Source organism: Meriones unguiculatus, chromosome X (genome assembly GCF_030254825.1).
Source record: "Meriones unguiculatus strain TT.TT164.6M chromosome X, Bangor_MerUng_6.1, whole genome shotgun sequence".
Taxonomy (NCBI): Eukaryota; Metazoa; Chordata; class Mammalia; order Rodentia; family Muridae; genus Meriones; species Meriones unguiculatus.
In genome coordinates, this window is record NC_083369.1 from 127,801,860 (window position 1) to 127,873,948 (window position 72,089).

Below are 72,089 nucleotides of genomic sequence, written 5' to 3' on the forward strand. Positions count from 1 at the left end.
CAAAATTGAGATCCTCCTCTCTCTGCCACATGACTGTTGGGTTTACAGGTCTGTCATCACATTCATCTCCTTTATGTTCCTGTCACTTCTATCACATTCTTCCCATCTTTCTGCCATGTGTTCAATTCTCACTTCTTTTATGTCTATTGGAACATGGCAGTAACAGCAACTGGTACACACAATATGGTCATGCAACTTCTAGCCATGACCTAGACTTATATATCTCCAAAGGACCTTGTCTCTTCTTTTATTTCCACATTTTTTACTATTTAAAAATTTAAATTTATTGCAATTTATTCACTTTGTATCCCAGCTGTAGCACCCTCCTTAATCCCCTCCCAATACTGCCATCCATTCCTCTTCTGTTCCCATGCCCCTTCCCAGGTCAACTGATAAGGGAGGTACTTTTCCCCTTCCATCTGGCCCTATCAGGTCTCATCAGGACTGTCCAGATCCTCTTTCTCTGTGGCCTAATTAGGCCACCTCACCACAGGGAGGTGATCAAACAACAAGCCAATGAGTCCATGTCAGAGATAGCTCCTGCTCCCCTTACTAGGGTACCCATTTGGAGGCTAAGCTGCCACAGGCTACATCTGTGCAGAAATTCTAGGGTAGCTTGATGCACTGTGCTTCATTGTAGTATCAGTCTCAGAAAGGAACCCTGCACCCAAATTTTTTGGTTCTGTAGTTCTCTTTGTGGAGCTCCGGTCCTATCCAGGTCTTTCTATTCTCTGCCTTCTTTTATAAACATTCCCTGCATTCTGCACAAAGTTTGCCTATGAGTCACAGCATCTGCTTTAATACCTTCCTGGGTAGAGTATTTTTTAATTTAATTTTATTTTATTAATTACACTTTATTCACTTTGTATCCCCCCATAAGTGCCTCCCTCCTCCCCTCCTGATCCCACCCTCCCTCCCCCTTCTTCACGCAAGCCCCTCCCCAAGTCCAGTCCACTGATGGGGGGGGGTCCTCCTCTCCTACCTTCTGATCTTAGTCTATCAGATCTCATCAGGAGTGGCTGCATTATCATCTTCTGTGGCCTGGTAAGGCTACTCCCCACTCAGGGGGAGGTGATCAAGGAGCAGGCCAATCAGTTCATGTCAGAGGCAGTCCCTCTTCCCAGTACTATGTAACCCACTTGGACACTAAACTGCCATGGGCTACATCTGTGCAGGGGTACTAGGTTATCTCCATGCCTGGTACTTGATTGGAGTATGAGACTCTGGGAAGACCCCTTTGTTCAAATTTTCTGATTCTGTTGCTCTCCTTGTGGGGCTCCTGTCCTCTCCAGATCTACTATTTCCCACTTCTTACTTTAGATTCCCTGTACTCTGCCCAACAGTTGGCCATAAGTCTCAGTGTCTGCTTTGATAGTCTGCAGGACAGAGCCTTTCAGAGGCCCTCTGTGGCAGGATCCTAGGTTGTTTCCTGTTTTCATCTTCTTCTGATGTCCATCCTCCTTGCCTTTTGGGATGGGGATTGAGCATTTTAGTCAGGGTCCTCAATCTTGATTAGTTTCTTTTTTTATTTTATTTTTATTTTATTTTTTTAAAGTGTCTTTTTTTTTTTTCAGTGCAGTTTATTCAGGAACCTTGAACAATCTTCTGACCCTGGGGAAAGCCAGCCCACAGCTTAAATAGCCTCTGGGTAGCCAACCCCAGCGTGCCACGTGGGCAATGCAGATAGTTCCACATACATGGGAGCAAGCCAGATCCTCAGCCTTAGCCAAATGTGGAGTTGTTCGTGACAGAGAGCACTCACCATCGGGAAGGTGGAAGGCGAAAACCAGCTCCATCTTTAAGGCATAGCATTCCGCAGCTCTCTACAGTTCCCCCTTTTTGTTTTAGACACATCAGGCAAGAGTAGAGGTCTGATCTCTGATATTAGAAATAAATTGGGACTTTGTACCGATGTTCATTTAGGTTTCATCCACCCAAATAGCATCAGACCCGTCCGATACCTTTTTCTCAGAGGCGGGACCTGGGGCATCAACCCGCATGCAATCAGACTTGCTCTTCTCTGGGTCCAAAGCGGCTGACCCTGAGTGCAGTGCTTAGCCTCGCATCCTGAGCATAACATTTTAGCTTTTGATTATGTAAGAAATGGGAAATAGTAAGAGCTGGAGAGGACAGGGTCTCCACAAGGAGAGCAACAGAACAAGAAAATTTGAACACAGGGAACTTTCCAGAGACTCATACTCCAAACAAGGTCTATTCTTGGAGATAACCCAGAACCCCTGCACAGATGTAGCCCAAGGCAGTTCAGAGTCCAATTGGGTTACATAGTAATGTGAAGAGGGACTGCCTCTGACATAATCTGATTGGCCTGCTCTTTGATCACCTCCCCCTGGGGGGAGCAGCCTTACCAGGCCATAGTAGAGGACAATGCAGCCACTTTTGATGTGAACTGATAGACTAAGATCAGAAAGGAGAGGAGAACCTCCCCTATCAGTGGACTTGGGGAGTGGCATGCATGCAGAGGGAGGAGGGAGCATGGGATTGGGAGGGGAGGAGGGAGGGGCTTATAGGGGGATGCAGAATGAATAAAGTGTAATTGAGGAAAAATTAAAAAAAAAGGGGGGGGAATAATTTAAGAACCTTAAATGACTTTCAAAAGTGGAACAAAACATGGAGTTAGTCAATCAATTTACATGGAACATGTCTCGCCCCTGGGGGCAATGGTCTCCTGAACCTACTCAGACCTCAGACACCACCACTGCTAGTTCTAGAACTGATACAAGATGTTCCAACGAGGGGGTTAAGGCTTCCCATAATATTTCCTATAAGCGCACACCTGTTTGTTTATACCCCCCATTTTTATTCATTATTAGCCAGATAGAGCCAAGTAATTGTGGTAATGATACTTGCTTTTTTGCCCAATGCTGGAATGCTAGTGAATTTAGGTATGCCCTGGTTACTCGCATGCCTCGCTGGGTGCCTGTGCCCGTTGATGCCCCTCATGCTATGACTCTCTTCAGACAGAAAAGGGATCTTGGAACTACAGCCGCCACTGTTACTGCCATCTCATTGGCAGCTGTTGGAGATACCACCGTGGCATTACCCATGAGTCATACTGTGCAGACTGCTCAGACCCTGAATAATCTTTTAGCCAATGTAGCTCATGCCTTAGATGTACAAAAAGGAATTAATGCTCAACTAAAAGGAGGCTTGATGGTGTTCAATCAGAGGATTGACCTCGTGCAGGAGCAAATTGATACCCTATGGCAAATGGCTCAACCAGGCTGTCAATGAAAGTATGCTGGACTTTGTGTCACTAGCATACAACATGAGAATTTTTCCTGTGCTGCAAATCTGTCTAAACAATTGTCTAGCTATATTTTAGGTAATTGGACTGGAGAATTCGATACTATGATGGAGCAGCTGAGAGTGGCCATTATCACAGTAAATTCTACCAGAGTGGACGCAGGACTAGCCACAGGATTATCATCATGGATTGCTGCAGCCATGAATCATCTGAAGGAATGGGCGGGCATGGGAACGTTAGCAGGCCTTCTGGTGTTGGCCTCCTTGGTTTGCCTGTGGTGTATATGCAAGATTAGAGTCTCACAACAGTGTAATGCAGCCATGATCATTCAGGACTTTACAGCCATTGAAGCAGGACGGTCTCCCCAAGCATGGTTGATTAGTTTCTTTAGATGTTCAGATTTTAGTAGGTTTACCCTATGTTATATGTCTATATGAGTGAGTATATATCGTGTGTGTCTTTCTGCTTCTGAGAAAGCTCACTCAGGATGGTCCTTTCCAGGTCCCACCATTTACCTGCAAATTTCATGATTTCCTTATTTTTCATTGCAGAGTAATACTCTGTTATGTAGATGTACCACAATTTCTGCATCCATTCTTCAGTTGAGCAGCATCTGGGCTGTTTCCATTTCTGGCTGTTGCAAATAAAGCTGCTACAAACATGTTTGAGCAAATGTTCTTATTGTGTACTTGAGCCTCTTTTGGATATATACCTAGGAGTGGTACAGCTGGATCTTGAGGACGCGCTATTCCTAATTGTCTGAGAAAGCACCAGATTGCTTTCCAGAATGGTTGTACAAGTTTACATTCCCACCAGCAGTGGAGGAGGGATCCCCTTTCTACACAACATCTCCAGCATCTGTTGTCACTTGAGTTTTTCATCTTAGCCATTCTGATGGGTGTAAGGTGAAATCTCCGGGTTGTTTTGATTTGCATTTCCCTAATGGCTAATAATGTTGAACATTTATTTGTTTCTCTGCCATTCGATATTCCTCTACAGAGATTTCTCTGTTTAGCTCTGTTCCCCATTTTTTAATTGGATTACTTCATATGCTGCTTTTCAGCTTCTTTAGTTCTTTATATATACTGGATATTAGCCCTCTGTCAGAAAAAGGGTTGGTGAAGATTCTTTCCCAATCTGTAGGCCGTCATTTTGTTTTGATGACAGTGCCCTTTGTTTTACAGAAGCTTTTCAGTTCCATGAGGTCCCATTTATTAATTGTTGCTCTTAGAGTCTGTGCTGTTGGTGTTCTCTTCAGGAAGTTGTCTCCTGTACCAATGAGTTTTAGGGTTTTCCCCATTTTTTCTTCTAACTGATTTAATGTGTCTGGTTTTATGTTGAGGCCTTTGATCCACTTGGACTTTAGTTTTGTGCAGGGTGATAAGAATGGATCTATTTGCATTTTTCTACATGTAGACATCCAGTTAGACCAGAGCCATTTGTTGAAGATGATGTCTTTTTTCCATTGAATGGTTTTGGCATCTTTGTCAAAAATTAGGTGTCCATAAGTGTGTGGGTTTATGTCAGGGTCTTCTATTCAATTCCATTGATACACCAGTCTGTTTCTATGCCAGTACCATGCAGTTTTTAGTATGGTTGGTCTATAGTACAGCTTGAGATCAGGGATGGAGATACCTCCTAAAGATCTTTTACTGTAGAAAATTGTTTTAGCAATTCTGGGTTTCTTCTTGTTCCATATGTGGGTGAGAATTTTTCTTTCCAGGTCTGTAAAGAATTGTGTTGGTAATTTGATGGGAATTGCATTGAATCTGTAGATTGCTTTAGGTAAGATGGCCATTTTTACTATGTTAATCCTTCCAAGCCATAAGCACGGGAGGTCTTTCCATCTTCTGATATCTTCTAATTCTTTCTTCAGAGACTTGAATTTTTTTTCATACAAGTCTTTGACTTGCTTGGTTAGGGTTATACCAAGGTACTTTATGTCATTTGTGGCTATTGTGAAGGGTGTTGTTTCCCTATTTTTTTTTCTTGGCCCTTTTGTCTTTTGTATACAGGAGGGCTAGTGATTTTTTGGAGTTAATTTTTTATCCGGCCACTTTCCTGAAGGTGTTTATCAGCTGTAGGAGTTTCCTGGTAGTTTTTGGGGTTCCTCACGTATACTATCATATCATCTGCAACAGTGATAATTTGACTTCCTCCTTTCCAATTTGTATCCCCTTGATCTCCTTCAACTGTCTTATTGCTCTAGTAAGGACTTCCAGAACCATGTTGAAGAGATATGGAGAAAGTCTGTGTTTTTTTATTGGAGAGTTGAGTTCACTGATGTTGAGAAAGATTAATGAGCAATAGTTGTTAGATTCTTCGTTTTGATATTGGTTGTGCTAGTGTGTTTGTGTGCTTGGTTACTTTTAGATTTGCTTTAGTGAGGTTGTTTATTTCCTGTGTTATCTTGAATGGAGTTAGCTTTCTTGGGTTATACATTTCCTTCTATTATCTTATTTAGGGCTGGATTGTGGGTTGGTATTGTTCACATTTTTTTGTTGTTGTTGTTGAATATCTTGTTTTCTCCATCTATGAAAATTGAGAGTTTTGCTGGGTTTAGTAGCCTGGGCTGATATCTCTGTTCTATTTGTGTCTGCGTGATATCCATCAAGGTCCTTCTTTCTTTCTTTGTCTCTGCTGAGAAGTCAGGTGTGATTCCAATGAGTATGCCATTATATGTTACTTGGCCTTTTTCCCTTGCAGCTTTTAGTATTTCTTTCTTAGTTCTGTATATTTACTATTTTGATTATTATGTTGCAGGAGGATTTTCTTTTCTTGTCTAATTTATTAGGTGTGCTGTAGCCCTCTTGTATGCTTATAGGCCTCTCCTTTAAGTTGGAGAAATTTTCTTCTATGATTTTGTTGAAAATATTATCTTGGCTTTGGAGATGGGAATCTTCTTTTTCCTCTATTCCTATTATTCTTAGGTTTTGTCTTTTCATGTGGTCTTGGATTTCTTGGATAGTTTGTGTCAGTAATTTTTTTTTTTCAATGCAGTTTATTCAGGAAGCTTGAACAATCCTCGGACCCTGGGGAAAGCCAGCCCACAGCTTAAATAGCCTCTGGGTAGCCAACCCAGGCGTGCCACGTGTGCAATGCAGATAGGTCCACATACATGGAAGCAAGCCAGATCCTCAGCCTTAGCCAAATGTGGAATTGTTCGTGACAGAGAGCACTCACCATCGGGAAGGTGGAAGGCGGAAACCAGCTCCATCTTTAAGGCATAGCATTCCGCAGCTCTCTACAGTTCCCCCTTTTTGTTTTAGACGCATCAGGCAAGAGTAGAGGTCTGATCTCTGATATTAGAAATAAATAGGGACTTTGTACTGATGTTCATTTAGGTGTCATCCACCCAAAGAGCATCAGACCTGTCCGATACCTTTTTCTCAGAGGCGGGACCTGGGGCATCAACCCGCATGCAATCAGACATGCTCTTCTCTGGGTCGAAAGCTGCTGACCCTGAGTGCAGTGCTTAGCCTCGCATCCTGAGCGTATCATTTTAGCTTTTTATGGTATCCAACCATGCTTGGGGAGAATGTCCTGCTTCAATGGCTGTAAAGGCCTGAATGATCATGGCTGCATCACACTGTTGTGAGACTCTAATCTTGCATATATACCACAGGCAAACCAAGGAGACCAACACCAGAAGGCCTGCTAATGCTCCCATGCCCGCCCATTCCTTCAGATGATTCATGGCTGCAGCAATCCATGTTGATAATCCTGTGGCTAGTCCTGCGTCCACTCTGGTAGAATTTACTGTGACAATGGCCACTCTCAGCTGCTCCATCGTAGTAATTTTTTATATTTAACATTTTTTTGATGGATACATTCTTCCATTGCATCTTCTACACCTGACATTGTTTCTTCTATCTCTTGTAGTTTGTTGGTTATGCTTACCTCTGTAGTTTCTGTTTTCTTCTGAAGTTCTTTCTCTCCATGATTTTCTCTATTTGGGTTTTCTTTAATTTTTCTAATTCTATCTTCTGAATTTGAATCATTTTGTTGTTTTCCTTTACCTGTCTGACTGTATTTTCCACCTTTTCCTTCAATTCCTTCACATGTTTGTTTAAACATTCCTTTATTTTTTTTATGTCTTTCAGTGATTTACTTATTTCTCTGTGAAGGTCACAAACTGTTTGACTGCATCTTCCTGTATTTCTTTATGGATGGCAATGCATTGTTTGAGTTTGTCTTCCTGTATTTTTTTTCTTTTTTGTTTAATTCTTTTTTATAAATTAAAGTTTATTCTCTTTGTATCCCAGCTGTAGCCCCATCCCTAATTCTTTCCCAATCCCACTTTCCCTCCCTCATCTCCTCCAATGACCCTCTCCAAGTCCACTGTTAGGGGAAGTTCTCCTTTCCTTCCCTCTGATCCTAGCCTGTCATGTTTCATCAAGATTGGTTGTACTGTCATCCTCTGTGTCCTGGTAAGGCTGCTCACCCATAGGGGGAGATGATCAAAGATCCAGCCACTGAGTTCATGTCAAAGACAGCTCCTGCTCCCCTTCCTAGTGTACCCAATTGGAGGCTGAGCTTCCATTGGCTACATCTGTGCAAGGGTTCTAGGGTAGCTTCATGCATTGTGCTTCATTGGAGTATCAATCTCAGAAAAGCCCCCCTGTGCCCAAATATTTTGGTTCTGTTGATCTTCTTGTAGAGCTCCTGTCCCATCCAGTTGTTTCTTTTTCCCCATACTTTCATAAGATTCCCTGCACTCTGCCCAAAGTTTGGCTATCATTCTCAGCATCTGCTTTGATACCTTTCTGGGTACAGTCTTTCAAAGGTCTTCTGTGGTAGGCTCCTGTCCTGTTGCCCGTTTTCTTCATCTTTCAATGTCTATCCTGTTTGTCATCCTGAGTGAGGATTTATCATCTTACACAAGGTCCCTCCTTCTTGCTTAGCTTTTTTAGGTGTATAGATTTTAGTATGCTTGTCTTATATTATATGTCCAATATCCACTTACAATTGAGTATATACCATGTATATATTTCTGCTTCTGGAATGGCTCACTCAGGATGATCTTTCCTAGATCCCACTATTTGCCTGCAAATTTCATGATTTCTTTGTTTTTAATTGCTGAATAGTATTCCAATATGTAAATGTACCAAAATTTCTGTTTATATTCCTCAGCTGAGGGATATCTGGGTTGTTTCCATATTCTGGCTGTTATGAATAAAACTGCTACAAATATGGTTGAGCAAATGTCCTTATGTATAGTTGAGCATATTTTGGATATATGCCTAGGATTGCTACTGCTGGATCTTGAAGAAGCAGTATTCCTAATTGTCTGAGAAAGTGCCAGCTTGATTTCCAAAGTGATTATACAAGTATATATTCGCACCAAATATTCCACATCTTTTCCAGTATGCGTTTTCACTTGAGTTTTTTTTTTAAGTACTTTTTAAATTAAATGCTTTTTAATATTATTTACCGTTTATTCACTTTGTATCCCAGGTGTCTCTTTTTCCCTTATTCTCTCTCAATCTCACCCTCCCTCCCTCCCCTTTTTCCATTCCCTATCCAAGTCCAATGATAAGAAAGGTCCTTTTCTGACCCTAGCTTATCAGGTCTCAAAAGGACTATTTACATTTTCCTCCTCTGTGGCCTGGAAAGGCTGCTCTCCTTTGTGGGGGATGGTCAAAGAACCCGCCAGTGAGTTCATGTTAGAGACAGTCCCTGTTCCCCTTAATAGGAAACCTACTTGGATACCGAGCTACCATGGGCTATATCCAAGCAGGGGTTCTAGGTTATAGCAATGAGTGGTCCCTAGTTGGAGTATCAGTCTCAGAAAAGACCCTTGTGCTCAGATATTTTGGTTCTGTTGCTCTCTTGAATTTTTTATCTTAGCCATTCTGAAGGCTGTAAGGTGAAATCTCAGGGTTGTTTTGATTTTCATTTCCTAGATGAATAAGGATGTTGACCATTTCTTTTAAGTGTTTCTCTGCCATTTGATGTTCCTCTATTGAGAATTCTCTATTTAGCTTTATACCCCATTTTTTAAAATTGTATTACTTGATTTGTTAATGTTTAACTTCTCGAGTTCTTTATATATTTTTATATATTCTAGATATTAACCCTCTGTCAGATATAGGGATGGTGAAGATCCTTTCACAATACGTAGGCTGTCGTTTTGTTCTGAGGACAGTGTCCTTTGCCCTACAGAAGCTTTTAAGTTTCATGAGGTACAATTTATTGATTTTTGTTCTTAGAGCCTGTGCTGCTGGTGTTCTGTTCAGGAAGTTGTCTCCTGTGTCAATGAGTTCAAGGCTCTTCCCCACTTTTTCTTCTAACACATTTAGTGTGTCTGGTTTTATGTTGAGGGCTTTGATCTACTTGGACTTTAGTTTTGTGCAGGGTGATAAATATGGATTTATTTGCATTTTTCTACATGTAGACACTGAGATTGACTATTTCTTTTTTCCATTGAATGGTTTTGCTTTTATATCTAAAATCAATTTTCTGATGGTGTGTAGGTTTTTTTCTGGGTTTTCTATTGGATTCCATTGATCTACCACTCTATTTCTCTGCCAGTACCATTCAGTTTTTATTACTATTGCTCTGTAGTACAGCATAGATCATGGATGGAAGTATCTCCAGATGATCTGTTGTTGGACATGATTTTTTTAAGAAATTCCGAGGTTTTTTTGTTCGTTCCATATGAAGTTGAGAATTTTTTTTCAAGAAATGTGTTGGTAATTTGATTGGAATTGTATTGAATCCGTAGATTGCTTTTGGCTGAATGGCCATTTTCACTATGTTAATCCTACAGATCCATGAACATGGGAGATCTTTCCACCTTCTGATATCTTCTTCAATTTCTTTCTTCAGAGACCTGAAGTTTTTACAAACAGGTCTTTCACTTGCTTGGTTAGAGCCACACTAAGGTTCTTTATATTGCTTGTGGCTATTATGAAGGGTGTAGTTTCCTTAATTTCTTTCTCAGCCCTTTTATCTTTCATATACAAGAGGGCTACTGATTTTTTTGAGATAATTTTGTGTGGAGAGCCGGGGTTTGGTTGCCATGGCGCTGGCTTCCGCCCTTCTAAACTGGTAAACAAGTCCTAGAGCGCATGACCGTTATGACCGTTATGACCGTTGGGCAACCGTCGTCACGAGCCCAGCCCGGGGCGTCATATGGGGTGATGGGTGAGCAGCCAATCAGTGGATGATACATCATCTCACACCACTTTGGTGTGAGCAGGGCTTATATAAACAGTGCCACTTCGGGGCTCGGGGTCTTCCTCCTTTCATCATTTGACTGCAATAAAGCTTGCTGCAGAAGGATCCTGTTGTCCACGTGCGTTCTTGCTGGCGAGACGACCACGCTGCTTGCAACAATTTTGTATCCAGCAACTTTGCTACAGGTGTTTATCAGCTGAAGGCAATCTCTGGTTGAATTTTTGGGGTTGCTCATATATACTATCATATTATCTGCGAATACTGATACTTTGACTTCTTCCTTTCCAATTTGTATCCCCTTGATCTCCTTTAGTTGTCTTAATGTTCTAGCTAAGACTTCCATACTATGTTGAAGAGATATGGAGAGAGTGGGTAGCCTTGCCTTGTCCCTGATTTCAGTGGGACCAATTTAAGTTTCTTTCCATTTAGTTTGATGTTGGGTATAAACTTACTGTATACAATGTTTAGGAATGTGCCTTGTATCCCTGATCTCTCCAAGAGTTTCAACATGAATCAGTATTGGATTTTGTCAAATACTTTTTCAGCATCTAAGGAGATGATCATGTGGTTTTTGTCCTTCAGTTTGTTTATATGTTTTTTCCTTCAGTTTGTTTATATGGCGTATGATCCTGTGTGTTAACTGTGGTTGTTGGTAGTCAGGAGGACTCTCCTTTCACCAGGGGAAGTCCTGGAGACAATTGCCCTGCCACTGGGTTTCTTGCTCTGAATTTAGTGAGCTGTTGCTGCTTTTCTTACACTGTGTTTGCTGAGTGCAGTCCTCTTGAAGAACCAGGGAACCCTGTGGTTTGGTCAGTTTGGCTGGGTAGACAGATTGTACCTTGGAACAGTGTCTGGGGGCTGAATCCATGATCTTAGGATTCTGTAGGTCTGAGACTGGAGCACTCTGTCCCAGTTTCCAAGTGGTAATCAGTCACAGGTGAGCATAGCACACAGGCGTAGAGAAGGAGGCTAGAGTCCAGAGCCTGCAGGAATCCAGGAACTTTTCTGGGGATTAACTTGGTGTCCTGAGTTTGGACCTGATGTTTCCTCCACCGTGGGTTTCCTCCCATTAGGGAGACCCTGTCTGTTGTGTTTTGGGGTCCACAGTTCCCTGTCGGTTATATATGCGGTCCACAGTTCAATCTGGATTGGTGAGCAGAGCACCCAGGAGCAGGCCAGTGGCTCTGAGCTGGTGACTGGGCACCTGCAGGAACCTGAGAACTTTTCCTAAGCACTTTTTGGGGTGGGAGGTTGGTTGGGTGCCCTGAGTTCAGACCTGTTGTTTCCCTCCCTATGGAGTTTCCTCCCAACAGGGAAACTCAGTCTCTGGTGCTTTAGGGCCCACAGATCAGTCTGGGATGGTGATCAGAGGACTCAGGACCATGTCTCTGGGCTGGTGACTGAGTTCCTGCTTGGACCTAGGAAATCTTCTGGGGTTTAGCTTTGTGACCTGAGAATGGATCAATTGCTTCCAACACTGTGGACTTTCCTCTCACCTGGGAAAAACAATCGCTGGTGTTTTAGGGCCCAGAGTTCAGTTTGTTAGTCACTGTTCAGTCACTGCTGTCCTGCTCTTCTGAAACAGCATCCTCTTGGTGCTGCCATCTTTGATTCTCTCAGACCTTGCCTCTTCTTATCATCAAGTCTGAACTTTCATTTTCCAAACTTCATCTTCTCTTTCCTATTGTATTCTCATGTTTGGCTATATTAATGTGCTTGCTGATCAAAGCACACATTCTACAACACACTATCTTCTGAGCCACATAGAATCCCCTTCGAGGACCAATGTCCCAAATCCCCTAGCTGCTGGAAGTGTTGATGGATAATGACTTTCACAATTATTCCTCTCTAGAGGGTACACTCACTTGAAGACAGTCATCTCACCCTTAGAGTTATAGTTTCTTCTCATAGGCAACATAAATCTAATGACCACCTAAGGTAGTAGTAGTAAGGGAAGCTCTGAAGAGCTGTCTTGGGTTGGGAGGTGACAATGTTGATTAAGAGCTGGCAATGCAGGGACAAAAACCTGAGTCTAGACCATTAGGACCCATGTTTAAAAAGCTAGGTACAGTAGGTCCCTATAATCTTAGATCCCAGGAGATGGAGAAAACCAGCCTAGATGAACTGCCGAACTAGCTCCAAGTTTAGTCAGTCTCTGTTTCAGAAAATAAAGTGTAGAGGAACTGAGGAGTGCTTTCAACATCCACAGACACATGCATGTGCACACGCGCGCACACACACACACACACACACACACACACACACACACACACACACAAATATACATGGCTGTCTTGAAGCACTGAGCTGAATCCCCATCCAAAGATAATGATTCTTGAATGAACAAATGAGTAGATGGATGAGTGTAGCTGAGCCATGGGTGAAATGCTACACAAAGGATACTTACTTCTCTTCAGATACTTTATAATCATTTTTAAAGGTTAAACTGAAGGGCAGAAATGTCTTTCTTCCTCAGGTTGCCTCTCTCGGAGGTAATTGCTAGGGTAAATGGGAGGATGTCCTTTGGTATCTTACAGCGTTCATTCTCAAGGGGGCACACACACATTGATCCTATGATAGTGTTGGAAGGGCAGATTTTAAGATCTTAGTAGAGCTTTATTTTCAGTTTATTCCCCCTCTCTCTGTCTGTCGCTCTGTGTGTGCCTGTGTGTGGGCATGTATATGTGTGTGTTTGTGTCTGTGTGTCTGCATGTATGTGTGTGTGCCTGTGTGTGCATGTGCATGTGTGTGTGTGCCTGTGTGTGCATGTGCATGTGTGTGTTTGTGTCCATCTGTGTGTGTGCATGTGTGTATTGATAGTTAAGTTTCTCAGTAGGCATTAATGCTCTATGTCACAGTTTAGGTTTCCTAGGAAACAGACTCTGAGACTGAGTTAATGTACAAGTTAGTTTTTAAGGTGAGCTTCTGGGATCAATGACTATGAAAGGGAGGAGGAAACAGAAGTGGCCACAAGGAAAGACTGAGCTGCATTATAGACCCAGAGACAGCCTCTCCTCTCCAGAATTTGAAAACTGGATTGCTCTTTGAAGGTGTCTCAAATTAGGCTGAAGTGAGCACTCATTTATCCTCTTTAGACGTCATTTTCTGTGGTTTGGGCAAAGGATGATGTGATTTTATGTAAGGACATTCTCTGCAACTGTGGCTGACCCTGAACGGGCTGACACTTGAGAGAAGCATTAGCTCACTGAGCTCCCATGAAAATCAAGCATTTCCTTTAAGGGGAATTTGAGGGTGTGTCTGCATATTCAAAACAATCTGTTATATGTGCTTTACATCTTTTCCCTTCTCCTCTTCTGCTGTTGTTGTCGTTCCTTTCTGTATTAGTGGTAATAGAAGGCTCGTCATCTCTATCTTTTGTTCACACTTCCTCTCTTAGATTAGCTTTCCCTTTATTTGTTGAACTAGCTTTCACATACTTAAGGTGAATCTTTGAGCATCATCTCCTCAAGATATTTTTCTGGGTTCCTCAAAACAAAAGTAGATGATTTCAGGGTTGAGGGCAGATCAATGGTAGAGTGCAGTTCAGTCTCCAGTACCTAAAATATGTAATTATCCATAATTAAAAAAATACCACCCTGGGTGCTAGAGAGATGCCTTAGTGAATAATCATCTTTCAGAGAATTAGAATTTGGTTTCCACCACCCACTTTAGGAGACTCTAAACCACTTGTAACTCCAACTCTAAGGTATCTGACTTCCTCTTTTGGCTTTTTCAGACACTCTCATACACATACATAAATACACACATACCTGAACATAAATAAAAATAAATTCCTTAAAAATAGTCTACCCTTTGAATCCAAAGTAGACTTTTTGTACCACTCTGTTATTCTGCATACATATATCATACCATACCAGAAATTCTACCAGAGCCCAGCCCCTGGCAATATCTGATTTAGTCCCAGCTGGGGATTCAGTTCATGTTTGCCAGATTCATGGAAGAGTAGTAGCTCTCATTAGCAATAGTGTCATGTGTGTAACCCTGTTGGCTAAGAAGTTACACAATCCACCTTCGGTAACATTAAGTATATTTATTCAACTTTTATCATGTAGGGCTTGCACTTTCTGAATCCTTTGCACTTACCTGGCTATTTGTCAAATGAACAGTTTTGCTTTTCTACGCTGATTTTTAAAAATTTGTTTATTACAATTTATTCACGTTTTATCCCAGCTGTAGTTACCTCCTTTCTTCCCCCCCCAATCCTGCCCTCTCTCCTACTTCTCCTCCAATGCCCCTTCCCCAGTCCACTGATACGAGGTCCACTTCCTTTTCCATCAGACCCTGGCCTATCAGGTCTTATCAGGACTGTCTGAATTTTCCTCTTCTGTGACCTGGTTAGGCTGCGTCCCCCTCAGGGGGACGTTATCAAAGAGCCAGCCACTGAGTTCATGTCAGAGAGACCTCCTGTTTCCCTTACTAGGGAGCTCATTTGGTTACTGAGCTGACATGGACTACAACTGTGCAGGGGTTCTAGGTTAGTTCCGTGAATGGTCCTTGGTTGGACTATCAGTCTCAGAAAAGAACCCTGTGCCCAGATTTTTCACTTCTGTTGCTCTCCTTGTGGAGCTCCAGTCCCCTCCAGGTCTATCTATCTTCCCCTTCTTCCATAAGTTTCCCTGCACTCTGCCCAAAATTTGGCTATGAGTCTCAGCATCTGCTTTGATACGCTGCTGTGTAGAGTGTTTCAGAGACCATCTGTAGTAGGTTCCTATCTTGTTCTTTGTTTTCACCTTCTTCCAATGTCTATCTCATTTTGCCTTTCTGAGTGAGAATTGATTATCTTACCCAGGGTCCTCCTTCTGGCTTACCTTCTTTAGGTGTACAAATTTTAGTATGATTATCTTATATTGTATGTTTACTATGCACTTATAAGTGAGTAAAACTTATAGTTTTACTTAAATACTTATATACTATGTGTGTATTTCTGCTTCTGGGATACCTCACTCAGGATAATCTTTTCTAGATCCCACCATTTACCTGCAAATTTCATGGTTTTGTTTAAGCAACCAATAGGTTGGGGCATTTTGGTGGGTAATAATGCATAATGTTCTTAATGCATAACAATATCTTGGTTCCTCTCTGGTGCTTATTTCTGGTATGTAGGGTAGAATTAGTGGGAATTGTGGTAGAGAAAAGTGGGACAGCACAGGCAAACATAGAAGTGTGTAGAGAGCAGGCATTTAGGGCGAAGAGCACCAGTTCTAGGTTGAGGTCAGGCCACCAAGTAGGAGTATGCATACATTATCTTGTTTGTATACCTACTTTACACAAGGCTTGTGAACTAAGAGTGTTCAAACATGCACAAATGATGTCATAACTGAAGCCTTCTAGTGTGTAGCCAACTGGTAACAGCAATGCTAAACCAGGGCAAGCTGAAGGTAGAAAATCAGATGGTGAGCTAAGGATGCAGGACTACTCTGAAAGGCCACAACTAGGCAAAAGAGAAAACTAGTCCTGAGTATGGATGTGAGAATGTTACCCAAACTCTGATCATGCAAAGCTCACACTGAGTGCTTTGATGCTATTAAGCGAACACTTTTACTTAACATATCAGACTGGCAGTTAGTAGAATAATCTGTGTGGACTGGCTTTGTTTGAGTTGCCCCTGCTTCTGTTTTCTTTTTTAAGAATGAAAGTCAAGAAAGGGTTTGAGTAGTCAGACCAGTTAGGCATTTACTGCAATAATCTACATGCTCTATGACTAGAGCTTAGGGCAGATTGGCTCACAGGGCTGTTGTCTGAGAGGGACTGTTCTTATTCAGTTCCTTCCATGTAGGAGTCAGTATGCAAAAGCTAGGAGGTCATGTGGGTCACAAGGTCACAAGTGTCATAACTCAAATTTAAAGTCTGCCACATGAACTGATTGGCCTGCTCTTTAATTACCTCCCCCTGAGGGGGAAGCAGCATTACCAGGCCACAGAAGAGGACAATGCAACCAGTCCTGATGAGACCTAATTGACTAGGATCAGAAGGAAGGAAAGGAAGTCCTCCCTTATCAGTGGACTTGGGGAGGGGCATGCATGCAGAGGGTGGAGGAAGGGAGGGATTGGGACAGGAGGAGGGAGAGAACCACAGGAGGGATACAAAGTGAATAAAGTGTAATTAATAAAGAAAAAAGAAAGACAAAAAAATAAAGTCAGCAACTTATAGTTTTACTTAAAAAATGGGAGACAGGGAGGCAGTGGTAAAAGAAAATGTGTTTGTTTACTCGGGTGGAAAAAAATGTAAAGTTCTCTGTGCCTTGCCTATAACAATTATCATATGTAAATTTTCTCCAAGGTAAATGATCTGAATCTTTTCCTGGAGGAAGACCCTTCCTCTGGTGCCAGGGGTTCAGGAAATTTTCACCTGTAGTCTGGGGGAAATTTTTTAATTCTTTATAGTCCACACTACACAGTATGATTGCTCAGAACACTTAGGGCATTTTACCTTTAATATAGGAAACTATTTCCAGAAGGGAGTTCGCAATAGTTGCCTACTACAGATGTTTTCCTCAGACCACCTGAAAATTTCCAAAAGCCACCTACTGCCATTGACTTTTCCATTTGGATAGATCTGGAAAATCTCCTATTACTCACATGGTATATTCCAGTATACCCACATACTAGTCTGCTGCATACTGAACTGAGATTTTTCATAAGGAGCTGAACCCTGAGTTTATTTTGTCCGGACATGATATCTTCCTTTTCAGTCCCTTTGTTCCCTCTTAAAAAAAGTATTTTCTATAGAAACATAGCTTGTTCCAATTTTTTTTTTGTTTTATATTATTTTATTTTTATTTTTTATTTAAGGTAATTTTTTTTTTTAATTTTATTTTTCTTTTTAGTTACATTTTGTTAACTTTGTGTCCCAGCTGTATCCTGCTCCCTCATTCCCTCCCCAACCCCACACTCCCTCCCTGGTCTCTTCCTTTATTTCTTGCCACAACAAATGACTTGAATGGCTCCATATCCATGGCTCCACTCTCTCTCCAGAGAGAGAGTGAGACTGAGAGATGCTGGTACTCCTCAGCTGGCTGCCTCCCCTAACCTCTTTTTTTCTTTTTATTCGGTGCAGGGGCACAGATCCTGGGATGGTGTTGCCCATATTCAAAGTGAGTCTTCCCGCCTCAGTTAAACATTTCCTGAAACTCCCTCTGAAACATACCTAGAAGTATGTCCCCTAAATCAGTTCAAATCCAGTCATGTTGATAAGATTAAATGTCACACTTACTAATAAAGTATACCTTTTATTATATATTTTTAATTTGAAGAGTTTTTGTTTGCTTGTTTGTTTGTTTTTGTTGTTGTTTTTCCAGACAGGGTTTCTCTATGTAGCTCTGGTTGTCATGGAACTCACTCTGTAGATCTGGGTGGCCTCAAACTCAAAGATCCACCTGCCTCCCAAAGGCTGGGATTACAGGAGCACACCACCACTGCCTGGCATTTTAAAAGTTTTAAACTGATATAAAAATAAAAGTTTAATAAACTATTGAAGTACATATTTAATATGTACTTATTGTACATATTAAACTTATTGTAAAGTTTAAATCAGGTGAAGCATATCACCTCAAAACCGTTTTTGATTTGTTTTGTTTTTGTTTAATTTTTTTTTATTTTCCCCAGTGCTTCATGCAGACTAGGCAGACATTCTGCCACAGTGCTAAACTCCCTGCCTATATTTTCTTGTTTTAAAAAACATACACACTATATTATTACCTGTACTCATATGGTCTTTTTCAGAATAGTTTAAATAGCAATACAAAAATACATACTTTTTGTTGTTCTGGTTTTTGAGTCAAAAATCTCAGTTTGCAGCCCTAGCTAGCCTAGAACTATGTAGTCCAAACTATATAGCCAAACTTGTGGCAAACCTCCTGCTTTACTCCCTTATGTGCTTAAATAACAGGCATAAGTCACCACATCCAGACCCATAGTTTATTTTGAAAGGCTAAAGTCATATTACGTTTTGGAATTTACATATGGTGTATTTCATGGTTAATTTTTGCAAAATTGTGTAAGCCAGAAACAATATGGATGCACTAGGTACTTCTTGCAACAGTGAGAGGATAGGAGGAAAGCTGTGTCCCTGTGGTGAGAGGCCATCTAACATGAATACCATTGAGACTTGCTGAAAAGTAGAATTGTCAATAAAAGGCACAGACAATGTCAGTCTTTATTGCTTGGATGTAAGGCCAACTAATGTTACTATTTCCATTTGTGCATACACATACATACCTGTGTCTATATGTGTACACATATAACTGATATAATCAAAGAAAAAGAGGCTATCAATTTGAGAGTGGAGGGCATAGAAGGTCTTTGAGGGAGGATAATTTGGTAAAAGAAGGAAAGAAAAGAAAAGAGAGAGAGAGAGAGAGAGAGAGAGAGAGAGAGAGAGAGAGAAGTGGTATAATCCTATCTCAATTAAAAACATTGAAAATACAATAAAATAAACAAACAAACAAACAAAAAAAAACCAAACAAACACCTGAATTCTGGGATACGGTGTGTAACTCAATTCACAGAATGCTTGCCTGTCATGCATAAGGGTGTTTGGTCCCCAGAACTGCATAAACTAGTCATAGAGGTACATGGCTATAGTTCTGGCACTGAGGAAATAGAAGCAGGAAGAGCTGAAGCTCAAGCTCATTCTTGACTTACATAGCTAGTTGAATGGCCCTCACTTTCCTAAATTTTATTATTTTTAATTTCCTTGCTTGTCTTTATACTCTTGGTACATTTTATACATGAATATAAATAATGTATTCTTCAGTTTGACATTATAAATTTTATGTCAATAGTAAAATATTGTATATATTCAATTGCAGGTTGTTTGTGTGTGTGTTTTCTTTTGTGTGTGTGTGTGTGTACAATCAGCATTATATGTGTAACTTTAGGGCTATGGAGATTGATCGTGCATAATTCTAGGAAGAGCTGTTTACTCTCAGGTCTGGATGAATAGTATCTCTTGCAGTTATACAGCACTGAGATTCAGAGTGTTTATAAATATGGCCATAAGATATCTTCCAATTAGGGAAACCTATACTCCAGGCTGCTTGAAAGGCTGAGATAAGAGGATGGTTTGAGCTCAGCAGATTGCAATAAACCTGGGAAATATAGTGAGACTCCATCTCTAAGTGACCAAGCAAACAACAACAACAAAAAAGAAATAAATGCCCATCCCACAAGTTCTTTGTGATATATCTTGTTATGTCCCCATCAAGAAATGAGGAACAGCCCTGCTAGGCCACAGAGGAGGACTTTGCAGCCAGTCCTGAAGATACCTGATAAGCTAGGGTTACATGGAAGGGGTGGAGGACCTCCCCTATCAAAGGATTTGGAAAGGGGCAGGGAGGAGATGAGGGCGGGCGGGTGGGGTTGGGAGGGAATGAAGGAGCAGGCTACAGCTGGGATACAAAGTTAATAAGCTGTAACTAATAAAAACAATTAAAATAAATAAATAAATACATTGTAAAAAAAAAAAGAAAGAAACAAAAAAAGAAACTCTTTTTTCCCCCTATGGGCTGGCTTGGCATTAGGATTTATTTTAACTACTAAGATGTAGTAGTAAGGATACTAGGAATGTCTGAGGATACTAAATGTGAAAGCTAGAGCTTTTATTTTACTACCTGGGAGACTCATTGCCATGAGGGTACCATGATGTGAGGAAGTTTAAGCTGACCATACAGTAAGAGAGGCTACTTTGTGGAACACTAAGGTGCCACATATGCATTCTACTTTCTAGTTCAGCCCACCTTCAAATACCATCTGAGTGCAGCTGAGTGAAGGAGCCCAGCTGGTAGTATCATGTGAAATAGAACTGTACAGTTGAGCCCTGACCCAATTCCTGACCCACAGTAGCACAAGCAAATAAAACAGAACTTGGGGGAGGAACTCTTCAGAGCATTCACAGTTGTCCCAGGTTGGGCTAATTTTACACATGGACATTGGAGCAAAAAAGGTGATCTCCTTTGTTTGCAGTTCTGTGAATCTCAGACAGTCCCTGAGGACTGCTAGCTGCAGTGGGCACCACAAATTTCTTCTAAAAGAAAGATCTGAGAAATGTATAGTACCCACAAATATTCAGCTGCATAACCTGATTATAACCTTTTTTTTTTTCTTAAGATGGATATTTGGATTCCATGATCATCAGATGTTCTTTCATATTTTCTAAATATACTGAAATTTTGTGGTTTATACTCAAATTCCTTTTTAAAATTTTATTTTTGAGTTTATAATAGAATTATATTTCTTTTCCCCCTTTCTTCCCTCCAAATCCTCCAGTATGCCCCTCCCCACTATCCTTTAAATCCACGGCCTCTTATTAATTGCTATTGCATATGTGTGTGTGTGTGTTTGTATATATTCCTAAATATAACCTTCTCAGTCTGTATATTACTTCTATGTTTAAATGAACCCAAGTCATTTAGTTTTTCTGTGTGTGAAGTAAAGATCCATTTTTTGAATGCACAAATTTTTGCTAATTTGCAGAGATGTCTCTGTCCTATATCAACTGTTTTGGTGACTTGCTTGGCTGCCAGTTGGCTCCTTTATCTTTTGTTGAAGTTACATCATAGTGCCCTAATAAGTATAAATGTATAAGAATTGAACACGGCTCCTTCAACCATGCTATTACACTTCTCCAGGAGTGTCCAAGCTACTCTTGATCTTTTTTTTTAATATCATAGAGTTTAAGTACTATAATGTTTTATAAATAATTTTTATTATATTATCATTTATTATATTATTAGGTAATTTTATTCCAATAGAGATTAATTTGTGGAATGATTTTATTATATTTGTAAAGGTAAACTTTTTCTGTCTTTATAAATGAATAAAAACATCAGTGCTAGGAATGTAACCCAGTACTTGATGCATTGTAGCCTAGCACTGACCCGTACCCTAGCCTTATTCTTACATTTTTCTGATCTGTTTCTGCTTGATAAGGTTTTGCTATCTTTGTATTCCTTGGAAAGCTAGAACACTACTTTTATTTTCTTCAAGAATTTTTTACATTGGAAGAATTTCTTCTTTGAATGCTTAGTGAAACTTTATAAACCATCTAGGCCCAATGTACTTATATACTTATTTACCCCCTCAGTGTTTTTTGAACTACCCAAATTTTCTATTTTTCAGTCAGTTTAGATTGGTTATATTTCCTCTGCATTTTGCCACTGTAAGTTAAATTTTGAGATTAGAATTTTCATAGTATTATGAAACTGTTTTCGTTGTATTTTGTTTTGTTTTGAGACAGGATCTCATTCAGGCCACCATGGTCTCAAAATAGGTAGCCAAGGAAAGTTTTGAATCCCCAAATCATCTTGCTTCCAACCCTTTTGGGTGCTACTCTATTCGGGGTTAGCCTGTTCTTTTTTTTTTTTTTTTTTTCGATCAACTTCTTAAATTCAATATTTAGCTCATTTCAGCTCTGTTCACAATATTAAAACTTTAAAATTACAACTATAGAGTTAAAGTTGGGAAATTAGCACAGAGAATTTCTATGTCTATTTTACCAAGGTATTTTTTTTTCATCTTATGTGCCCATGGTACAATATCTAGGAAAACAATGTTAATGCAGTATATGTATATACAACTTTGTCACTTATATTAACTATGGAACTCCCATCACAATAAAGATTCTATCATTGCAGAGATCTCATTTCCTGCTATCTTTTAGTAGACACATCCATCTCTCGTACACCACCTTTCATCCTTAATTCTAGTTACCTACAAAATTATTTATTCCTGTAACTATGTGAATGCAGTATGTTCTGGTTCCTTCTACACAGGTAATTGTAGGGGTTGGGTTTTTTTTAATAAACATATCTTCTGGAAACTTATTTCATCCATTTTGAAGTTGTAAAAAGACCTCTGCTTTTCATGTTCCTCCCTGAGCTTGAGGAACACAGGGGATACAAGCTCCATTGTACTCTGTGAGCAATGGTTACCCTGAACCCTGAGTAGTGGTCTGCAGGCCAGGCATTTCTCAGTCTCAAAAATAATCAAACAATCAATGCTAAAGGAAGAATTCAGATGAATGCCTTGAGATCATAATTAGCTGTGAGCAAATAATTCCTCTTCAGAGCACAGGACAGGTTGTCATCATTGGGTTGTGGAGATATGAATAATAACACTGACACTTTACTGAATGCCACCTACTGCATACCATTCCTTATTATCTTTGTTGTATTACCTAGGGTCTTGCTGGGTACTAACAGAAAACTCTTCTCATTCTGGGGGATGATATCTAATTCCTGCATCTCCTTCTTAATGTTTTTTTTTCAGCCATATAACTTGCTCTCTTACTAGTTACTAAATCTGTTTTTTTTTTTTTTCAATGCAGTTTATTCAGGAACCTTGAACAATCATCTGATCCTGGGGAAAGCCAGCCCACAGCTTAAATTACTACCTCTGGGTAGCCAACCCCAGTGTGCCACGTGGGCAATGCAGATAGGTTCACATACATGGAAGCAAGCCAGATCCTCAGCCTTAGCCAAATATGGAGTTGTTTGTGACAGAGAGCACTGACCATCGGGAAGGTGGAAGGCAGAAACCAGCTCCATCTTTAAGGCGCGGCAATACGCAGCTCTCTACAGTTACCCCTTTTTGTTTTAGACGCATCAGGCAAAAGTAGAGGTCTGATCTCTGATATTAGAAATAAGTAGGGACTTTGTACCGATGTTCATTTAGGTGTCATCCACCCAAAGAGCATCAGACCCCTCTGATACCTTTTTCTCAGAGGTGGGACCTGGGGCATCAACCCGCATGCAATCAGACATGCTCTTCTCTGGGTCCAAAGCGGCTGACCCTGAGTGCAGTGCTTAGCATCGCATCCTGAGCATAACATTTTAGCTCCCATGCTTGGGGAGACTGTCCTGCTTCAATGGCTGTAAAGGCCTGAATGGTCATGGCTGCATTACGCTGTTGTGAGACTCTAATTTTGCATATATACCACAGGCAAACCAAGGAGACCAACACCAGAAGGCCTGCTAACGCTCCCATGCCCGCCCATTCCTTCAGATGATTCATTGTTGCAGCAATCCATGATGATAATCCTGTGGCTAGTCCTGCGTCCACTCTGGTAGAATTTACCGTGATAATGGCCACTCTCAGCTGCTCCATCGTAGTATCGAATTCTCCAGTCCAATTATCTAAAATATAGCTAGACAATTGTTCAGACAAATTTGCAGCACAGGAAAAATTCTCATGTTGTATGCTAGTGACTCAAAGTCCAGCATACTTTCATTGACAGCCAAGTTGAGCAATTTGCCATAGGGTATCAATTTGCTCCTGCACGAGGTCAATCCTCTGATTGAACACCATCAAGCCTCCTTTTAGTTGAGCATTAATTCTTTTTTGTACATCTAAGGCATGAGCTATATTGGCTAAAAGATTATTCAGGGTCTGAGCAGTCTGCACAGTATGACTCCTGGCTAATGCCGCGGTGGTAGCTCCAACAGCCACCAATGAGATGGCAGTAACAATGGTGGCTGTAATTCCAAGATCCCTTTTCTGTCTGAAGAGAGTCATAGCGTGAGGGGAATCAATGGGCACAGGCACCCAGCGAGGCATGCGAGTAATCAGGGCATACCTAAAATCACTAGCATTCCAGCATTGGGCAAAAAAGCAAGTATCATTACCACAATTACTTGGTTCTATCTGGCTAATAATGAATAAAAATGGGGGATATAAACAAACAGGTGTGGGCTTATAGGAAATATTATGAGAAGCCTTAACCCCCTCGTTGGAACATCTTGCATCAGTTCTAGAACTAGCAGTGGTAGTGTCCAAGGTCTGAGTAGGTTCAGGAGACCATTGCCCCAGGGGCGAGACATGCTCCATGTAAATTGACTAACTCCATGTTTTCCTCCACTTTTGAAAGTCATTTAAGGTTCTTAAATTATTTTTTTCCTTTTTTTTAAATTTTTCATCAATTACACTTTATTCATTCTGCATCTCCCCATAAGCCCCTCCCTCCTCCCCTCCCAATCCCACCCTCCCTCTTCCCTCTGCTTGCATGCCACTCCCCAAGTCCACTAATAGGGGAGGTTCTCCTCTCCTTTCTGATCTTAGTCCATCAGTTCACATCAAAAGTGGCTGCATTGTCCTCTACTATGGTAAGGCTGCTCCCCCCCAGGGGGAGGTGATCAAAGAGCAGGCCAATCAGATTATGTCAGAGGCAGTCCCTCTTCACATTACTATGTAACCCACTTGGACTCTGAACTGCCCTGGGCTACATCTGTGCAGGGGTTCTGGGTTATCTCCATGAATAGTCCTTGGTTGGAGTATGAGTCTCTGGGAAATTCCCTGTGTTTAAATTTTCTTGTTCTGTTGCTCTCTTTGTGGAGACCCTGTCCTCTCCAGCTCTTACTATTTCCCAGTTCTTACCTAAAATTCCATTCACTCTGTCCAACAGTTGCTCATCAGGCTCAGCATCTGCTTTGATAGTCTGTAGGGCAGAGGTTTTCAGAGGCCCTCTGTGGTAGGTTCCTAGGTTGTTTCCTGTTTTCTTCTTCTTCTGATGTCCATCCTCTTTGCCTTTCAGGATGGGGATTGGACATTTTATTTAGGGTCTTCTCTCTTGCTTAGTTTCTTTAGATGCACAGGTTTTAGTGGGTTTGTCCTATGTTGTATGTCTATATGAGTGAGTATATACCATGTGTGTCTTTTTGCTTCTGGTACAACTCACTCAGGATGATCCTTTCCAGGTCCCATCATTTACCTGCAAATTTCATGATTTCCTTATTTTTCATTGCTGAGTAATATTCCATTGTGTAGATGTAGCACAATTTCTGCATCCATTCTTCAGTTGAGGGGCATCTGGGTTGTTTCCAGCTTCTGGCTATTACAAATAAAGCTGCTACAAACATGGTTGAGCAAATTTCCTTTTTGTGTACTTGAGCCTCTTTTGGATATATGCCTAGGAGTGGTATGGCTGGATCTTGAGGAAGCGCTATTCCTAGTTGTCTGAGAAAACACCAGATTGATTTACAGAGTGGTTGTACAAGTTTACATTCCCTCCAGCAGTGGAGGAGGGTTCCCCTTTCTCCACAACCTCTCCAGCATGTGCTGTCACTTGAGTTTTTGATCTTGACCATTCTCATGGGTGTAAGGTGAAATCTCAGGGTTGTTTTGATTTGCATTTCCCTAATGGCTAGTGAGGTTGAGCATTTCTTTAAGTGCTTCTCTGCCATTCAGTATTCCTCTACAAAGAATTCTCTGTTTAGCTCTGTTCCCCATTTTTTAAGTGGATTACTTGGTTTGCTGCTTTTCAACTTCTTTAGTTCTTTATATATACTGGACATGAGTTCTCTGTCAGATAAAAGGTTGGTGAAGATTCTTTCCCAATCTGTAGGCAGTCGCTTTGTTTTGATGACAGTCTCCTTTGCTTTGCAGAAGCTTTTCAGTTTCATGAGGTCCCATTTATTGATTGTTGCTCTTAGAGACTGTGTTGTTGGTGTTCTGTACAGGAAGTTTTCTCCTGTACCAATGAATTCTAGGGTATTCCACACTTTTTTTTCTAGCCGATTTAATGTGTCTGGTTTTATGTTGAGATCTTTGATCCACTTGGACTTCAGTTTTGTGCAGGGTGATAAGTATGGATCTGTTTTTATTTTTCTACATGTAGACATCCAGTTGGACCAGCACCATTTGTTGAAGATGCTATCTTTTTTCCATTGAATGGTTTTGGCGTCTTTGTCAAAGATCAGGTGTCCATAAGTGTGTGGGTTTATTTCTAGATCCTCTGTTTGGTTCCATTGATCCACTATTCTGTTTCTATGCCAGTACCATGCAGTTTTTAAAACTGTTGCTCTATAGAACAACTTAAGATCAGGGATGGAGATACCTCCAGAAGATCTTTTATTGTAGAGGATTGTTTTAGCAATTCTGGGTTTCTTGTTATTCCATATGAAGTTGAGAATTTTTCTGTCAAGGTCTGTAAAGAATTGTGTTGGCAATTTGATGGGAATTGCATTGAATCTGTAGATTGCTTTTGGTAAGATGGCCATTTTTACTATGTTAATCCTGCCAAGCCATGAGCATGGGAGATCTTTCCATCTTCTCATATCTTCTTCTAATTCTTTCTTCAGAGACTTGAAATTTTTTTCATACAAGTCTTTGACTTCCTTGGTTAGGGATACTCCGAGGTACCTTATGTCATTTGTGGCTATTGTGAAGGGTGTTTTTTCCCTAATTTCTTTCTCAGCCCTTTTGTCTTTTGTATACAGGAGGGCTACTGATTTTTTTGAGTTAATTTTGTATCCTGCCACTTTGCTGAAGGTGTTTATCACCTGGTAGAGTTTTTGGGGTCACTCACGTATACTATCATATCATCTACAAATAGTGATAATTTGACTTCTTCCTTTCCAATTTGTATCCCCTTGATCTCCTTCAACTGTCTTATTGCTCTAGCAAGGACTTCCAGAACTATGTTGAAGAGATATGGAGAGAGTGGGCAGTCTTGTCTTGTCCCTGCTTTCAGTTTCTCTCCGTTCAGTTTGATGTTGGCTATAGGTTTGCTGTATATTGCCTTTACTATGTTTAGATATGTGCCTTGTATCCCTGAATTCTCCAATACTTTAAACATGAATGGATATTGGATTTTGTCAAATGATTCTTCAGCATCTAGGGAGATTATCATGTGGTTTTTTTTTTTTTTCAGTTTGTTAATATGGTGGATCACATTGATGGATTTCCGTATATTGAACCACCCCTGCATACCTGGGATGAAGCCTACTTGGTCATGATGGATGATATCTTTGATGTGTTCTTGTATTCGGTTTTGAGTATTTTGTTGAGTATTTTTGCATCAATGTTTATAAGGGAGATTGGCCTGAATTTCTCTTTTTTTGTTGGGTCTTTCTGAGGTTTAGGTACCACGGTGATTGTGGCTTCATAGAATGAGTTTGGTAATGTTGCTTCTGTTTCGATTTTGTGGAATCGTTTGAAGAGAACTGGAGTTAGCTCTTTTTTGAATGTCTGGTAGAATTCTGCACTGAAACCATCAGGTCCTGGGCTTTTTTTTTTGTTGAATGGGAGACTTTCGATGGCTGCTTCTATTTACTTGGGGGATATAGGACTATTTAATTGATTTACTTTGGATGTTGTCTTGCTGCCTTTTAGTTAGCTTGGCTAAGGGTTTGTCTATCTTGTTGATTTTCTCAAAGAACCAGCTCTTGGTTTCATTGATTCTTTGAATTGTTTTATTTGTTTCTAATTGATTGATTTCAGCCCTGAGTTTGATTATTTCCAGCCATCTGCTCCTTCTTGGTGTGTCTGCTTCTTCTTTTTCTAGGGTTTTTAAGTGAGCCATTAAGTTGCTTGAATGCGCTGTCTCAAATTTCTTCTTGAAGGCACTTAGTGCTATGAACTTTCCTCTTAGCACTGCTTTCATTGTGTCCCACAAGTTTGGGTATGTTGTGTCTTCATTTTCATTGAATTCTAGGAAGATTTTAATTTCTTTCTTTATTTCTTCCCTGACCCAGCTGTCTTTTAGTAGCAAGTTGTTCAATTTCCATGTATGTGTAGGCTTTTTGCTATTTCTGTTGTTGCTGAGGTCCAGTTTTATTCCATGGTGATCAGACAGGATACAAGGGATTATTTCAATCTTCTTGTATCTGTTGAGGCTTGCTTTGTGACCAAATATATGGTCTATTTTGGAGAAGGTTCCATGAGGTGCTGAGAAGAAGGTAAATTCTTCTGTGTTTGGGTGTAAGGTTCTGTAAATGTCTGTACCGCTGAGCTGAGCGTGCAGCTCTCTGTGAGGCAGGAGCTCAGTTGTTTTGGTGCCGGGTACCTGCCGTCCTAGAGACCTTCCGGGGAAAGACTGGGCGACCCGTGATCAGACTGGCAACTTTTTCTCAGAGGCGGGACCTGGGGCATCAACCCGCATGCAATCAGACATGCTCTTCTCTGGTTCCAAAGCGGCTGACCCTGAGTGCAGTGCTTAGCCTTGCATCCTGAGCATAACATTTTAGCTTTTCATGGTAGCCAACCATGCTTGGGGAGACTGTCCTGCTTCAATGGCTGTAAAGGCCTGAATGATCATGGCTGCATTACGCTGTTGTGAGACGCAACTTTGCTTCCCTGTGTGGTTTTCTTGCGACTGGGACTCCCAGTCTCAGGCACCCTTGTGCCCCCGGACCAGCCTTGGGAAAGTCATTGGGACAAGCACGCTTGCGGCTCCAACCCGAAGACCCAAAGCCCGAGTTACCGGGATTTCTTCCGGGTTCTAGCTGGGTAGCCGTGAGTGGACCTGGCTGATTTCCATGCCGTGGGAGCCTCCCCTCACCTGGGAAACACGATCGATGTAGTTTCAGGACCCAGAGTTCAGTCTCTTGGTCTCTGCATGGAGAGCGCTGTTCTGCTTCTCAGACGTGGTGCTCTCCTGGCGCCGCCATCTTGGCTCCTTCCTAAATCTGGTTTTTACTCAAATGGTCAAACTATTCATTCTTGGTACATGATGAATAGTAGTAGGAAGAGGTTCAGCTCTATAGCTCTCTCAGCTTCACATCCTATCACTGTTTTCCCGCTTCTCCAGCATGTGTTGCGCCATATCACAAGGAACCTGGACCTCTTGATCCTATAAATCATATAAGATGTAACTGTCTTTAAAATTCCTTCTTGGTAAAACATAGGTAGAATGATATTTCCAAAGGTGATGGGGGGGGGGGGGTAAGCCTCTCTTAGATTTCTCCTCAGAGTTTACGGAGACTGGGACAGATTTAGCTCTAGATCCATTAAAGCCCTGAAAGCTGACCTGGGAATCTCAAGTAGGTGCTTTAAAAAGTTAATATTCACCAAGGCTCTGCATTTGATTTCTCAAAACTGAAAAAGAAAAGGCTGATGTCTACCTATTCTTGGTTCTGCAGTTTGACATAGTTAAGGAACTATTTGGGCAGGATTAAGTGTCTTTACGAAGGTACAGGAAAACAACCCTGTCTTGGTAATACTGTAGGTACCTCTGTCAGAGGCAAGAACCAATAGTTTGGGTTGCTACTTTTCTTGGACCAGGTAGGGTGTTTGCTGCTGCCTGCTTATAGACAAGGCAAACAAGGCCTAGGGATGTGTCTTCCTAATTCTTCTAGGAGTTCTCTGCCTTCAGCTGTAAAAACAACATAAAATTTGAAGATCTGACAAGGAATAATAAGAAATGCTCTCACATATTGTTATGTCCAGATGGGTCACTGGCTACTGGGACATCTTCTACACATTACCTAAAGCTTTTTCTTTTCATAGATGGTCTCCTCATCCAGGGCCATATCCTCTGAAGACCCACTCACCTTGAAGTAGCCTGTTGTAAAGTGGAAGCAGATGAGAGCCCGTGGGAATGGCCAACCTTCTTGCTACCTCAACCTCTATCCTCTTCATGCTCCTCATTCAACTTCTGCTCTGCCTTTGAGTCAAAGGCAAAGGTAGAGATGTCATAATGAGGATTCTTGTAACAGTCAAGGTACTCTAGAGAAACAGAGCTTATACAATGAATATATTTGAGTATATTTATTAGAATGTCTTATAGGCTATGGTTCACCTACCCAACAACAGCTCTCTATCAATGGAAAGTCTTAGAATCCATTCACAAGGATTCGTGTTCAGTTCATGAGGCTGGATGACCAGTTTCAGATGGTCTTCACTACATGACAGAATCCCAAAAACGTAGGCTTTCATGGATGTGAAGGAATGATCTTGCCAGTAAGAGGGAGAACAAGCAGGCAAAGAGAGCAAGCTTCCTTCCTCCATGTCCTTTATGTAGGTGGTCACAAGAAACTGTGGCCCAGATTAGATCTTCTCACCTCAAAAATCTGGATTAAAGGTAAGTCTTCTCACTTCAATTATATAATTAAGAAAAATCCCTCACAAGTGTACCTAGCCACTTGGGTTTTAGGTAACTGCAGACATAATCAAGTTGAAAACCAAGAATAACCATCACATTCCCACTACTTGAGCCTTAGAGGGATTTTTGGCATGTTGATACCTCAGAACTTTCATTACCCAACTGGGGCTTGCTGCAGCAACAGTGAGGATACCCTGGTTTAAGTACGTTTTCAGTGTGCTTGTGCCATGGCTTAGCTTTTTTCACTCATTGGCACATTATGCAGAAACCCAATACTCCTCATCAGTCTTTACAGGTTGCCAGAGATCTTACTGATGAACTCGGCCTTCTGTTCATTTACAAAGCTGATGGGGCAGAAATGAGCAACGAGGGAAGCCTGAGGAGGACCGGGCTAGGAAGAGCAGCAGGGCTTCGCAGAGGCGGTCCCGCGCGCCCTGGTAGGCGGAGTGGCAGATTCATCTGAGAAAGACAGACAGCTGCGTCTCTCCCGCCGGAACTCCACACCCAGACTAGTGGCCCAGGCCCGAGAGCCCGTGTCACACCAGCGAGGACAGGCCACATAGAGCGACTGACTGAACATGGCCACACCGTTCCTATCCGCAGGGGCCACCAGGGGCGACAGCGGTGGGGAACTGAGCTCTAGGGACAACTCTGGTGATATGGAATCCCCCCAGACTCCCAAGACTGAGACGTTCCGGAGCCTGGCCGAGCAGTTTGAGAAGGCTGCCGCACACGTCCAAGGCCTGATTCAGGTGGCCAGCAGGGAGCAGCTCTTGTACCTGTACGCCAGGTACAAGCAGGTTAAAGTTGGCAATTGTAATATTCCCAAGCCAAACTTCTTTGATTTTGAAGGAAAGCAAAAGTGGGAAGCATGGAAAGACCTTGGTGACTCAAGCCCTAAACAAGCAATGCAAGAATATATCGCAGCAGTTAAAAACCTAGATCCAGGGTGGAATCCTCAGGTTTCAGAGAAGAAAGAAAAAGAAACCAATAGTGGTTTTGGTGGGCCTGTCGTTAGTTCTCTATATCAGGAAGAAGACAAAAACATATTTGATTACTGCAGGGAGAACAACATTGACCATATAACCAAAGCCATCAAATCGAAACATGTGGAAGTGAATGTGAAAGATGAAGAGGGCAAAGCTCTGCTCCACTGGGCATGTGACCGAGGACATAAGGAACTAGTGACAGTCTTGCTACAGCATGAAGCTGACATTAATTATCAGGACAATGAAGGTCAGACAGCTCTTCACTATGCTGCTGCCTGTGAGTTTTTGGACATTGTGGATCTGCTTCTCTTGTCTGGCGCTGACCCCTCTCTCAGAGACCAAGACGGCTCTCTGCCAGAAGAGGTGACGAGATGGCAAAGCATTTTCTCTGGTGCTGCAACGGCACAGGGCTAGCAAGGCTTGATCCAAAGGCTGGAAAAACACAGTCTGGCAGAATAAGACTTCAGATATGAAAGAAACTGCAAAAATAATATTTCTTTACCACCCATCTTTGGTATGCATTGGCTAATAAAATCATTTCTGAGTTAAAAAAAAAAAAAAAAGAAATGAGCAACTGTAATTCAGAAAGGGCTCTGGTGGTTACAGTTTGCATTCTCTGAATGATGGAAGTCTTGGCATTAGATTTGGATGCTGATTTGATGTGAGACTGGGAATTGACCTTACTTTCTGAGAGTACCAGATTTGGCTAGTTTGAAGCAATTTCTGGATTATCACTGTTGATTATATGCTATCCAAGATCCATGGCAGCCCAGACACTTCAGAAATACTCTGAATCTCTAAGTGACTTCCCCATTCCTGGAAGTATTGATGTCTGATTCATCATAGATACCATTCTAAGCCTCCAAGAGGATAGCTGAGATATAGGCTATGATATACTTCATGTATACGTACACACACACACACACACACACACACACACACACATATATGATATACTTCATACACACACACATATACCTCATGATATATCTCACAAACCACCTCACGATATACATGCTTTTGTAGTCTGAAGGCCTAGCTCCCAGGGACACCAATGCATACCATATAAAGATTATGGGCTAACATGATCATTGGTCCCAACAATGATCTCTTCTTCAAACTCCCATAGTCCCTGAAAAGGGGGCAATCACAGAAATGTCTGGGGCCTGGTAGTGTTGTAGGGCTGTGGAATGCCATTGTTGGGACATCCACAGGTAGACTCAATAGGTCTTTGATGTAGACACCACTGCTTACATGGAGTTCCCTGCAGCACAGAAAGGTGATACCTGATTCTTCAGCCATTTAACTTGCTTTTCATTGACTAAGCACAGCAAGAGTAGGTGGGTATGTGCAACCCCACCTCTCTCTCTCTTTCTCTCTCTCTGTGTGTGTGTGTGTGTGTCTTTGTGTTTGTTGATAGAGTTAGAAGTTCAAGGACAGCCTGGGAAACATGGTGAAAGTGTCTCAAATTAAAAGAAAATGGAGGGCTTGGATGGCTGGCAGGATGTCCCAGTGAGTAAGGGCTTTGCATAAAACTGACCACCTGACTGATATCTAATACCTACATTCTAGAAGGAGAGGTTTGACTTCTATAAGTTGTTTTCTGACTTGTACATGCATTCATTGTACAGGCACACAAATACATAAAATAAAAATTAAAAAATACAATGAATTTAGGGAAGTTGAGTACTTGTCAAGCATGTAAATATTCTGAGTTCAATCACTAGTTCCATCAAAACTAGTTATTTGGGAAATGTTCCCTCTTCTCTATTTTGGAATTTTTTTGTGTGGGGGGGGTAGATTTTATAGTACCACTTTTTAAAAAGATGCTTAATAAACTTTTCCTGGAATTCATGTTTGATAAAATTCATTTGGGCTTAGGGATTACTTTTCTGAGAATTTTAAAGTTACCAATTCAATTTTTCTAATAGTTAAGGGATTGTTCCAATTATCTCTTTCATATTGGTTAAACTGCTGTAATATGTACTTTTAAAGAAATTTTCTGATTGGGGGTATCCAAGATGGCAGAGCCAGAAGGATACTCTTTCTGACCAGCAGCACAGCAGGATCTGCACAGTGACCAGCATACGGAACTCTGGGCCCTAAAACACCAGCGATTGTGTTTCCCAGGTGAGAGAAACCCCTATGGTGTAGGATTCAATCAGCTTCAGGTCACACAGCTAAACCTCAGAACAGTTCCCAGGTCCTGCCAGGTGCTCAGAAAATACAGTTTAACAGCAGCAGCAGCAGCAGCAGCAGCAGCAGTTCATTAAATTCAGAGAAAGAAACTCAGCAGCAGGGCAGCCAATTTCAGAACTTCTGCTGAGAGGAGAGCCTTCCTGAACACCACAGTAACCACACAGGTCCATATGGCTGAGATGAACTGTGACAATTCCTGAGAAGCACCACCATTCAGTTGACCATACTCAAAAAGCTGAGGAGATCTCCTTCAGGACCCTGCCAAGGAGATTCTCCCACCCCAGGACTCCAGCAGACACCAAAAATTAACAGATGACACCTGAGACGGACAGATGGCTAGAGGCCAGTGTAAAAGAACAACAACAACAACAACAAAGACAAAGTACTATGGCCTCCCCAGAACCCAGTTATCCAGGGGCAAGTAACCCTGGATATACTAGCATAAGTGAAATTCAAGAAGATTACCTTACATCTATGGTTATGAAGAGGTTAATGAAGGAAATAAATAAAATGTATAAAGAATTAGAGGAAGATAAAATCAAACAGATTATGGCCATCCATAAAGAAATACAGGATGATGCAACCAGTTTGTGGCCTTCAGAGAAGAAATGATTAAATTAAATAAATAAAAGAAACAGAGGAATGTTCAAACAAATAGGTGAAGGAATTGAAGGAAAATACAGTCAGACAGGTGAAGGAAATCAACAAAATGGTTCAAGATATGAAGATAGAATTGGAAAAATTAAAGACAACACAAATGGTGGAAATTGTGGACAGAAAGAGTTTAGGAAAGAAAACAGGAACTACAAAGGTAAGCATAACCAATAGATTACAAGAGATGGAAGAAAGAATCTCAGGTGTGGAAGATACAATGGAAGAAATCAATGTATCCATCAAAGAAAATGATGAATCTAAAAAATTCCTGACACAAACCATCCAAGAAATCCAAGACAACACAAAAAGACAAAACCTAAGAATAACAGGAATAGAGGAAAAAGAAGATTCCCTCCTCCAAGGTCCAGAAAATATTTTCAACAAAATCATTGAAGAAAATTTCCCTAACTTAAGGGAGGGGCCTATAAAAATTCAAGAGGCCTACAGAACACCCAAAAATTAGACCAGAAAAGAAAATCCTCCCACCACATAATAATCAAAACGGTAAGTATAAGGAACAAAGAAAAAATACTAAAAGCTGTAAGGGGAAACAGTCAACTAACATATAATAGCAAACCCATCAGAATCACACCTGACTTCTCAACAGATACTATAGAAAGCAGAAGAGCCTGGACAGATATCATGCAGATCCTAAGAGAACAAAGATGTCAGCCCAGGTTACTATACCCTGCAAAACTCTCAGTCCTCATAGACGGAGAAAACAAGATATTCAATGACAAAAACAAATTTCAACAATACCTACAAACAAATCCAGCATTACAGAAGACACTGGAAGGGAAAATATAACCCAAGAAAGCTAGCTACTTTCAAGAAAATGCAGGAAATAAATAACCTCACCACAGCCAAACAATGAAAATGAAGGCACAACATACCCAAACATATGGGACACAATGAAAGCAGTGTGAAGAGGAAAGTTCCTAACACTAAGTGTTTTCAAAAAGAAATTGGAAATATCTCATTCGAGCAACTTAACAGCTCACCTAAAATCCCTAGAGAAAAAAGAAGTAGACACACCAAAGAGGAGTAGATGGCTGGAAATAATCAAAGTCAGGGTTGAAATCAATAAATTAGAAACAAATAAAACAATTTAAAGAATCAATGAAACCAAGAGCTGATTCTTCGAGAAAATAAACAAGAAGACAAACCCTTAGCCAAACTAAATAAAAGACAGAGAGACAATACCAACTTAACAAAATGAGAAATGAAAAGGGGAACATAACAGACACTGAGGAAATCCAAGCAATCATTAGGACTTACTTCAAATGTCTATATGTCACAAAATTTGAAAATCTAAATGAAATGGACAATGTTCTTGATTGATTCCATTTACCAAAGCTGAATCAAGACCAGGTAAACCAATTAAATAGTCCTATATCCCCTAAGGAAATAGAAGCTGTCAACAAAAGTCTCCCATGCAAAAAAAGCCCAGGGCCAGATGGTTTCAGGACAGAATTCTACCAGACCTTCAAAGAAGAGCTAACACCAATACACTTCAAATTATTCCACAAAATATAAACAGAAAGAGCACTACAAAACTCATTCTATGAAGTCACAGTCTCCATGGTACCTAAACCTCACAAAGACCCAACAAAGAAAGAAAATTTCAGGCCAATCTCCCTTATGAACACTGATGCAAAAATACTCAACAAAACACTTTCAAACTGAATACAAAAAAAGATCAAAGATAACATCCACGATGACCAAGTAAGCTTCATCCCAGATATGCAGGGTTGGTTCAATATAAAGAAATCCATCAATGTGATCCACCATATAAACAAACTGAAAGAAAAAAACAACAACATGGTAATCTCCTTAGTTGCTGAAAAAGTATTGGACGAAATCCAATATCCATTTATGTTTAAAATCTTGGAGAGATCAGGATACAAGGCACTTACCTAAACAAACTAAAGGCAATATATAGCAAGCCTATAGTCAAAATCAAACTAAACAGAGAGAAACTTAAAGCAATCCCACTGAAATCACTGACAAGGCAAGGCTGCCCACTCTCTCCATATCTCTTCAACATAGTTCTTGAAGTCAGTGCTAGAGCAATATGACAATTAAACGAGATCAAGGGGATACAAAATGGAAAAAAGAAGTCAAAGTATCACTATTTGCCAATGATATGGTAGTATACCTGAGTGACCCCCAAAAAGTCTACCAGGGAACTCCTACAGCTGATAAACACCTTCAGCAAAGTGGCTGGATACAAAATTAACTCCAAAAAATCAGTAGCCCTCCTGTATACAAAAGACAAAAGGGCTGAGAAAGAAATTAGGGAAACAACACATTTCACAATAGCCACAAAGAACATAAAGTACCTTGGTGTGACCCTAACCAAGCAAGTAAAAGACTTGTGTGAAAAAAATTTCAAATCTCTGAAGAAAGAATTAGAAGACGATATCAGAAGATGGAAAGACCTCCCATGCTCATGGCTTGGCAGGATTAACATAGTAAAAATAGCCATCTTACCAAAAGCAATCTACAGATTCAATGCAATGCCCATCAAATTACCAAGATAATTTTTTTACATACCTTGAAAGAAAAATTCTCAACTTCATATGGAATAACAAGAAACCCAGAGTTGTTAAAACAATCCTTGACTATAAAAGATCTTCTAGAGGTATCTCCATCCTTGATCTCAAGCTGTAGTATAGAGCAACACTTATAAAAACTGCATGGTACTGGCAAAGAAACAGAATGGTGGATCAATGGAATCAGACAGAAGAGCCAGAAATGATCCCACACACTTATGGACACCTGATTTTTGACAAAGATGCCAAAACCATACAGTGGAAAAAAGACAGCATCTTCAACAAATATTGCTGGTCTAACTGGATGGCTACATGTAGAAAAATACAAAAAGATCCATATTTATCAACCTGAACAAAACTAAAGTCCAAGTGGACCAAAGACGTTATATAAAACCAGACACACTAAACCTGTTAGAAGAATAAGTGGGGAGGAACCTTGAACTCATTGGCACAGGAGACAACTTCCTAAACAGAACACCAACAGCACAGGCTTAAGATCAACAATTAATAAGTGGGACGTCATGAAATTGATAAACTTCTGTAAAGCAAAGGACACTGTCATCAAAACAAAACAACAGCCTATAGACTGGGAAAGGATCTTCACCAACCCTATATCTGACAGAGGCCTGATATCCAGAATATATAAAGAACTCAAAAGGCAAACAGCAACAAATCAAGCAATCCAATTAAAAACTGGGGTACAGAGCTAAACAGAGAATTCTCATTAGAGGAATATAGAATGGCAGAGAAACACTTAAAGAAATGTTCAACATCCTTAGTAATTAGAGAACAGCAAATCTAAAAGACCGTGATATTTCACCTTACACCCATCAGAATGGCTAAGATCTATAACTCAAGTGACAACACATGCTGGAGAGATTGTGGAGAAAGGCAAACCCTCCTCCACTGCTGGTGGGAATGTAAAATTGTACAACCACTTTGGAAATCAATCTGGTGTGCTCTCTGACAATTACGAATAGCGCTTCCTCAAGATCCAGCTATACCACTCCTAGACATATATCCAAAAGATATTCAAGTTGAGCAAAGACATTTGCTCAACCATGTTTGTAGCAGCTTTATTTGTAATATCCAGAAGCTGGAAACAGCCCAGATGCCCCTCAGTTCACAAATGGATACAGAAATTGTGGTACATCTACACAATGGATTATTATTCAGAAATATAAAACAAGGAAATCATGAATTTTGCAGGTAAATGGTGGGATCTAGAAAATAACATCCTGAGTGAGGTATCCCAGAAGCAAAAGAAATACTCATAAGTGGATGTTAGACATATAATATAGGATAAACATACTAAAATTTTTATGCCTAAGGAAGTTAAGCAAGAAGGATGACTCTGGCTAAGTGACTCAATCCCCATTCAGAAAGGCAAAGAGGATGGACATTGCAGGAGGGAAAAAAACAGGGAGCCAACACAAGAGACCCTCTGAAACCCTCTAACTTGCAGGTTATTGAGGCACATGCTGAGACATATAGCTAAACCTTGGGTAGATTGCAAGGAATCTTATAATAGAAGTGGTTAATAGAAATACCTGGAGAGGACAGGAGCTCCACAAGGAGAGTAACATATCCAAAAATATCTGGGCACAGGCTCTTTTCTGAGACTGATACTCCAGCCAAGGACCACTCATGGAGATGGCCTGGAACCCCTGCACAGATGTAGCTCATGGCAGTTCAGTGTCCAAGTGGCTCCCATAGCACCTGGACTGTCTCTGACAAGAACTGATTGACTTGCTCTTTGATCACCTCCCCCTGAACGGGGAGCAGTCTTACCAGGCCACAGAGGAATACAATGCAGCCACTCCTGATGAGACCTGATAGACTAGGATCAGAGGGAAGGGGAGGACGACATCCCTTATCAATGGACTTTCGGAGTGGCATGGAAGAGGGAGGGAAAGTGAGATTGGGGTGGGGAGGGAGATACAGGAGAGGATACTAAGTGAATAAACTTTAATTAATAAAAATAAAAATAAATTAAAAAGAAATTATCCTATTTAACTTATTTGATGAAATGAATGCGTGTAGAGTTGTTTACCTTATGTCATTTTTATTCTTTTAATATCTGCAGGGACTATAGTGATATGCTGTGTGCTATTTTTTTTTTTTTTTTATGCTTGGCTAGGAATCCGTTGATACTATTTTTCTTTCAGAGCCAGCTCCATACTTACTGATTATTTTCCAGGTTTTTTTGTTTGTTTGACATGCCATTGATTTTTTGCTTTCATTTATATTGTGTCTTCTTGTTCATCTTGCCATTCTCTCTAATTGTAAATAACTTTGAGACAGGGTATCACTGTCTAGGCCAGGCTCGTCTCATGGTCCTCATGTTCCAGCCTCCACAGTAGAGGAATCACAAGCATACAGGTATTCACTCCATACTGTGTCTGCTGCCTTCAGTTTTTTTCCAGCTCTGGGGCTTGAAACCAGAACTCTCAAATGGTAGACAAATGCTGTACCACTATGTCACACCTTCAGTTCATGCATACATTTTTAAAGAAGATTAAGCAACTGATTTGAGACTTTTCTTTCTTTTTTAAAGGATGTAACTATCATAATTAACATTTTTCTTCTTAGCACTAGTTTAGTATCGCACAAATTTTGATATTTTACATTTTTATATTGAACTAAACTTATTTTTGTCAACTTTAAGTTTTTGTTATTTGGAAATGCGCCTTTTGCTTTTAAATGCATTAGTATCTGATGAGAGGCTACTTTCATCTCAGTAATAATAGAAGTCTAACTGAGACAGAAATGGGGAAAATATTCCAGGCAAATCTTTAATTGAAAGCCACATGATGGCACATCCCTATTATGATAGAATTTAAGAAGCATCAGCAGGAATTCAGAGCCAGTCTGCCTGCAGAGTGAGACTTTGTATCAAACAACAAAGAAACAAGCACAGAAAACAAAACAAAACAAAAAGATAGGAAGAGAGAATAATGGTGGCAGGAATAATTGGGCAAGGCATAGGAGGGGACAGAACAGGAGGGATGGCAAAGGGATAACTAGCATTAAGGCCATTTTGGAAAGGCTATATAAAACTAATATTTTATAAACTTGCACATATGCAATAGTTTGAATGGAGTTACTCTACAGGGGGCAGAATGGTTCTCCCAGAAGTCTGGAGAAGTAGGAACTGAATGAGATTGAAATACAGTATGTGCATGTATGAAATTCTCAGTCAATAAAAAGAGGGAAAGCTTTAATTGTAAGGAAAAGGGGTCCAGGAGAAGAGAGACTTCATTGCTAGGAGATTTAGACTACTCCCAATTAGAGGAAGAAGGTGGTTCTTATGTCTGGTTGCTAAAGTGGCCAACACTTTCCAGTGAGTTATAAAAATGGCAAGTTTCAAGAATTATCCTTCTTGCTTAAGAGATTTCCATTTTCCTTGTGCAATATTGATCAATGGCCAGTTCCACTTTGGAAACATTGTGGCATCACTTTGCAGCCAGTAGGTTTTCTGTTCTCTCTCTCTCTCTCTCTCTCTCTCTCTCTCTCTCTCTCTCTCTCTCTCTCTCTCTGTGTGTGTGTGTGTGTGTAGCACATGTATGGAGATGAGACCATATAGCGGACAAAGTTTACCTCAGGTATCTTCCTTGATTATTCTTCCCCTTCTTTTTGAGACAGAGTCTGACCTAGAGCTCATTACTTCAGCTAGACTGCCTGGCCAATGAACTCCAGGCTCCATCTGTCTTCATTCTTCCAGTGCTTTGGTTATAGATGAATGAACCTACATGCCTGACTTTTCCATGTGTTCTGGGGCTCTGAAATTCGATCCTAATGCTTGTATGGCAAGCACTTTACTGACTGAGCTTTCCTTCCAGTCCTTTATGTCCTATTAATAAGAGGAGGGTGGGGATTATGTTTACATATACTATTGCTAAGATGAGATTTTTTTATTTTTTACCTAAATTAATTTATTATTTTTTTTAAGATTTCATTTTATGTGTTAGAGAGCTATGCTTGCGTGTATGTATGTGAACCCTGTGTGTGCCTGTTCCCCATAGAGGTAAGAAAAGGGTATTATATCATCTGGAATTGAGGTCCAGAAGGTTGTGAGCCACCATGTGGGTGCTTAGAGATAAACCAGAATCCTTTTCAAGGGTGGCCAGTGCTCTTAACTTCTGAACTATCTGTTAATTCCTGTTTGGTTGTTTTTTGAGACAGGGTTTCATTTTGCCATGCAAATAAAGGTCAGTGTGACTGTTACATCTCAGTCTTAAGGTGCTCCTTTTATTTACAGTCTCACTTACAGGGGTTACATCTGATGAGAAGCCCATCTGTCTGATATTTCTGTTATGACATGGTATATTCACAGATGTGGTTGCTATTGGCATACATAAATGATTAGTTTGTGCTTCCTGGTGTTCTGGCTGAAGGTAGCTGTTTTACTTGTATAGACAGGACACAGAAACATTATGGGATTGCACTTGAACTCAAAAAATGGAGTCATTCGGGTTAAAACTGTTGTTTGATAAAATAAAATGGCTACAGGATAGGCATAACTTAAAGATGCTATTCTGTACAACATAAGTTACCCAGAGAAGGCCCTGTCTGTTCTATTTATGTGTCCATTGTTGTAGCCTTTAAGTTTTGATTATTATATTTTCCAGTTCTTAAATCTCCATCTGCTACTTTCAATCCTTATTGACAGTTGATGTTTTTTTGCTTTGACTTTTCTGTTTTCTCAGTTTGTTTCAATTATCTGCATAATTTTGTTCCTTGAAGTACATTTTCTTTTCTGTTGCTTTAAAATTAATTTTTTTTCCGTGTGAGTTTAATGGCCATCATAATTATGTGTTTTCTTTCTCTCTTTTTTTTAAAATCTTTATTAATTACACTTTATTCACTTTGTATCCCCCTTGTGGTTCCCTCCCTCCTCCCATCCCAATCCCTCACTTCTTCGACCCTCCGCATGCATGCCCCGCACCAAGTCCACTGATAGGGGAGGTCTTCTTTTTCTTCCTTCCAATCCTAGTCAATTAGGTCTCATCAGGAGTGGCTGCAGTGTCTTCTTCTGTGGCCTGGTAATGCTGCTTCCCCCTCAGGGGGAGGTAATTAAAGAGCAGGCCAATCAGTTCATGTCAGAGGCAGTCCCTGTTCCTATTACAACCCACTTGGATACTGAACTGCCATGGGCTACATCTGTTCAGGGGTCTTAGGTTACCTCCATGCATAGTCCTTGGTTGGAGTATCAGTCTCAGGAAAGACCCCTGTGCACAGATTTTTTTTTTTTTGGTTCTGTTGCTCTCCTTGTGGAGTTCCTGTCCTCTCCAGATCTTAATGTTTCCCACTTCTTTTATAAGATTCCCTGCACTCTGCTCAAAGGTTGCCCATAAGTCTCAGCATCTGCATTGATAGTCTGCAGGGCAGAGCCTTTCAGAGGTCCTCTGTGTCAGGCTCCTGGCTTGTTCCCTCTTTTCTCCTTCTTCTGATGTCCATCCTCTTTGCCTTTCTGGATAGGAATTGAACATTTTAGCAAGAGTCTTCCCTCTTGATTAGTTTCTTTAGGTGTACAGAGTTTAGTAAGTTTATCCAATATTATATGTCTATATGAGTGAGTATATACCGTGTGCATCTTTCTGCTTCTGGGATAGCTTACTCAGGATGATCTTTTCCAGATCCCACCATTTACCTGAAAATTTCATCATTTCCTTGTTTTTTATTGCTGAGTAATATTCCATTGTATAGATGTACCACAATTTCTGTATCCATTCCTCCACTGAGGGGCATCTGGGCTGTTTCCAGCTTCTGGCTATTGCAAATAAAGCTGCTACAAACATGGTTGAGCAAATGTCCTTATTGTGTACTTGAGACTCTTCTGAGTATATGTCTAGGAGAGGTATAGCTGGATCTTGAGGAAGCGCTATTCCTAGTTGTCTGAGAAAGTGCCAGATTGCTTTCCAGAGTGGTTGTACAATTTTACATTCCCACCAGCAGTGGAGGAGGGTTCCCCTTTCTTCACAACATCTCCAGCATGTGTTGTCACTTGAGATTTTCATCTTAGCCATTCTGATGGGTGTAAGGTGAAATGTTAGTGTAATTTTGATTTGCTTTTCCCTTATGACTAAGGAGATTGAACACATCTTTAAGTGTTTCTCTGCCATCCAATATTCCTCTATTGAGAATTCTCTGTTTAGCTCTGTACTTCATTTTTTTAAATGGGATTACTTGATTTTTTTTGCTGTTTAACTTCTTTAGTTCTTTATATATACTGGATATTAATCCTCTGTCAGATATAGGTTAGGTGAAGATGCTCTCGTAATCTGTAGGCAGTCCTTTGGTTCTGATGACAGTGTCCTTTGCTTTACAGAAGCTTTTCAGTTTCATGAGGTCCCATTTATTGATTGTTGCTCTTAGAGTCTGTGCTTTTGGTGGTCTGTTCAGGAAGTTGTCTCCTGTGCCAATGAGTTCAAGGCTCTTCCCCACTTTTTCTTCTAAGTGATTTAGTTCTTCTGGTTTTATGTTAAGGTCTTTGATCCACTTGGACTTTAGTTTTGTGCAGGGTGATAAGAATAGATCTATTTGCATTTTTCTACATGTGTGCATCCTGTTAGACCAGCACCATTTGTTGAAGATGCTGTCTTTTTTCCATTGAATGGTTTTGGCATCTTTGTAAAAAATCATGTGTCCATAAGTGTGTGAATTTATGTCAGGGTCTTCTATTTGAATCCATTGATCTACCAGTCTGTTTCTATGCCAGTACCATGCAGTTTTTAGTATTGTTCCTCTATAGTCCAGTTTGAGATCAGGGATGGAGATATCTCCTGAATATCTTTTACTGTAGAGAATTGTTTTAGCAATTCTGGGTTTCTTGTTGTTCCATATGAAGGAGAATTTTTCTTTCAAGGTCTGTAAAAAGTTGTGTTGGTAATTTGATGGGAATTGTATTGAATCTGTACATTGCTTTTGGTACGATGGCCATTTTTACTATATTAATCCTGCCAAGCCATGAGCATTTCTTCTAATTCTTTCTTCAGAGACTGGAAATTTTTTTTCATACAAGTCTTTGACTTCCTATGTTAGGTTCACACCAAGATACTGTGTAATTCCATTATTTGTTAACATCTTATAGCTGGCTTCTGTTAATGGCCATTTCTTATTGAAATTTGTTTCTCTCTGTGTAGGATGGTGATTCTCAGTTCTATCCTGAATGTTTTCAGTATTTATGACTACAATGGTTTGAATAAGATTTTCCCCTATAGGCTTGGCTATTTTCTGGTAGTTCTATTTAGGAGGATTCAAGAGGTATGACCTTGCTGGAGGAAGTATGTCACTTGGGGTGAACTTTGGGAGCTTAGAGACTCTTGCTATTTCTAATTCATTCTCTCTGTTTTCTGCTGTGGTTCAAGATGTGAATCCTCTGCTTCTCACTCTTGCCAAGTTGCCTGTCATTTTCTGCTGTTTTCCTCCTACTCTGATGGACTCTTACTCTTCTAGAAATGTAAGCAAAATAATCTCTTCTTTGTATAAATAGCCTTGCTTGTGGTATTTTATCACAGCAATAGAAAAGTAAATAATACAATGACACACTTAATTATCTTTTAGTAATCATCTATGATATCATACTTTCAGGCTATCTTGGTTAATTCTCTCATTACTGTGACAAAATACCTTGCAAAATAACTTTAGGAAGGATTTATTTCAGCATACAGTCATCTATGCTGCAAAATACATTATTACTTGCTTTCTTTTTTATTACCAAATAATATTGAATTGTATGTTTATACTGTATTTTAGCTATCAGTTGATAGACCTGTAGGTTGTTTTCACTTTGGGGTATTGTGACTGATGTTGTTATGAGCATGCATGTACAAGTTTTTATGTGAACATAATTTTTCATTTCTCTTGGGTATGCTATTAAGAGTATTGTTCTTGTTCACATGGTAACTTTATAGTGAATGTTTTAAGAAACTACTAATTAATTTTCCTCAGAGGCTGTGATACTTTCCATTCCTATCACCAGTGGATAAACCTTGTAATTTTTCTACATCCTTGTCATCAACTCAAATCATTGTCAACAGCCTTTATAATCTTTCTATTGTAGCTGCCCCAATTAGGTGAAATGTTATCTTCTTTTTGTTTGGGGTTTCATTACACTAATGAGTTCTGTTGACTATTTAATGGACTTTCTGGACAATTGTGTATGGTCTCTTTAGAAATATTTTCTGAAATTCTGTGCCTGTTTTTAAACATTGGGATGTCTAGGGACTGATAAGATGGTTCAGTGGGAGATAAATAAAACTGAACTCCATCCCTGGGCATCATAGTGGTGGAAGGAACTGATTCCTGTGGTTATCTCTTGACTTCCACATGCATGTCATAGTATACTCAAGTACAGGCGTGCATATGTGTGAGCATTCATGTGTTCCCGAGTGTATGTGTGTGCGCACACACACACCAGAATCTAAATAGATAAAATGCAATTATAAATTTTATAAATTGAGATACCTAGGCAGGTAATGGTGTCACAAGCTTTTAATCCCAGCACTCGGGAGACAGAGGCAGGTGGATCACTGTAAGTATGAGGGAAGCATGGTCTACAAAAGCAAGTTCACAGCAGCCAGAACTATACAGAGAAACAATGTTTCAAAAAACAAAACAAAATAAAAAGAACAACAAAAAACAAATTGAGATATTTGTCTTTTTGCTGCTCCCTCATAAGAGACTGGATTTGGAAATGTTTTCTCCCAATTTGCTCGCTCTCTCTCTCTCTCTCTCTCTCTCTCTCTCTCTCTCTCTGTCTCTCGTTCAGGAGATGGAAACCTCAGCTTCATTTGTACAAGCTATACCGGTCCTCTACATCTCCACTCCTCCTCTTCATATTCTTTGCCTCTTCCTCTTCCTTCTTCTGTTTTGTTTGTTTTTAAGATAGTGTCTTGCCACTATGATCCAGGATGGACTATAACTTGTAGTTGTGATGGCTAACATTATATTTTCAGTTTAAATTACCGTGCTTAAAAGATGCCTATAGGCAAAATTGGCTCTATAAATGCTAGGTTCCTGGGAGGCAGGGTGGGTTGTTGTTTGTTGTTTGTCACAGTTATGTGCAAAGAAGAAAGAAAGAAGAAGAAGGAGAAGAAAAAAGAAAAAGAAGAAGAACAAGAGGGAAGAAGTAATTAGATATCCTGATTTTGAATATCAGACTTACCCCAAGGAGCTCAATGGTCCTAATCAGCAGGAAGTAGTCTAGTGATAACATGGCCCCCTTTCCTCTCAGTTTTTCTCTCCTAGCTAGTGTTAGAGGGTGGTAAGTATGGAAGAAAAGGGGTGGAGAAGGATGGAAGAAAGAAGAACCTATAAAATAGGTTACTGAAATTTTGTCTCAACAACAACAAAACAAAACAAAACAGAAATTCAAATCATTGTAACTATTCTGTGTCCTTGAATTTTGGTATTGGTGGAAATAGACAATGTGTAGATCAGTTTGGAGAGTATAATGATCTTAACAAAATTAAATCTTCTGACCCCAAAGCAGATTGGATCCCCATTCGTTTTTTTAATTACTTAATTTATATATAAGAGGACACTAGATCTGATAAACAGTTGTGAGCCATATATGGTTGCTGGGAATTGAACTCAGGACCTTTGGAAGAACAGCCAGTGCTCTTAACCTCTGAGCCATCCCTCCAGCACCCCTTCCCCCCAATTTGAACTAGAGGAAGATCACTTAGGAAGTTTGGTAAAACACTGGGAGAGAAGGAAATAATTTTGAAAGTCTGGAGGTGAGAGCAAGGATACAGGAAGATTGGGCTTACTGGAGAAAAAAAGCTAAGAACTTAATAAAAAACTGGTTCTCTGAAGCTACGAGGATGTGAGAATGGGGAGGGGGTATGAGATAGGGACTAAGAGAAGAGGAGGGGTTGTCTTTAGGCTGTAAAGTTATTAAAATAGATAGACAGACAGACAGACAGACAGACAGATAATATAAGAGGAGTGGGCTGCAGGTAGGGCTAGAAACAACTCCAACAGGAAAGGTGTGTGAGGCAGAATGACTGAGGAGTCAGTGGGCTACTAGTACATTGCCTTCGAAGGCAAAACTGTTTCAGAAAAGATCCACAATATCCTTGTCACACACAACAGTCAAGTAATCAAGATCAGTGTCTCAGGAGAGGATGACTTGCAGCTCACTGGGAACCTGGAGGGCTCAGCTACAAAGTGTGTGGTAAAAATCAGGATGCTTCTAGAGTACGAACTGGATAGGTTTGGTTCAGTAGCTGTTGTAGTTTGGATGTTGCTTGTCCCCCCAAATGTTCATGTGCTGAAAGCTTGATCTTTTATGTGACAACTGGTGAAAGCTTTATGAGGTGGGGCTTAGTTTGGTCTCTCAGGATTAGATGAGTAACTACAACACTCTGCCATTTAGCTATTTGCTAACTGACCTTTGATGCACTCAGACACAAATGTCACTGTCTTAGTTATCTGCCATGTCATGACACAGCATGAGAATTGCACCAGACATTGCTGTCCTGGCAGAAACAAGCCTCTTTTCTTTATGAACTATCTGGTCTCATCTATATTATTACAGCAACATAAAATGGACTATTATAGTGGTGTATGAAGAGACAGGAAGAGTGGGGAGGCCATGATTTGAATGCGTGTAATAAATAGGTACATTGGCTGTAGGGAATTTAAAGCAGTATCATTCTGTCCACAGCAGCCAGAAGATGATGCTACTGGAATTAGAGATAGAGGTAGTTGTGAGCTTTCCAACATGGGTGTTGGGAACCCAGCTTTGTTCCTTTGGAAGAGCAGTACATGCTCTTAACTGCTCAGCCATATCTTTCTCTAGTCCTATCCATCCACTTTTTATTTTTAGTTTGCATCAGCAATTCTAAATGTCATTGATAAAATAGCTTTTGCCTCACAATATTTTGTCAGTCTAGAGCAGCACTAGCTAATAGAAATATGTTATTTTTTAAAAGCAAAAATAAGTTGGTAAACTTCGTTCTTTTTCTTCTGCACTGCCCCTGTTGAACTTAATTTTAATAACCTCATTGACACAATAAGTGTAAATTACTATCACTTTAACACAGAATCAGATTAAAATTATTAGCAAAGTAGTTTATCTTTTTTATAAGAAGTGTTCAAAATGTGGTATTTTCTGCTATGGCACACCCTAATTTAGACAAGATATGTTTCCAGAGCTCAGTAATGACATGTGGCTCACAGCTTCTGTATTACATAGTATGTGTTTACATCTGAATAAAACTGTAGTTACCCTTTCCTTGTAATAATATGTTAGGAGATTCAACTTGGCACAGTATTATTACTTGCCCTTTAATAAACATTGTAGTTACATGAGAATCAGTTTAGAGAACTCCTAAATATGGGGATTCAGGGGAATGAGATGGCTTGCAGATTAAGCTTGTGGTGGTTCATAGATATTAGAACTGATTTAGGCACAGTTTATTATTTTTATTGCTATTGTGTTTTCTTTTTCTAGTTTTGTAAAGACTGGGTTTCACTGTGTAGTCCAGGCTGGGCTGGAACTTGATGCTTCCTGCTTCAGCTTTCTACGTTCTAAGATTACAGGTGTACACAACTGTGCCTAGCTTCAGGTACTGTTTTCATTTATATTACTATGATATTGCAAATTTCTAAAATAAGACAGCAGATTGGAAACTACACAGCCACTAGACAGCAGTTACTCCAAACAGAAGTCAATCATGAGATGGGTTAAATCTAGCTTATGCTGTTAGTTTGAGTTTGTATGTGTTTTTATGTTTAGTTTTATCATTTTAAACTTTGTTGTTTCCTGAGGTGTTATCTCTGGAGCTAAGGATGGTCTCTAACTCTTTATGTAGTTGCAGATGAGCTTGAGTTCCTGATCTTCCTGCTTCCAGCTCCAGGTTCCAGGATTACAGGAATGTACTATGACAGCCACCTGGTTTTTATATTCTAAAACACTGATGCAAAGTATAAATTACATGATTTAATATTTTTTGGGCAAACAGAAACACTGCTTCATACATGAAATATTTTAGTCTATTTAGATAACATTGATTTCTTGGTTTTCATATTGTTATGGCAAAATGTCATAGACTATTTAGTTTATAAAGAACAGAAATTAATTTCTAACAGTTCTAGAAACTGGAAAGTCCTAAGCCCAAGGTGCTGGTAGATTCCACGGCATGAGTTCCTCTTTCCTGTTTCACAGTGATTTTGGTGTTCTCACACAGTTGACAAAAGCAAACAATCTCCCTTAGGCCTCTTTAATAACACTAATCCTACCTAACAGAGCACACGACCTAATTATCTTCCAACCTTGAACACCACCAGCTTTGTGATTAGGATCTCAACATGAATTTGGGAAGGCAGAAACACTCAGACAAGAGTAATTGTTAAAGTTTAAATATATTCTTCTGAACTGTTAGTGACTTATTTTTAAACTAAATAATAAAAAAGAATGATGAATATATTTTCTTATATATATGTACATATATATTTGCTTTATTCCATAGTCTTCCTCTTCACCATATATATATATATATATATATATATATATATATATATATATATATATTAAAAGTAAGATGTGCTGTAATCACTTGGAAGGCTAGATAGGAAGGTCTTGAGTTCCAGACATGTCTGTGCTTATGGCAAAATCCTGTCTCAAAGAAGTTATTATAAACAATACTGTGATCTTCATATCATGGTCTGTGTTCAAGTACACATGACATTCACAGCCCTTGAACACATTACTCTTGCACAAATGTTACAGCAACTACTATTGTTGAAATGAATCATTGAGAAGGTTGAAGCACAGCAAAGGACTGCAGCTCAGTGACTGAGAGAGAAAACATAATCTCCATGCAATTGTGTTTAGAGAAAAGCAAAACTAAAAATAAATTTACCAGCTTAAACAATGACTACCACAATGTAAGGAGATGAGAAAGAAATGAAACCATTTCTAAATCTTGGGCTTAAAGAACAAATACCACTTTGTGAATGAGAATTTTGACAAGAAATATTCCCATTAAGCAAGCCTGGATAATTTACAGGATCAATCTTGGGGCCTAAAACCAAAGATAATATAATAAAAACCTGTTATAACTGTTGATTCGTTTTCTGTTGTAACCATCCTGTACCTGTGTTAATACAGAAAAGATTCCACTTTTCACTGCCTAGATATCTGTTTCTCCTGCAATATTAGGAAGAAATGGGTAAGTTCCATTTCTTCCTGTTGCTTAGCTCTCAAAACAACAACAATCCAAGTGTTTCATTTTATCTGTATCTTTATCTGACCTTACAAGATTCTTTCTTAAAGACAGCTATTGTTCACCAACATTAGTCATAGTATTGTAAGTCTACTTTGAGTGGCAGTTATTACAACCTGCCACTTAGAAATCTTCATATAGATTCCCCCTCTCACAGGTATTAAAAACCATAAAATGCATCAGAATGTGGGTACACTGTGCAACACCACAAATCTTGATATTTCTATGCAATCTATGCAGCCAGAATCCCAAACTATTTGAGATGGCAAATCTGCCCCTTCATATAGCTGCAAATAAAACACATGGTCTTTAACTAGATAAATTGTCAATAAGTGTAACATTCAAATGCAGAAGGAAATTATTGTGAAGTGACTTCCTCTTTGGATCTGTGATCTTGTGATCCTTTGGATGCTTCCCTTCATTGAGAAAAAAAAAAATTAAAAACATTGTTCACTTGCTATAAAGATCTTGGGCATAACATGACATTTATAATGTATAAAGTATGCATTTCATGTTTATTTATCATGTATTTACTCAGTTAACAAAACCTGAATATGCAATCTACAACATCCAAATAAACGATTTGACATATTTTATACAGCACATGTTCAAGTAATTAATTTTTCTCATGGAAATGTCATACCATTTAACTCATAGCTATGAGCCAAATATTTGTATGAATATATGCATAATCACAGATTTCCCCTACTAATTCTGCTCTCAAATGTAATTGAAAGGGACAGAATTAGAGTCTGCTGCACTCTAATTATCAAATGGTTGGTGTATAGTAGACTGTCAATAACATGATTGAACCATTTGGCAGATTTTACCACATTTTATGAATTTAGTTTTTGCCTTGTTTCATTGGAATCTCACTCTATTATTAAATATAACTATATGAGATGTGTTTTGAGAATACTTGATTGTCTAGAAATGTAGCAAAGTAATTATACGTATACAGGAAAAAATAATGATATAAAAACCCAATGGAGTAGGGAACACCTAAATTATATCAGTTGTTTCTAGCAACAGGTAACAGAAATAAGATACAAAGTGACTTAAAAAATGAAAGTTCATTGCCACAAAGGAAGACAAGCTTCAAAAACTGCATGGGCAAAGAGTGTGCATTCTGATACTTGTTCAAAGAGGTTGAAATTTTTATTTAGGAACTACTTCTGGGAGCTTGGTGGTTAAGACACATACTACTCTTGAACAGAGCCTGGGCTCCATTCCCCATACCCATATCAGATGGCTAACAGTCACCTATAACTCAAGCTCTCAGGAATTGGACACTGTCTTCTGGCCTCCAGGGGAACCTACATATATGGCACACATAAACTCATGTAGCAATATACATATAATAAATAGAGAAAAAAATAAACCATGTTTAAGTTTTTTTAAATGTAAAGAAGCATTCTTCTAGCACCACAAAAATTAGGACTCATTTTCTCCTAAACATCTATTCATCAGTGAATTGAGGACAGAATGGGAAAATGTAGTTAGTCCTCACCAAGTTTTGAATTTTTTAATGGTTATTTTCTCCTTAGTTGGTGTATATTAAAACCCAATGAAAGATAGGGTACATCCCATTACAGTGCTTGCCTAGAGCAAGGCTCTGGATTTGATCTTTAGCCTTGCAAAAGAAATGACACCCTAGTTTTTGTTTGTTTGTTTTATAAAGAGAACTCGTTACCTAGTCGTTCTCTCTCTGTTTTTTTTTTATTTTAATTCATTCTATGCTCTCTCTGTGTGCACAGAGGTGACCGAGAACTCACTATTATAACCCAGGTAGGACTTGAACTTATAATGTGTCTACCACAGTACTCAAGTGCTGAGATTCCAGGAATGTACCATCTTGCTCAGACAATTTTTTAATTAAATTTTTATTTTCCATATTAATTACAGTTATTCACTTTGTATCCCAGCTATAGCCCCCTTCCTCATTCCCTTCAAATCCCACCCTCCCTCCCTCATCTCCTCCCATGCCCCTCTCCAAGTCCACTGATAGGAGAGGTCCTCCTTCCCTTCCATCTGATCCTATCTTATCAGGTCTCATCTGGACTGGCTGCATGGTCCTCCTCTGTGGCCTGGCAAGCCTGCTCTCCCCTGAGGGGGAGGTGATCAAAGCACCAACCATTGAGTTCATGTCAAAGAAAGTCTCTGTTCCCCTTACTGGGGAACCCATTTGGATACTGGGCTGTCATGGGCTACATCTAAGCAGGGGTTCTAGGTTATATCCATGAATTGTCCTTGGTTGAAGTATCAGTATCAGAAAAGACTCCTATGTCCAGACTTTTTGGATCTGTTGCTCTCCTTGTGGAGCTCCTGTCATATCCAGGTCTTCCTATCTCCCTTTCTTTCCTAAGATTCCCTGCACTCTGCCCAAAATTTGGTTGAGTCTCAGCAACTGCTTTGATACACTGCTGGGTAGAGTCTTTCAAAAGCCCTCTGTAGTAAGCTCCTGCTGTGTTTCCTGTTTCCCTGTTTTCTCCTTCTCTTTTATGAGCTCTGTACCTTCCTCAGCTAAACTTTATTAGGGAAGGAAAAGAAGGAGGAGGAGGAGAAATCTTATCTTCCTTGTCAGTTGTTATTGAAAATAATGTGATTATTGGCTGCATCATACAGTCTTCCCATGTCTTCCGTACTTATTCAACATTTTCTGAAATGGCTTAAGAAAGTGACTTAGCTGGGGGTTGGGAAAACAGTTCAGTTGATAAAGTGCTTACCTAGCATACATGACTTCCTACGTTCAATCCCCAGCTTGCACCACATAAGGCAAGGAATGCTGGTGCATTCCTATAATTTCAGAATTCAGGAGGTAGAAGCAGGAGGACTCAGAATTCAAAGCTCTGAATCTTGGCTACATAGCAAGTATGAGACTAGCCTATGCTACACAACCTTTCTTCAATGGAAAAAAAAAAAAACTTGAACAGAAAATCCCATGGGTTTGGCTTCAAAATCATGATTGAGCATCGGGTTTAAAGAACAAAGAAATGGTTGCTGGGGGTGTCATCCCACTCAAGGACCACTTTCAGGGTTCTGGTCACTTGTGCAGAAGGACAAAAACTAAAGGAAATGTTAACTGAAACAAACAGAGTAACGGGGAAGAAAATCAAGCAGGCTCCAGGCTCTGGGCTCCAGTCACTTTCTATGCAATCCACTACAAGAAAGACTTTGGATTACTCTAGAGGACAAATAGCTATGTTTTGTTGTTTTCGGAAAGAATGATGGCCTTCCAAAAAGCCCTACTTTCAATGTGATCCACCACATGAACAAACTGAAGGAGAAAAACCACATGATCATCTCCTTAGATGCTGAAAAGGCATTTGACACAATCCAACATCCATTCATGTTTAAAGTCTTGGAGAGATCAGGGATACATGGCACAGTCCTGAACATAGTAAAGACAATATACAGCAAGCCTATAGCCAAGATCAAACTGAACGGAGAGAAACTTAAATCATTCCCACTGAAATCGGGGACAAGACAAGGCTGCCCACTCTCTCCATATCTCTTCAACATTGTACTTGGGAGTCCTTGCTAGAGCAATAAGACAATTGAAGGAGATCAAGGGGATACAAATTGTAAAGGAAGAAGTCAAAGTATCACTATTTGCAGATAATTTGATAGTATACCTGAGTGACGCAAAAAATTCTACCAGGGAAATCCTATAGCTGATTAAAACCTTTAGCAAAGTGGCCGGATACAAAATTAACTCCAAAAAATCAGTAGCCCTTCTGTATACAAAAGACAAAAGGGATGAGAAAGAAATTAGGGAAACAACACCCTTCACAATAGCCACAAAGGACATAAAGTATCTTGGTGTGAACCTAACCAAGCAAGTCAAAGAGTTGTATGAAAAAAATTTCCAGTCTCTGAAGACAGAATTAGATATCAGAAGATGGAAAGATCTCCTATGCTCATGGCTTGGCCGGATTAATATAGTAAAAATGGCCATCTTACCAAAAGCAATCTACAGATTCAATGCAATTCCCATCAAATTACCAGCACAATTCTTCACAGAACGTGAAGGAAAAATTTTCACCTTCATATGAAACAATAAGAAACCCAGAATTGCTAAAACAATGCTCTATAGTAAAAGATCTTCAGGAGATATCTCCGTCCCTGTTCTCAAACTGTACTATAGACAACAATACTAAAAACTGCACGGTACTGGCATAGAAAGAGACTGGTGGATCAATGGAGTCGAATAGAAGACCTGACATAAATCCACACACGTATGGACACATGATTTTTTACAAAGATGCCAAAACCATTCAATGGAAAAAAGACAGCATCTTCAATAAATGGTGCTGGTCTAACAGGATGTACACATGTAGAAAAATGCAAATAGATCCATGCTTACTACCCTGCACAAAACTAAAGTCCAAGTGGATCAAAGACCTCAACATAAAACCAGACACACTACACCGCTTAGAAGAAAAAGTGGGGAAGAGCCTTGAACTCATTGGCACAGGAGACAACTTCCTGAGCAGAATACCAAGAACACAGATTCTAAGAGCAACAATTAATAAATGGGACCTCATGAAACTGAAAAGCTTCTGTAAAGCAAAGGACACTATTGTCAGAACAAAACAACAGCCTATAGATTGGGAAAGGGTCTTCACCAACCCTATATCTGATAGAGGACTAATATTCAGTATATATAAAAACTAAAGAAGTTAAACAGCAAAAAATCAAGTAATCCAATTAAAAATGGAGTACATAGCTAAACAGAGAATTCTCATTATAGGAATATCTAATGGCAGAGAAACACTTAAAGAAATGTTCAACCTCATTAGCCATCAGGGAAATGCAAATCAAAAAGACCCTAAGGTTTCACCTTACACCCATCAGAATGGCTAAGATGAAAATCTCAAGTGACAACACATGCTGGAGATGTTGTGGAGAAAGGGGATCCCTCCTCCACTGCTGGTGGGAATGTAAAATTGTACAACCACTCTGGAAATCAATCTGGTACTTTCTCAGACAACTAGAAATAGCACTTCCTGAAGATGCAGTTATACCTCTCCTAGACATATACTCAAAAGAGTCTCAAGTACACAATAAGGACATTTACTCAACCATGTTTGTAGCAGCTTTATTTGCAATAGCCAGAAGCTGGAAACAGCCTAGATGCCCCTCAGTGGAGGAATGGATGCACAAATTGTGGTATATCTACACAATGGAATATTACTCAGCAATAAAAAACAAGGAAATGATGAAATTTTCAGGTAAATGGTGGGATCTGGAAAAGATCATCCTGAGTGAGCTATCCCAGAAGCAGAAAGATGCACATGGTATATACTCACTCATATAAACATATAATATTGGATAAACTTACTAAACTCTGTACACCTAAAGAAACTAATCAAGAGGGAAGACTCTTGCTAAAATGTTCAATTAATATCCAGAAAGGCAAAGAGGATGGACATCAGAAGAAGGAGAAAAGAGGGAACAAGCCAGGAGCCTGACACAGAGGACCTCTGAAAGGCTCTGCCCTGCAGACTATCAATGCAGATGCTGAGACTTATGGGCAACCTTTGAGCAGAGTGCAGGGAATCTTATAAAAGAAGTGGGAAACATTAAGATCTGGAGAGGACAGGAACTCCACAAGGAGAGCAACAGAACCAAAAAAAAAAAAAAAATCTGTGCACAGGGGTCTTTCCTGAGACTGATACTCCAACCAAGGACTATGCATGGAGGTAACCTAAGACCCCTGAACAGATGTAGCCCATGGCAGTTCAATATCCAAGTGGTTCCATTGTAATAGGAACAGGGACTGCCTCTGACATGAACTGATTGGCCTGCTCTTTAATTACCTCTCCCTGAGGGGGAAGCAGCATTACTTGGCCACAGAAGAAGACACTGCAGCCACACCTGATGAGACCTAATTGACTAGGATCAGAAGGAAGGAAAAGAATACCTCCCCTAACAGTGGACTTGGCATGGGGCATGCATGCAGAGGGTGGAGGATTGGGATGTGAGGAGGGAAGGACCCACAGGCAAGATACAAAGTGAACAAAGTGTAATTAATAAAGAATTAAAATATAAAAAAAGAACAAAGTGTTGTTTCTGTCCTACATTCCCTTAATTGAAGCTCAGGCTGAATCTAGGACACAAACTGGTAGAAGACTGGGTACACTGTGTTCACACTGAGGGTGTGCATCAAAAAGGCAGAGTGGTTCTTTCTCCCTCGCCCTGTTTTTAGACTTCTCTCTGTCTCTATGCCCCTCTCTGTCTTTCTTTCTCATGTGAGTGGGTGGGTGTGGGTGTATCTGCCTGTCTGTATAAAGTCACATGGAGATCTTTCCAGGGTCAGGACTATAGACTTACGATGTCTGCATGGGCTAAGCCTGAGATAAATAATTGAATCCGCATTAACATTTTTTTTTATTTTTGTGGAAGTTTTTCAGAAGGATTTACATGTCTCTGAACAGAGATAGAGTGAAGCCATAAAAAGCAAAACAGTCCCAGGTGTCTTCAAGAGTTACTGATACAATCCTGAACCTTCACAGTGAGCTGCTTACAGAGCCCTGATGTTTTATCTTAAATAGATTTTCCAGAAAGCTAGGTAGAGATGCATGGCTGTAATCCTAGTACTTGAGAGGCCGAGACAGGGCAATGGCCATGAGTTTGAGACCAGGCCAAGACCTTGACTGGAAAACCAAAACAAACTGTGCTTGAGAGAGTTAAACAAACAAACAAACAAACTAACAAGCAAACAAACACTTACTGTTCTTGTAGCGGTGCAGAGAATACAGGTTCAGTTCATTCCTGGCACTCACATAGCAGTTCACAGTAGCCTTCATCTCCACTTCCAGGAGATTTGACTCCTTCTTCTGGCTTCTGTAGGCTCCTGCATGCATGTGGTATACATAAACTCACAGATTCATACACATAAATAAATGAAAAGCATTAAACTAAAACAAAGAAACACATGTACATGTATGGGTGGGTGGATAATGTTGGGTCTAAAACCTGAAAAGTCTTTTTTTTTTTCCTTTAGTGATATTATTGCTGTTTAAACAGAGTATTTATTTTCTGTTAACACCAGAAGAGAGACATAAAAATAACTCACAGAAGTTACAGGAGGGAAGAACCTGGGATTCTACAAGAACATGGGAGGACAACTTTGAAAAAGTTCTGTGGGCTTTATGAGATCCTTGCCCCACTCTGGGCCTCAAGTGAATTGGGTGGTTAAAACTGAAAGAAGAGAATAAAAGGAGGACAAATGCAAATACTGAAAGATGGAGGATGATTATTTCCTCCATAAATACCGGGGGAAAGACTGGGGATGTAGCTTAAAGGAAAATCATGTACTTACATTTGCAAAGCCTTGGGTTCAAGCTCCATCACAACATAAAGATGCATACACCACACATTCCCTGAGAATATGACCTTTAAAAATACTGCAGTTTACAAAAATTCTGATTGTAGAAGAGAAATGATGTCTTGGTGTGAGAACTATAATCAAATGTATATTGATGTGCTTAGAGGAATAAAAGTGCTGTGCATATTGAAAGCATCATTATTATTCAGTCCTTAAGGGAAACAGTGCAGTTTCACCATTAAAACATACCTGAATAGAAATAGATATAACTAATCCCACAGTAGCTGTAGATCTCATAATAAAAACCCCAATTCCACTGGGGACTGGGTGAGTTTACACTACATGTTTGGGTCCCATGGGTACATAACTTATTCTGCCTGCTTCTTCCAATTCTTAATGTCTATCCTTTTAACTTGCTCTCAAGAAAATCTCAAATGGTATGTATGAAGGCAAGGCATCAGTATAGCTACAGGGGATGAGTTAGAACACACATTAACCCTTCCAGAGACTTGCTGGTGTCAGAGCACATATCTGATATTCCAGCACTGAGGCAGGAGAGCTGCTGTGCATTTAAGGATGCTAGCTTGTTCAGTGTAGTGAGTTCAAGGCCACCCTGAAATACATAATCAAACCTTAATGCCAAAAAAAATTAAAAGGAAGGCAAGGAAGGAGGGAGGCAGAAACAGAGAGAGAGAGAGAGAGAGAGAGAGAGAGAGGAGGGAGGCAGAAACAGAGAGAGAGAGAGAGAGAGAGAGAGAGAGAGAGAGAGAGGAACACAGAGTTAGTTCAAGTTTCTGTCTATTCTTGACCTGCAAGAATCTGATTGGAGTAGGGAGTATTTTAAATTCAGGTATCTAAAAAAAAATTGGGATCATGTGTGTGGGTATAAAATGAGTTCTCTTTGAGAAATAATTTTTTCCTTTTCTTTTTTGCTTTGAAATAGGATCTGAATAATATCCCAGGTTGACCTCAAATTCATTGTCTTCCTTTCCTGGCCTGCCCAGGTTACAATTACAGGTGTGTACCACTATGCCTGGCTAATTTTCATAAGGAAAACAACAGTTTCTTTTTCTGTTGCACAGCCTACCTTCTTAGGCTGTTGGTTATATTTTGTCAAGTTGACACAAATTTGAGTCACCTGAGAATAAGGAACTTCAATGGAAAAAAATTTCACCACTAGACAGGTCTGTGGGTAAGCCTGTAGGGGCATTTTATTGATTGATGGTTGATTGCAGAGGGCTCAGATTACTGTGGATGGTGCCAACCCAGGGTCCTGAGTTGTATAAGAAAGGTAGGCTGTGCAACAATCTCATTCCCTTTTTAACTTTGTTCTGAGCCCTTCATTTCTGTTATGCTGTATAATACACATAAACCTGTTTGATAGGGTATGGTTCTTGGTTGTCAACTTGACTACATATGGAATTAACGAAAACCCAAAAATAGAGTGCACACTTGTGAGGGATTTCTGATTAATTTGAAGTTGGAAGATCAACTTCTAATCTAGATTTTTGAGGTAGGAAGACATACCTTTAATCCAGATCTAATCTGGACTATGCATTTTGTTGGAAGCTTATATAAGGACACGGAAGAAGGAAGCTTTTGCTCTTTTTCTGCTTGTTCCCACCTTCCTAGCAAGTCCATTCCTTCATTGGCATTAGAACCTACTTCTTCTGGATTCCAGCATATACTGAAGACCAGCTGAGACATCAGCCTTACAGAATGAGCAGTTCAATCCGTTTACATATATACATATACATATATGAGATATTTATTATATTTATATATTTATCATATTTATATATGATATATTATAACATAAGTCCTGTTATTCTAGAGAATCCTAATAATAGGGCTATGCAAAGGAGTGACCTGAGACTTGGAGTGTGTATAGAACTTGGCCAATGTCACAAAACTGGAAGAGATATAGTTGATCTAACTCTACAAAGCCTGATCAGGTCACTCTCTGTCTTAGTTTGCTTTTTATTGCTATGATAAGACATTCTGATTAAAAGCAAATTGCAGGAGAAAATGGTTTAATTAGCATACACTTCCATGCCATAGTTTGTCACTAAGGGAAGTCTGAACAGGAACTCAGAGATCATGAAGAAATACTGTTTGTTCCTCATGCCTTGCTCAGCCTGCTTTCTTATACAACTCAGGACCCTGGGTTGGCACCATCCACAGTAATCTGAGCCCTCCACAATCAACCATCAATCAATAAAATGCCCCTACAGGCTTACCCACAGACCTGTCTAGTGGTGAAATTTTTTCCATTGAAGTTCCTTATTCTCAGGTGACTCAAATTTGTGTCAACTTGACAAAATATAACCAACACAATCAATTCCTTGACAATTTGACACACAAACACATCACTATTAAATTATAAACATTTTTTTGTTGATCCTCAAGATCTCTTGTTAACATCACAATATAAAACACAGTATAACTTTGAAAGTATCATGGGTCTTTAAAATTTCAAACACTTTAAAATTTTAGAATGTCAATAAAATTTCCAAAGTCACATAACTTTAAGTTCCCTGTTAAAAAAAAAAAAGGTTAAATACTTTTTTACTTCAGTACAGAGGAACCAAGCCACAGTCTTAATCAAACCAAAGCAAAACAAAATGTCAGCAGTGTAAATAGCTTAATGTCTAACATCGTGAACTCAAGATCTTCTGTTGTCTGAAGGGCTTATGTAGCCCTACATCTTTGGCTTTGCTAGCTGCAGCACACAAAGCTTGCCTTATCAGCTCAGACTGGTTCTTCTCTACACCTGCTGCCTCTCCTTGGTGGTCATTCCATGATACTGGCATCTTAATATACTCTGTTCTCCACTGCACTTTCATTAGCGGCATCTCCTGGGCTCTCTTAAAGGACTTCTGACCCACCACATGCTTCCAAGACCCATATTCTCTCTATGACCTCTTTAATTCTTAAGTTTTCATACTGTCAAAACCAGTACCACGTGTGAGACTCATATATTACCAAGTTTCATAGACAGCTTGATATGCTCCTGACTACCAGAGCTTTTTTGTGCTAACCCTAAGGAAATGCTCCCCAGGAGATTTCACCTCAATGATGGTGGTCTCTTTAATTGCAGCTTATTTCTCAGAAACAGCTGAGCAGCATTAATTGACCTAGTATGGGTAAAGCAAATTCTTTACTCTAGTGGTGCTGGTCTCTTGTTAATCCCATTTGAGTCTTCAGCCTTACCTTACCCAAATTACAGGAATAATTTATGATTCTGGTACCAATTTCTGTCCTAGTATACTTTTCATAGCTGTGATAAACACATGACCTTTTGGGCAGGAACTGAAGGTGAGAACCTGGAGGCAAGAACTAAAGCAGAAGCATGGAGGAATGTTTACTAGCTGGGTCACCATGGCTTGCTTGGCTTGCTTTTTATACAACTTAAGACCATCTGCCCAGAGGTGGTAGCTAGGTCCTCCCACATCAATCATTAATTTAAAAAATGCACCATCAAGTTGACTACAGGTAATCTGATAGATGAAGTTTCTCAATTCCCTTTTCCCAGATGACCTTAGGTTGTTTCAAGTTGACAATAATTCTGGCCAGCACACTCCCCCTCTGAACCATGTTTCTATGCCTATGTTCATTTGGATTCTCCAAGAACCAATACTGAGACAAGGATTGGAAAGAGTAAAGTTGAGAGGTGACCCTAGGAAACACTAGTGGGGAAATGGAAAAATAAGGTAAGGAAGGAGAGTAGTCAAGACTCAATGGGGGAAATCAGAGCTCTATCCTGGAGGGTGCATTAGAAACTGAATTATCCCACAAAAAGGACAAGAGGGCTGGTACACTCACACTGCAACCACCCTTATCTCTTGCTTGTGGCAGGCTGCTGGGTTGAGGTAGGGTGGGTAAGGAAAGGGACTGTCATTCTCCATTTGTCAGTGGCCTGGAACTTGGCTTCCAGATGAAGAATGGAATTAAAGGTCCCAGATCACAAGAACAGTCAGAGAACTGTGGGGTGAGACCTATGCACTAGGCTGGGGTTTGAAAAGAGTTTACTTACCACTGAGTGTTACAGTTAGTTAGCTCTTTTATAATGATATTGCCTGTAGCAATGGAAGTTCCAAAGTTTATGGAGATATCAAAGTGCTACAACTCCTTGGTTAAGCTGCTGTGCTAAGCACAGAGGGGCCCAAAACCAGCAAGAAGGCAGATCTGGTGAGACACAGGTTATTGGCTGCAGGCCAGTGAACATGTGGCCTGACAATGAGTCGACAAATCCCGGTCCAGAAGCTCATAGTAGTCAGGTAGGCTCCAGCTAGCCTACCTGGCAGCCAAGCCCTGGGAGTTCAGTATTAAATTTCCGGAGAGGAGGGGATCCCTTGCTTCCCCCAAAATAAATGGCGAATCTTAGCCATGGTATAAAGCTGATGGTATTGTGTAGTATACTGCATGCAGCATCCAGAATGCAGGACCCATCTTTATTTCTTTTTTTTCCAATTTATTTTCAATATGTTCTTCACTTTACATTTCGATTGTAGTCCTCTCCCTCATCTTCTCCTGGTCCTGTACTCCCTCCCTTAGTCCTCAGAAATAGGGAGTCCTCCTCCCCTACCATCTGATCCCAGCCTATCAAGTCTTGTCTTGAATTCTCTTCTTTTGTGTCCTAGCAAGTCCCCCATACCCTCACCAAGGTGAAGCAATAAAAGAGCAGGAAACAGAGTCCATGTCATAGACAGCTCCTGCTGCTCTTACTAGGGGACCCACATAGAGACCGAGCTGCCAATAGGCTACATCTGAGCAGGAGGTCTAGGAACTCTTCATGCATGGTCCTTGGTTGGTGCATTAGTCTCCGCAGCCCCCCCTGGGCCCCAATTTGTTGGCTCTGTTGGTCTCCTTGTGGAGCTCCTGACCCCTCTGGGTCATCCTATTCCCTTCTTATTTCATAAGACTCCATGTGCACTTCCCAAAGTTTGCCTGTGAGTCTCTGCATCTGCTTCTATCACCTGCTGGGTGGAGTCCTTCAGACGACATCTATGGTAGGCTCCCATCCTGTTTCCTCTCTTCATCAGCGTCAGATGTCTATTATATTTGCCCTTCTGAAAGAGAATTAAGCATACTCCCTAGGATCCTCATTGTTGTTTAGCTTCTTTAGGTCTGTGGATTGTAGTATGGGTATTCTGTATTATATGACTAATATCTACTTATAAGTGAGATATGCCATGCATGTCTTTCTGGGTCTCAGTTACCTCACTCAGGATGATCTTTTCTAGTTCGATCCATTTGCCTGAAAATTTTATTATTTCCTTGCTTTTAATAGTTGGGTAGTATTCCATTGTGAAAATGTACCACAATTTCTGTATACATTCTTTGGGACATCTAGGTTGTTTCCAGATTATGGCTATTGTGAATAAAGCTGTTGTAAACATAGTTGAGCAAATGTTCTTGTTGTATGGTTGAATATCTGTTGAGTATAGGTCCAGGATAAATATAGTTGGGTCTTGAGTGGTATAGTTATTCTCAATTTTCTGTGAAAGTGCCAGATTGATTTCCAAAGTGGTTGTACAGGTTTGCATTCCCACCAGCCATTCTCATGGGTGTAAGATGGACTCTCAGTCCTTTTTATTTGCATTTCCCTGATGACTAAGGATGTTGAGCATTTCTTTAAATGTTTCTCTGACATTCGCTACTTCTATGTTGAGAATTCTCTTTAGCTCTGTGCCCCATTTTTTACTTGGATTATTTGGTTTGTTGGTGTTTAGTTTCTTGAATTTTTTAAACACATATTTTGGATACTAGCCCCTCTATTGGATGTAAGGTTGGTGAAGATCTTGTCCCATTCTGTAGGCTGCTTTTTCTGTCCTATTGATAGGGTACTTTGCCTTACAGAAGCTTTTCGGTTACATGCGATTCCATTTATTAATTTTTTTTTACCTTAGTGCGTGAGCTGTTTGTATTCTGTTTCGAAAGTTGTGTCCTGTGCCAATGATTTCAAGGCTCTTTCCCACTTATTCTTCAAGTAGATTTAGTGTGTCTAGTTTTATGTTGATGTCTTTGATACACTTGGACTTTAGTTTAGTGTAGTGTTATAAGTATGGATCTAATTGCATTTCTACATATAGATATCCAGCTAGACCAGCACCATTTGTTGAAGATGCTATCTTTTTTCCATTGTATGGTTTTGGCTCCTTTGTCAAAAATACAAGTGTCCATAGGTGTGTGGGTTTATTTCTGGGTCTTCAATTCCATTGATCCACCAGTCTGTTTCTATGCTAGTACCATGCAGTTTTTATTACTATTACTATATTGTACAGCTCAAGCTCAGAGATGGAGATACCTCCTAAAGATTTTTATCATACAGGATTGTTTTAGATATCCCTGTTTTTTTTGTTCTTCCATGTAAAGTTGAGAATTTTTCTTTCAAGGTCTGTAAAGAATTGTGTTGGTATTTTGTTGAAGATTGAATTGAATCTGTCGATTGCCTTTTTACTATGTTGATCCTACTAATCCATGAGCATGGGACATATTTCCATCTTCTGAGATCTTTTACAATTTCTTCTTCAGAGACTTGAAGGTTTTTTTCATGTATGTCTTCACTTGCTTGCTTAGGGTTACACCAAAATACTTTATTTTCTTTGTGGCTATTTTGAAGCCAGTTGTCTCCCTAATTCCTTTTTCAACCTGTTTGTCTTTTGAATACAGAGGGCTACTGATTTTTCTTGTAGTTAATTTTGTATCCAGCCACTTTGCTGAAGGTGTCAATCAGCTCTAGGATTTCTCTAGTAGAATTTTTGTTGTCACACATGTATACTGTTATATCATCTTTGAAAAGAGATACTTTGACTTCTTCCTTTCTAATTTGTATCCCCTTGATTTACTTTCAGTTATCTTATTGCTCTGGCTAGGACTTCCAGTACTATATTGAAGAGATACAGAAAGAGTTGGCAACCTTGCCTTGTACCCAATTTCAGTAAAATTGATTTAAGTTTCTCTCCATTTAGTTTGATGTTGGCTATAGGCTTGCTTTATATTGCCTTTACTATGCTTAACTATGTGCCTTATATCCCTGATTTCTCCAACACTTTAAACAGGAACTAGTGTTGGATTTTGTCAAATGGTTTTTCAGCATCTAAGGAGATTATCATATGTTTTTTTCTTTCAGTTTTTTTATATGGTAGATTACATTAATAGAGTTCCATATATTGATCCATCCTGCATGCCTGGGAGGAAGCCTACTTGCTCATAGTGGATAATTTTTTTGATGTGTTCTTGCATTCAGTTTGGGAGGATTTTATTTAGTATTTTTGTATCAATGTTCTAGGAGAAATTGGTCTAAAATTCTCTTTCTTTGTTGGGTCTTTGCTTGATTTGGGTATCAAGGTGACTGTGGCCTCATAGAATGAGTTTGGTAATGTTCCTTCCATTTCTATTTTGTGGAATAATTTGAAGAGTATTAGTATTAACTCTTCTTTAAAGGTCTGGTAGAATTCTGTGCTAGAATTATCTGACCCTGGGCTTTTTTTTTTTTTTCCTTTTTTGGTTGGGAGACATTTGTTTACTATTTCTTTTCTTTTTCTTTTTCTTTTTTTGGGGGAAATATAGGACTTTTAGTTTGTTTACCAGATCTTGATTCAACTTTGGTAAGTAGAATCTATCAAGAAAATTGTCCATTTCATTTTGATTTTCAAATTTTGTGGCATATAGGTTTTTAAAGTAAGACCTAATGATTGTTTGGATTTCCTCAGTGTCTGTCATTATGTCCCCCTTTTCATTTCTGATTTTGTTGATTTAGATGGTGTCTCTCTGTCTTTTAGTTAGTTAGGCTAAGGGTTTGTCTATCTTGTTAATTTTCTCAAAGAACCAACTCTTTGTTTCATTAACTCTTTGACTTGTTCTCTTTGTTTCTAGTTTATTGATTTCAGCCCTGAGTTTGATTATTTCCAGCTGTCTACTGCTCTTGAGTGTGTCTGCTTCTTTGTGTTATTTTTCTCCCTCTGGGGATTTTAGGTGTGCCATTAATTTGCTTGTATTGGATGTCTCCAATCTCTTTACAAAGGCACTCAGTGCTATGAACTTTCCTCTTAGCACTGCTTTCATTGTGTCCCATAAATTTGGGTATGTTGTGCCTCCATCTTCATTGAATTTAAGGAAATTCTTAATGTCTTTATTTCTTCACTGACCCAGTTGTCACTGAGTAGAGTTTTTCATTTTCTCTGTGCATAGGCTGTTTGTTATTTCTGTTGTTGTTGAGGTCCAGTTTTAGTTCATGGTGGTCAGATAGGATACAAGGCATTATTTCAATATTTTTCTATCTTTTGAGGTTTCCGTTGTAACCTATTATATGGTCAATTTTGGACAAGGTTCTACAAGATACTGAGAAGAAGGTATATTCTTTTGTGTTTGGGTACAAGTTCTGTAGATGTCTGTTAGGTCCATTTGATTCATGACATATGTTAGTGTCATTATTTATGTGTTTAGCTTCTGTTTTGTTGACCTGTCCTTTAATGAGAGTGGGATGTTGAATTTTCCCACTATTAATGTGTGGAGATTGATGTGTGGTTTAAGCTTTATTAATGTTTCTCTTATAAATATCGGTACCCCTCTATTTGGAGCATATATGTTCAGAAATGATATGTCATCTTGGTGGAATTTTCCTTTGATTTGTGTGAAATATCCTTCCTCATCTCTTTTGATTAATTTTGGTTGAAAATCTTATTAGATATTAGAATGGCTACTCCAGCTTGCTTCTTGGGTCTGTTTTCTTGGAAAATATTTTTCCAGCTTTTTCCTCTCAGGTAATGTCTATCTTTGTGAATGAGGTGTGTTTCTTGTATGGAGTAGAATGTTGGGTTCTTTTTATGCATTCATTCTCTTAGTCTGTGTCTTTTTATTGAAGAGTTGAGTCCATTGAGGTTGAGTGACACTTAGTTCATTTTGTTTTCATGTTGGTTGTGGTAGTTTGTTTGTGTGCTTTTCTACTTTTAGTTTTGCTGTAGTGAAATTATTTCCTGTGTTTTTAATGGGTATAGTTAACCTTCTTTGGTTGGAGTTTTCCTTCTAGGATCTTTCATAAGACTGGATTTGTGGAAAGGTACTGTTTAAATTTGTTTTGCCATGGAATATCTTGTTTTCGAAATTCAGGATGATTGAAAGATTTTCTGGGTATAGTAGTCTGAGCTGACATCTGTGTTCTCTTAGGGTCTCATGAAATCTGTCCAGGCCCTTCTAGCTTTCATAGTCTCTGTTGAGAAGTCAGGTGTGATTGTGATAGGTTTGCCATTATATGTTACTTGACCTTTTCCCCTTGAAACTTTCAATGTTTTTTTTTTTTTTTCTTTATTCTGTACATTTAGTGTTTTGATTACTATGTGGCAGGAGGATTTTCTTTTGTGGTCTAATCTATTAGGTGTTCTGTAGGCATCTTGTAGGCTTATCAGCATCTCTTTCTTTAAATTGAGGACATTTTCTTCAATTATTTTGTTGGAAATATTTTCTGGGCCTAGGAGATGGGAATCTTCTCTTACCTCTATTCCTATTATTCTTCCGTTTCATCTTTTCATGGTGTCCTTGATTTCTTGGATGTTTTGTGTCAGGAATTTTTTAGATTTAACATTTTATTTGAATCAGTTTTTTTTCCATTGTGTCTTCTACACCTGAGAATCTTTCCTCCATCACTTGTATTCTGTTTGAGATGCTTACGTCTGTAGTTCCTGTTTTTTTCCCCTAAGTTTTCTCTTTCCAGAATTGCTTCAGTTTGTGCTTTCTTTATTGTTTCTATTTCCATGTTTAGATCTTGAACTGCATATTGATTGTTTGCACTTTCCTGTATTTCTTTGAGTGATTGATTCATTTCTTCTCTACAGGCCTCTCTAATGGCCTCAGTCTATTTGACTGGATCTTCCTGTATTTCTTTAAAGATTTTATTTGTTTATTCTCATGTCATCTTCATAAGCATAGATGTAAGGTCATTTTCTTGTGTTTCAGTTCTGTTAGTGTATTCAGGGCTCCTTGCCTTGGAATAATGGGTTCTGGAGATGCCATATTGCTTTGGCTTCTTTTGACACTGATTCCTGTATCACCAATGCCCATGTGAGATTCGCAGGTGAACCAAGCACCATCAGAGTTTAGAGTAGAGACCACTGTAAATGCTGTTAAACTTAAAAAAGAAAAGAAAGCCTCACAGCTAACCATAAAGACTGTGCTGAGTTTACCATCCAAAGGAAAATATAGTTTGGAACCACTTTTCCTTTCACTAGGTATATTGAATCTAGTACTGCCTTGCCCACACTAGATAAGTGTTTTACCAGTGAGATATGTCCAGAGGTCTTCTTTGGATCCCAGATATTCTCCAAATGCTCATCTGATAGATGCTTGGGACCCAGATCATTGTGTTTGAGGGCAGGTTGGTGAACCTTTTGAAAATAGGGTCGAGTAGGAGGTCTGGTAGTTACTGGGGATATTCCCTTGAGTGAGACAGTAGAACCCAGCCTCATTCTTTTGCTCTGAGGTAAATTTCTTTGCTCTGCCACATGTTTTCACAATGGTGTGCTTGCTTTTAGTATTGGCTGAAAGCAATGGAGTCCATTGATCACAGACAGAAATCTCTAAATCTGTAAGCCAAGCTAAGCATTCCCACTTATAAGCTGATTTTTCTCACATTTTTCTTTTTTATAATTAACAGAAAACCTGAATTGAAGATGAACAAAATCAAAGAACAGGGTTAATTACACTCTCCAATCTAAATTCTAGTTGCAAGTTTGTTTGTTTTTCTGTTTTTTTGCACCCCTGAGTGCAAGAGTACTTCAGAGACCTGAAAAGTAGAAAAGCCCCACAGGGGATATGCTATTGCAAATCACACTTATAGAGAAGGTGTAATTTGAAAATGAATACTTGAAGGTGATGTTCCATCACATTGAAACACAAATTTACAGCTTGGTGAGCTGTTACTGTTAGTTTGGCCAATGTGTCTATTTTAGTAACACAAAATTCATTGGCCTTGAAAAGATGACAGGGTGATTGAGTCTGCTGAAGGCCATCAGAGCCAACTCTGAGCCATAGAAATAAGGACATTTTCTTTTTATTTTATTTTATTTTATTAATTAAATTTTATAAACTTTGCATTCCTGCAAAAGCCCCTCTCTCCTCCCTTCCCGGTCCCAACATCCCTCCCCCTTCTTCACCCATGCCCCTCCCCAAGTCCACTGATAGGGGAGGTCCTCCTCTCCTTCCTTCTGATCTTAGTCTATTAGATCACATCAGGCTGCATTGATGGAGCCTGCATTGTCATCTTCTGTGGCCTGGTAAGGCTGCTTCCCCCCTTAGGGGGAGGTGATCAAAGAGCAGGCCAATCAGATTATGTCAGAGGCAGTCCCTCTTCCCTTACTATGTAACCCACTTGAGCACTAAACTGCCATGGGCTACATTTGTGCAGGGGTTCTAGGTTATCTCCATGAATAGTCCTTGGTTGGAGTATGAGTCTCTGGGAAGACCCCTGTGTTCAAATTTTCTAGTTCTGTTGCTCTCCTTGTGGGTTCCTGTCCTCTCCAGCTCTTACTATTTCCCACTTCTTACATAAGATTCCATGCACTCTGACTGACAGTTGGCCATAAGTCTCAGTGTCTGCTTTGATAGTCTGCAGGGCAGAGCCTTTCAGAGGCCCTCTGTGGTGGGTTCCTAGCTTGTTTCCTGTTTTCTTCTTCTTCTGATGTCCTTCCTCTTTGCCTTTTAGGATGGGGATTGAGTATTTTAGTCAGAGTCCTCTCTCTTGATTAGTTTCTTTAGATCTTCAGATTTAAGTAGGTTTATCCTATATTATATGTCTATATGAATGAGTATATACAGTGTGTGTCTTTCTGCTTCTAGGACAGCTCACTCAGGATGATCCTTTCCAGGTCCCACCATTTACCTGCAAATTTCATGATTTCCTTATTTTTCATTGCTGAGTAATATTCCATTGTGTAGCTGTAACACAATGTCTGCATCCATCCTTCAGTTGAGGGGCATCTGGGTTGTTTCCATCTTCTGACTATTGCAAATAAAGCTGCTACAAACATGGTTGAGCAAATGTACTTATTGTGTACTTGAGCCTCTTTTGGATATATGCCTAGGAGTGGTATGGCTGGATCTTGAGGCAGCACTATTCCTAGTTGTCTGAGAAAGTGCCAGATTGATTTCTAGAGTGGTTGTACTAGTTTTGAAACAAAACAAACTGTTCTGTATTTCTTAATTTCTTTGGAAGAAAATTGAGGGTTCTAGTACTAGAATACACAGATCCCAGTGTACCAGTTTTCATCTGGGGATATAGCTTAGTCAGAGAGCCCTTGGAAGAGCATGTCAGGGCACCGAGGGCCTTCAAAAGTGGGAACACTGAAAAATGGGAAAGGGTCATACTCATATTAAGTGATTCCAATCCATTCTGGGATTGAGCTATTCAGCTGTAATAAATCATCCAGGTGATTTCTGAAATTCTCCTGAACATTTAGGAAAATTAGTAAGTCATCTTCCCAGAGAAGAACTTTTGGCCTGAAAATGACATGAAGGTCATGTAAGCAGGAAGTATTTGTGGCCCTAAGAGATTTCTGATCTACGGAAAGTGATATTTCTTTTCACACTGTGTTCATCTTGTGTGAAAATTTTACCCAATAGGGATCATATTTGATGTGCCACCCTATAATATTATATTTACTGAACAATAAAGGATAGATATTTCAGTTTCAAGTGTAGACAGTTGACATTTTAAGGGCTCTATAGTATGTCCACTGTGTATAATTTTTTTTTACCATCACTCCTTTTTATAGACACTAAATTCATCTTCCTTCTCATCCCTTCCTTTCCCCCATCCTTTTCCACAGGGTCTCACTCTATAGCCCAGGACATTCTTGAACTATTGATTTTTCTGTTTCAACTTACTGGGTGCCAAGGTTAAAATGCATGCCAATATGCCTGACATTTTATGTTTTATTTTCCCCTGTGGTAAAAAATACCCACAACTGAGGCCCGTGTTTCAAGCACTGTTCAACACTCTGTCTTATAACTAACTTAATTCTCATAGCAAGGCTTGTGAATTAAATATTATCATTATACATTTTGCAGTATAAGCTTCTGTGTTACTGGTAATTGAACACAGGGCCTTGCACATGCTGGGAAAAAAAGCTCTAACAGAGCTGTACTCCCAAACAAATTATCTCATTATGGGTGTGGAGCTGAGGTGAAAGGGGAGGATAACTTGATCGAAATTAGTAAGCAGCTATACCATGTACACTGGTTTTCAAACTCATTGTTCTTTCCTATCTATTTCTCCTTTGTCCTTCTCCTGATATTTGACTAGAAAACCAATTTTCATCCTCCCTGATGTTCTTCGAACCTAAGAAAAATCAATGTGACATGTTACAAGTAGTGGTATCTATTGAATGCTTTACACTTCCAGTCTGTAGTCTTAAATACAGAAGAGATGATTGCAGATAACGCACATCACCATGGCAGGCCTGTCAGGTTAAGCTGGCAAACCAGTGCCTGGAGTCGTTTAAATTTTCATGGAGTATAAGAAAAAAAAAATTCTGGTTTCTTAAAGCCATTGTGAATGTGCTTCCCTGTAACTTATAGCTGAAAACAATCCCTCCTGTTACATTCCTCTTTCCACTTTTCTTTCTTTTTTTTTTTCCAGTGCTGAGGATAGAACCCAGGACCTTGTGTATTTTAGGCAAGCTCTCTACTATTGAGCTACACTCTTAAGACCAGGATAGACTTTGTATTCCAGTATCTAGGACACTTGGTGAAATATAATTGTTGGAGTTGCACGTGTGAGCATCTTCTTCTTCAAAGTTGTAGTGATTACATAATATATGGCAACTTCATCTGAATTTTTAGAATAGGCAAAGGCACTTATAGTAGAAGAATATACAGTAGTCAGTTATTCTGAGAATTGGACTAGGGACTAACTAGGGAAAGGTGTAAAGAGAGTTCCTAAGGGTGAGAATGTGGTTCAGTGGTTGGGCACTTGACCAGTGTGCACCAGGCCTTGTGATCAATTTCCAACATTATAAAACAAAAACAAAATATCTTTCGGTATCTTGGTAAGGACTGGGGTTACAAAGAGGTAGATATATCAATCAGGCTGTGCCATGTTCTAGATTACTGTATATCATACAAAGCAGTAGCTCTCAGACTGTGTCTCATCCTTGGGAAGCCCATTTTATAAGCATATCTGGCTCTGTTTTGAGTGTAAATGCAGAAGCAAAATGACTTTAACCTCATTGTGAACATAAACAACATCACATTTTCAGCACCATCCATAAGGCACAGACTGATAACTTGTTCCTATAAGTAAGAAGTACCACCTGGGGCTGGATAGATTGCTCAGTGCTTAAGAGCATTGGCTTCTCTTTGGAAGGACTTGAGTTCAATTTTCAGCATCCACATGACATCCACAACTGCGTGTAACTCAGGTTCCAGGGAATCTGATATTCTCTTATGTTCTCTGTGGACACCTGCTACACAGGTGGCATATAGACCTACATGCAGGCCTTCATACACACACATTAAATAAATAATAAATTAATTATTCTAAGAACAAGTAAAAAGAACAGAAGATTTCACCCATTAAACTTACCAAAATAGATACACCATGTGGGCATATTAAAACCACATCAGAAATACCAGGCTTCTGAAGTTATTAAACACATTTGACTATAGAAGGTGGCAAGACCCTTACCTGGACCAGATAAAGAAGAGGGTACCTAACACTGAAGTGATGACCACTCCCAACAACTTGTCATCTGATCAGCCAATATGTACATCAAAGGACCAACTGTCCCTGGGGACAGTTCATCTTAGGTTTCCATTCAGTTCATGCAAATTGCTTTTCCC

The 72,089-nt window shown here is 39.7% G+C and overlaps 1 protein-coding gene across 2 annotated transcripts; it reads left to right on the plus strand.

Annotated features, from left to right (window-relative positions):
- The first annotated feature begins 10,513 nt into the window (after nucleotides 1-10,513).
- Nucleotides 10,514-31,830, plus strand: LOC110544083 (acyl-CoA-binding domain-containing protein 6-like). 2 transcript variants are annotated; one of them, XM_060374800.1, is made up of 3 exons: nucleotides 10,514-10,632; nucleotides 29,689-30,262; nucleotides 30,628-31,830. In XM_060374800.1, exon 3 carries the CDS (start codon nucleotides 30,862-30,864, stop codon nucleotides 31,684-31,686), a length of 825 nt encoding a protein of 274 aa, XP_060230783.1. In that variant the 5' UTR covers nucleotides 10,514-10,632; nucleotides 29,689-30,262; nucleotides 30,628-30,861; the 3' UTR covers nucleotides 31,687-31,830. The 2 variants fall into 2 exon arrangements, with proteins under 2 accessions (XP_060230783.1, XP_060230782.1); XM_060374799.1 differs by having other exon boundaries at nucleotides 29,689-31,830.
- Nucleotides 31,831-72,089: the final 40,259 nt, after the last annotated feature.

Coding starts and splice junctions, on each gene's coding strand:
- LOC110544083 (XM_060374799.1), top strand. CDS start 30,862: ATGGCCACACCGTTCCTATCCGCAGGGGCCACCAGGGGCGACAGCGGT.